The sequence below is a fragment of the Amblyomma maculatum genome, chromosome 1 (assembly GCF_055883805.1).
Source record: "Amblyomma maculatum isolate TAMU_Amacu chromosome 1, ASM5588380v1, whole genome shotgun sequence".
Classification (NCBI taxonomy): Eukaryota; Metazoa; Arthropoda; class Arachnida; order Ixodida; family Ixodidae; genus Amblyomma; species Amblyomma maculatum.
In genome coordinates, this window is record NC_139344.1 from 427,546,132 (window position 1) to 427,618,220 (window position 72,089).

Genomic DNA, 72,089 nt, shown 5'->3' on the forward strand with positions numbered 1-72,089 from the left:
GGCTCGAAACCTAGAGTAGTATTGTTTTCGCAATAAAAATATATTGGCTAATGTATTAATGTATAGAAGTGAACGATAATGCGGTCCCTGCTTCCAAGCGGCATATGATGACGGACAATGAGGAGAGAGGCCAGCTGCCACCAGGTGCCGGCTTTTCAGTGCAGCATAGCATTTTGTTATGAATGTGCTGCTGTGTTGTACTTTTATTTGTACCGTTGCCATGCATCACATTGCCGCCTGTCCGCTAGCCCACCATGCATGACACCGCAGGAGTCGGCCATTGACACAGCCCAGCGATTGGACGCCGACTTCCTGACTCCCCTGGCCTCCACAATGGTTGGAGGGCGGCGGCCACCAGCAAAAGCCTTGGAGGCTAGTGCGGTCTTCTCAGGGATGCGTGCTCTCGAAAATCGCTGGCGGGATGCCCTGTCTGAGCACGGAACCCGTCCTGGGTACCGCTTCCTTATGCGCGCCGAGAACGGGCACTTCGTGCGCACATTTTTTCAGCTCTGGGAATCGGAGGGGGAAGCTTGGACGCATCAGTTCGTCTCATGGTGCACAACACAGGTTAGACATGAACGCTATGTTCGGACCAAAAGCGTCGCCACCTAAGCCCGAGCTTCCGAACTTTCTCAAAAACCAACGATGTAGAAGTAGACTGAAGAGAAGATCATTAAAATATTGAACGAAACAGAAAAAGGGTTGAGGGGAAGCCTCACTCTGTAAACCAACGTATCTACAAAAGACCGTTTCTTCGTATTACATGAAATATTCGCTTGGTCTTCGTCTGCAATATCTTCGCCCATACAAAGAAATGCCATAAGGTGGATGCTTCAGCTTGTTGCTTCCGACATACAACTGTCGTCGTAGCGCAATACACGACAAAGACAGAGGACTATGTCTCCTCTCGTTCTGTGTCCTTGTGCGTCTCACTATAACCATGGCATTAAGAAACGACCTTGTTAAAAACAGGCTGAAGCTCTCACTCAGCACTTTTCTGGGTTGTTCAATGTGGACGACGCGTAAAAAGTTAGCCAGTTTCCTTAGTTGCTTTTAGATGCAAAGGCTCTCATTCTCTTCTTTCATTATTAAATACCCCCTTTTGTCATTCTTCTCACAACTAAGTCCGCCTTATCGATGATCATAGTTGCATATTTCAAAGTTAGCTTTAATTCGTTAGCCCTGAACTTTGCTGTAACATCAAGTCGCTTTTTCATGTTTGAAAAACACAGAAATCTGCTTCCATATTACTGACGTGCTTTTCAGGTGCATTGAAAGACTTCGATTTGGTTAGTTTTGCAATGAATATGCGCTGAAAGTATTTCGCGTACTGAATCTACGCTTCCTGCCAACGCTCCACGGTGTTACGAGTGTAAAGAGTAATTCGTCCCAAATATTTGATCTTTATACGAGGGTGTCTTTCAGAACGATAAATGCGTTTTCTTTTTTTTTTGCCCCTCTATGTGGTAGTGGCATGCATGATGAAACAAGGAAGACCAGTTCCAGAGTACCCACTGCCTTCCTCTTAGCATTTGTCGCCCATCAAGTTAGGCTGATTTCGTTATCATATCATGATAATCATAAAGGTGGCGCTCTTACTTTGCTCGTAGGGAACCTTCACCGCTGAGAAGTGTCCTAATTTGTCCTAAAGTGAAAGGATTGTTCCACGAGGTATTTAAGCATCCCTCAAATCTCTGGTTGTGGTTGCGAGATTTTATGCAATCAATTTAAAACTTTATGTAATGGAAAAGTGGTGTGCTGCATGTAGCACGCTATTCATATTAGTATAAAATGAATTATCTCAAATGTGCATCGTACCTTACTTCAGTGCACTTAGCGGATGAAGCCAGCCTAGAGCCATGTTTTTTGTACTTTAGCACTTTCGGTTTTCTGTCATGATGACCCACGCACCTGCAAAATCGTCCGTTTCATGGGTTCTCGTGTCCTGAGACATCGAGCCGACCAGTCAGTGCTCGATCATGCCACGTGACCGGTGTCTTCTTTTCTACTCAAGGCATTTCTGGTCATGTGGACTCTAATTTTATCACATCCGAAAAAAAAAAGATTATTGGACGAGATAACGTAGCTCATAAATAGTTCGGCCTTTTTAAACAACGCTGCTCTTTAGTATCTGGCGCTCATTCATGGCGCATCCCAGGGTATATCTAAGACCTTCTTACTTATATGACATTTGGAGGGGGTGCTGGGTACGCATTTCAAGTTGGGCGCGAGGAAATAGCGTGGCGCCATCTTTCGGCAACGTTCGCGTGAGTACTGACTGCGACGACACGCATTTACCTTCTGTATGATGCCGTCCCAGGCGATTTAACTTTTTGGTAATATTAGTCTTATTTATGTATGATATACAACTGTCTGACCTAATTGGCTAAGGTTAATTTGACGTATAAAGCCCACGTATTCGATTTGCCAGTTGTGACTATTGCAACGACGACGCGCATGCAGAGGTCAGCGCTGTTGCCGTTAATGTGGAACTGAAGCTGCCACATAACCAGCCAGAATTAGCTGTCAATAAATATCAAGAGAGGATAACCGATGGTCGCTTAAGGTAACAAACTGGATTCCAAAGGAAGGAAAGCGTAGCAGGGGGCGGCGAAAGTCAGGTGGGTGCATGAGGTTAAGACGTTCGCAGGGCTCAAATGGATGCAGCTAGCACAGAATCGGGTTAAGTGGAGAAATGGGAGAGGCCTTCGTCCTGCAGTGGGTATAGTCAGGCTGATAATGATGACGATGAAATCTAAAATTTTGATTTCTCTTGTACAGAGTGTAGAGTGTAGCGACTTCGGACAGTGACGGCGAAAGAACTGGCTTTAGACTGCTCCTTTGAACTTAGTAGAGTAGGGAAGTTGAAACTATAGTGGGGCCACGCGGAGCACTTTTTTAATGCAGCTGCGCCCATTTATGTTTCTCACTTCGATGTATTGCGATGACTCTGACCATTGTAACTCGAGTATCGGACCGAGGTATATTTTCCTGCGCAGGGTATTTTTGCTTGCGCTTGCTTAAGCATATCACTTCCTGTTTGATGTGTTCTTGCTTATGTTTGTTTTGTTTAAATGAGATTTAAAATACTACTTCAGTGTTGATGAAACTATTTAAGAGGGGTCTTCGTTCATTCCACTGCGCATGATGGCAGGATCTTTAACGTCTCTTTAATTAATTTTAAAATTGTCAAAAATCAGTGCCTTGATTGAGAAGGAATTCCAAAACAGTACCTTTCGGACGAACCGTCCTTGCTCTCGGAGCGCATTGCCCCAACCTTTGTTACAAGTAATAATGCAGCGGAAGTCTACACAATCGTCCATAGTCCCCCGCAAGGGCATAACGCCAAACCATATACCAGTAGGAGCACTCGAGCAGACGACGCTCTGACGTATTCTTCCGTTCTCTCAACTTTGGGTCCTGTAAGCGGTGTCTATAGGCTACAAATAGGGAAAATATTGTCAAAAGGAATAAGAGCGCATATAAAGCCAGCCGTTCGGGTCGCTTCTGTCGCTTTGCATTAATGCTACTTATCTCTACACTGAAAAGATCGGTTGAAATCCCCTAAGTGCAATTTTTTTTTAATTTACCACAATTCATAAAATTAAAATAAATGACTAGTTTTCCTGTGGTGCATTTCATTTCAGGCGACATTATGTGATGCTTTTGGCTTTTAATAGCAGAAACACCAGCCGTGAACACAGCATTGAGGTGACGGTATGACAGCGGTTACACTATGCAGTTACCTTCACCGTAATACTTTTCTGCCTTCAATGAGTTTATGTAACCTTTAGGTCGCGTTCAGAGACACTTTTCAGCACCAATCGCCGTTTAACTCGTTGAAAGCGTAGTCTGCTCGTATGCTCCTAAGCGATATGGTTTGGCAATACGCCGGAGTAGACACAAAATGGATAGCATCAATGCGCGTAGACGAACCTTTGCTCAATGAAATACTTTCTGCGCACTTGAGAACCTCCACTGGCTTCTTCCTCCATTCGCACCTTAATTAACTGAGGTTTTCGTTTTGTCCTTTTTTCAGGTAGTAATGGGAGCTTACGACGGGTTCCGTCCCATAGTTACAGCATTGGGGTGCGGAGCAGCAACGGATCATGCCAACAGCTTAAATTAAATCGAAAAATCCCAAGTATAGCACAGGTTCAAAATGCGTATTGGTGACACTCAAAAGAAAAACTACAGAACAAAGGCAACTATTAGCTTTTAAAATACACAAATTGAATCGCGCGCTTGTTTCAGCAGTCGTAAAAGTATACACGTGATCCCACTTGCAACTCTACTTTAACGCTATAACCATTTACTTCAATGCTGGACCTCATGCCCAATGCCGGACACCCCAATCCACCGCTTTCTATTCGTACGCCAACTTAGTACCTCAGAACATCACGGGTGTCCTTATTGAAAGGACTCAACTACAATTTCGGAGACCTTTCTTGCCCCAGTTATCAAGAGCACAGGCAATTCTGCATTGAAACCTAAGTCATTTTCTAAGCCGCACTAACTGGGGCCAACAAGGTTGACGAAGGTTTTTGGACCCGTTAGACAGTGCAGTCATTCAATGGTTGACATTGCATACACCAACATGCCGGAACAACTAGCCTGGATTTCAGAGTAGCAGTCTAATAACAGAAAGATCTCCAGCAACACTTGTACATTTCTCCATATCAAGAGTTAGCGCAGTATTAAGGCCACTTCATCTCAAAATACTGCATACTCATTAAGGTCGTAGCATCCGTAGTCAGTTCGGACAGTTGCTCAACTGTGAGGCTCGTATTCTTCCACAACCTAGGCAGAGTCTCCACTTGGGCATTGTAATGGATCTCATGAAAACACACCTCCCGTGCACATTTCTTTTTCTAGTGTGAGGGCGTGAAATGATGCTCTAGAACTCGCATGCGGAAAATTTGAAGTCTGGCAGTGATTTCATCGTTCCGCTTATTTTTCGAAACAAATGGTTGGTTGGTTTCTGGGGTTTAACGTCTCAAAGTGACTCAGGCTATGAGAGACGCCGTATGCACTAACGGCTAATGTTAAGTCTCAGTGTGGAAGCGTAGTCCTGGATCGTATATTCGGAGACATTAGCACGCCTAATTAATTGCCAGCACATTCTTTTCCATTTCTCCTTTGCTTTTGCTCTATTGGCGTCATTGCTCTTGAAACATATATGCCACAGGCTGATGTGGCATATGTTTGGGGTAGTACTGCGCCTGTATCATAAGATAATGCGAACACCGGTATTGTTAAGCGAATTTTGGGTCCTAATGCAAAAGTGCTAAGTTCGCCATCAGGCTTTCCTTCATTGCTTCAGATGCACCTTGTTGAGCCTGTGTCTAGCTCACTTCATTGTTCAGCAGTTTTGGCTTGCTCTTGCCAGAAACGTTTGGAAGATGCTTTCCTAGTTCACTGAACATGCCAAAATTCTATACCCTGAGATCGGATGTGTTACCTAGTGGTGGTATCTTTCTGAAGGCAACCTGCCTCGCTGGGTCGGCAAAGCGGTCGTCACGATCGATAATGTGCTCAAGTAATATAAGTCTTGTTTCGAGACTCAAATTTGCCCGGATTCAGTGTCAAGCCGCCTCCCGTAGACGTTGGTTCACTGCTGGAAGCTCCGCACCGGAATCTCTTCTTTATTTGCCCTGCACAAGATTACATGTCTGTCCTGGCAGTCCTAGCATAGGAAGAATTTCACCCTGAAAGACCACAGACACTGTCGCTATGGCAATGGAAATAGCAAGGATTTAACTAATAAAAATGGTGTATTGAATGTGGCCAGAACATACAATTAAGGTGCGAGTGTCTGTTGACAACAGCAACCATTCGCACCCAGTTTCCGGAACATTTCAATATTCCCTAGTTTTTTCCAAATTCGCCGCAACTGTAGGTATGATGCGTCTTTCAGGTATCATTTGCTACGTCGACTGGTTGTAGTCAATTCAGATGAGTAGGCTGTAGTTTTTCTTTGCGACCGACATCGGTGCTCACCAAGACTTTGCGTTGCCGACTTGTCTTGTGACACCCAATATCTGCATTTTGTCTAATACCTCTTCACTTTCCGTAAGCACGCAACTGGTTTTAGTCGCAGCACAGCAACAGCATAGGGTGTGACACTGGACTGCACTGTCGCGCCTCCTTGTGTACTGATCGGCGCGGACAGGCCTGAGTTTCTGCCTCCATGAATGCGGGCCGCCGGGAGCTAGGACTTCGGGTTTTTTTCACTCCCTTTGTTCGCCCTGCGCGTGATCGGCGTCTTCAAGCTGCTTGCGATGAAAAAAGAAAGTACAAGAGTAACACGATGTGCTGCGTGCCGCAGTGCACAAATCGGGCAGTGTGTGGACAAACAAGTCTACATTCTTTTCCCGCTGACGCCCGTCTGAAAAAGGTGATCAAGTTGCGCATCGGGAAGCATGTGACACCGCAGATGAAGGTGTGCAGTGTCCACTTTGTGAAGGACGTCTTCTTTTGGAGCCGTATTGGTAAGCGACGTTCTATTCATCTGACTATTATGATAGCACAAGTCGATTGTCTAGCGCAACTAGGAAATCGCCGATATTTCTGCAGTGTGTGCGCGCGAAGAATGAGCGATTGACAAATGCGGATCCCAGGATGTGGAAGGGAGCTGCAATGAAATGCGTGGCTAAGCGCGCTGTTTCTGTCAGGCTGCTCATTTGTGTAAATGCACCGTCGTGAGCTGCTCATTTGTGGGACGGTACCCACCGCGGCGGCTCGGAAGCTTTGGCGTTCAGCTTCTTAATCACAAGGTCGCGGGTGAAATGAAACAAAAACGCCTTTGCGCTGTGCGATGTGAGCGCACGTTAAATAACACGACATGGTCTACATTAATTCGGAGGCCTCCACTACGACAACCTCTCGGGCTGAGCCGCTTCAGTACCTCGAAATCCATAGTCTGCGTGATCGTTTATGCCCCTTGGTAGCTTCACGGGAACACACAAGCAGATGTGGGCACAAGTTTCTTGTTTATTTCTGCTCAAAGCTGATATTGGCTGAGTCACCCACTGCAGCGAAATAGCAGCGCCTGAGTGTAGTGCAGAATAGCTACGATTCAGTTCAGCGTAGTGCGCGATACCGCATTCTAGCACGGGCAAAATTGCCGCAGTTTCATGCACGGAGTACCCTAAGTGGAAGCAATGTAAGGCTGTACCTAAGCAGCTGGTTAAGGCATCTGTCTTCAGTAATTCCTGTAACCATTCTAGTGAAGTGCTGCAGCAGTTTGCAAAAATTCGTAGCTTGTGCGGAGTGATGCGACTTATACAAATTTTCTGCCATAATAGTGCCACACTTTCAAAGCATTGTCAGAGGAAGATAGTATAACTGCATTTAGTTCAGGGATAACTCATAATTTGCTTCACAGATCCAGATGTATGGGCACCAGTTCGCAAGAGGCTGAAGAAAACGGCAGTACCTTCCCAACGCCTACCACAGAGATCCCATGACCACAAGGATATTCAAAGAGCACAATCATCAGCAGCCCGTGCTGCACGAGCATCCACTAGGGATAACCACGGTAAGTTATTGTTTCAAACCTGAATGAGACATGGTTGCATTAATGCCGGGTTTCTTTATTACATACTAATTTCCCTCTTTCAAGTTTTGTTTTATTGTCTATGTTGTACAAATTAGGACAATTGAATCAACTGAAGCATAGCTTCATAAGGTACATAACTGGTCACATAGCTTAACGTAGTAGCACTTTTAGTTCTTTGTTATGGCAGAGAAATGCACATGTATGTACAATCGTTTTTTTTTTTTCAGTAATGCTGCCCAAACCCAGTGGCATCTCTGATCCATTGCCTCCACCATTGGTCCCTTCAGGTGGAGACACATCTACAGGGATGTCTGTGGGGAGCATTGACTTACCACATTTGTCTTTGCTGAAGCATTACATTTGCTCGAAAAATGCTCACATACTCTGACATCAGCTATTCATTTCCTACACTATTCTTTACACATCTCGTCATGCAGGTGAGTGATGTGTGCAGACACTGACGGTATTCCTTAAGCTTTCGTTAAGGTATATTGAAACATCCATTGTGGAATGCAGAACCACTGAGTACGATATTAGCATCTAATGAACCGCAGTGTGACACATGCACAACTCAATTTCCTTCTGATAACTTGTGCAGCTAATGAATGCCTTAATAGCTAAATGTTAACACTGCAGGAAAATTTTCTTTGCATGGCACATAGAAAACGTAGATGTAAATGGTATGTTACTACCATTTCTACATATTTTAGTGCTGATGTAGCTACATATCTTTTTTTACTGCTGTCTGTATAAATGAAATATTTGTGGAAATTTGTTTTGCGAAGATGTGCATTAGGTAATCATAACAGGACAGAGGGAGCCTGCAAGCACTGATTAGCACAGTATTTGAGAGGAGCATGCATAATTGAAAATCACTTTTTCTGGTAACTAGTTGTTCCTGTTGAATAAGCCTTGCAGTGATAGTGCATCAGAGTGCGATGAATAATAACAAGATCTGTTTGTACCTAAGATGGGAAAAGAGAGCAATCCCAGTTCGATTTTTTTGATTATTAGGTGGAGTTGGGAACTACAACACATGTGGGTATGGCTGGTGTCTGTGCTTGCTAATTATGTAACCATCAATGCTTATTCTCCAGATGGTACTGTAGCCAATTGCAGTACTAACAGTATGTTTCGTTGCATACTTGTCATCCTGGCCTAAGCTTCTGGTTCGAAGTTAAAAGAAAAATTTTTTAATATTTTTGTTCCAAGTCTTGCTTATAAGCCTATTTCTGTGCAGGTGGAAGACACCTGCCTTGCAGCTGAATTTGATTCTGCCCCCCATGATAGCGAGACTGCTACCAACCCTACAATGACAGACGCTGAAGTGGTAGAGGTCATGCTTCAACTGGCAGGACACAGTCACTCCTACACAGATAATGGTGTACAAGTTGATACAGTTTCTACACAACAAAAAAAGAGAAAAGTTGTTGATTTGCGGACAACTGATGTAGCTGTGCGAGCGTTCACGGTGTCAAGTCAAAAAGTGCGCTCCTAGCTATATCTGAAGAGGTGGCATTAGTCGACGAAATGAGCACAGAGATTCCTGTATATGCATGTGTTGTGCTTGTTTTAGTACGCCTAAAAACGTGCCTTTCCCTCACCTGCCTTGCTACACTAGTCAATACAAGTAAAACTACAGTGCAGCGGCATTTCTATGCCACCCTTCGCAGCCTGGCTGCCATACTGAAGGCAGCCATGCCATGGCCATCAAAACTTGAATTAATGCTGAATATGCCTGACTGCTTTTCGCAATCTCGGGAGGTGCGGGTTGTCCTAGATTGCACAGAAGTTCAGGTAGAGAAATCACACTGCCAGTCTTGCCGCATCCTCACCTATTCTTACTACAAGGGAACCCACACGGCTAAGGTACTTGCTGGGGTCTCGCCTGCTGGGCTTATAACATTCCTCAGTAATGGATTTGGAGGCCGAGCATCAGACAAAGCCTGTGTGCTAAAGTCTAATGTGTTGGACAAGCTGAAAAGCTTTGAAGATGATGTAATGGTTGATAAGGACTTTTGCATCGACGACATGTGCGCGAAACTGGGCCTTGGTGTGGTATAGCCGCCATTCCTGCGATCTCAAGAGCAGTTCTCTGCTGAGGATGCAAGTAAAACGCTTCACACTGCCAGAGCTCGAGTGCATGTGGAGAGGGCCATTTAACGCATGAAGGTGTTTATAGTGATTAAGGGGCCTCTGCCATGGGATCTTGTTGGGGCACTCGACCAAATAATGATTATCATAGCAGGCATTGTTAACCTGTCAGCTCCGATACTCTCTGAAAAACGGTTTAGCGGGGGTGTCCAGTTGCAGTAACTCTTTCAGTGTAATTGTGTCCTTTGAACTGTATGGTTATCGCCATGGTCATAATTTCTGCGCTGTGTGACTGGTGGTTTAGCAAGCAGAAAATATCCCCAGGCCCTAGTACGATTCAAACCGCCACCGGCAGCGAAAGAGCTTCTTTGGTTTCTCCTGCCGCGGCCAACTTGACAGTTGCCACAGCTTCTCATGTGGTGTGTTCTACTAGTGATCACTTATACTGTGTGTTGCAAACTGTCATCCTCATCTGTCATCTGTTGTTTCTGTGCTTGGCTACTAGTGAAACACAATATCATTTACTGTTAATTTCTGCTGAACATGCACTGTATGATATTGTGAATGTGGTTCTTTGTGTAGCGTGGATTTCATGTTGCCTGTATGTCGCACTGCTGTTGTACTTTTCTTACCATACAGTCTTTTAAGGTTCTACCAATGCATTTGGCACTTTGTAAACATATTTCTTGCTTGTGACATTAAAGAAAATGTGTTTGTGATACGCAGCAATTGGCTTTTGCAAACTTCCATCGCTCATGTACTTGTGTTCTCTGTAAATAAAACTTCTCGAATCTGCAGTAGAGATATTGTAGCTTTGTGCAAAGGAAATTCGAACATTTATCCCCGAGGCAGAAAATCTTGCTCTCAGTGAGTTATAGGGCATATGCTTCACAGTCATACAAGTGATTTTGAAACTGTTGTCTCAGTGCTGTCTTGGGATATTTTTTTTTTTGCAAGGCTAGCTCACAGGCTGACTATTTTTGGCACTGGTTATTTTTCCTTCACTGCCCCTTTTTCACCCTTTACAATTGCTGCATACAGCAGTATGTTCATATGGGATTTTTAACAATATAGAGCGAGCGGCGACCAAACTGCTGGTCAGCGCCTTATAACGGCGATACGCGTGCAACACGGCTAGAGTTTGTGCTGTACAAGTCACAAATTACATCTTTTCTGCAATATCTTGGACCAACCTTCAGTTACCATAGCTTGTGTTCCTAGTACAATAAGTAAAACAACCACAGGTTCTCTGTGCACTATAATGAAAACTATAATGAAAACAAGCAAATCAGTCTTCATTCATTACAAAGAGCACCTGTTAATGTAGCAACTAAACTCTATGCAACTTTTGCCAGCTTTGGCAATAAATGTTTAAAGTTGACGAACTGCAGTTTGCGCACAAGTTTATCAATGTGGTGGTCACATCGCGCCACATTTATGATCAGTGATTGTACCTTAGAATACACAATAAAGTGTGCCATATCCAGGTTCAAAAGGAACATCCCCCCCCCCCCCCACCCAGTTTGACTTGAAAAATAACTGAGTTTTGTTCACAGTCAAATTTTCGCCGTCGTTCGTCAGGTATTTTGGTTTTCCTTCATGAGTAATACCAGCTGCTTTCTGTGTTTTTTCCCAGAAGGGGACTTTTTACTTCAATCGGGATGGCAGGACAGTCATTCCTGAACACAACACCATCTGGGCTGTAGCCAAGCCAAGGGACGAGGGGATTCACAAGCAGCTCTAGCTTCGTCACATTAGACGTCACTTTGCAATACTCTTGTAGAGCCAGTTCTTCGCAAGCTTTGCCATACCGAGTAGCCTCGTTTCCTCGGAAACAATCGGAAAGCATTGCTGTCATTTTTTGCTCCCAGGAGCGGTCTTCCCTGGGTAAAAAAGTGAAATATGCACGGCACTTACTGCCAGTTATTCGAACTTGACGTTCTCTTCGCCACTTTGTGCTATCCTGGGACCGCGGTTTTGTGCAGATCCTCACTACTTCTTCTTTTGACACTTGCACATAATCCTTGTAGAAGTGTCGCTCTGCTTCTGACAAGTCAATATATGAGGATCTCTATATTGTAAGCTTAAATTCATCAGTAAATGCGGCTTCATGAAAAAGCATTTCTGCGTATGACATCACTCTGTCAGCAGCCATGTGGCACACCATCACATGCTCTTTGGAAGTTGCGGGGGCATCAATTGCAACTGCCGTTGGTTGGAACCTGCCATGTAAGTGCAGCGCAATTGTGCACTGTCTAGTACTGCTGCGATGAGCCGCTGTCTTATATTGTTACGTGGTGGCATGACAAGCGATGGAACAAGGCGACACAACAGAAACAGAACGACTTGATGACATGACGATGAAATATGTTTTAATGGCCAGCAGGCCTGGCACGAGCGCCCCGCCCCGCACCACTGCCCGCTTCGTCCTCTTCGTAGCACTACCCGGGGCCACCGAGCGATCGTCCCGATCGATTGTTAGAAATCCATTGCATGAAGTGACAATGAACACAGGCACATGATTACGACGTGAAACGCTGGACATCACAATGAATGCGAAGATGGGATTAAGGCTTGCCATGGAGTACCAGGTCCAATCTTCGCCGTTTGCCGAAGGCCAAGGCTCATGGACACGCCAAACGGCTTGGGCGGGGGTGCTATCTTCGCTCGAGTGGTGAGGTCGCTTCGTTGTATGGTCGGTCGGGTCGGCTTCGGGCTTTCCCTGGTCGTCACGTGTTGTGGTCAAGGCTGGGGACGGGGCTGCGGAGAGCGGCTGGTCGGGTCTGAGCACAAATGGCTGGGGTAAAGCTGGGCGGCGATCTCCACGGGCTCTCGGCCGATGGACCCGGCGTACGGTTGGCTTCGACGGGGCAAGGCGAGGATGGGGATGAACCGCACCTCCAACCAAATGTTACGTGGTGGCATGACAAGCGATGGAACACGGCGACACAACAGAACCAGAACAACTTGATGACATGACGATGAAATATGCTTTAATGGCCAGCGGGCCTGGCGCGAGCTGCCCGCTTCACCTTCGTAGCAATATCATGGAGTCTCTGCTCACTAAGTTGCAGTTGTGGCGGCTGCGCATGTACATGGCACAAATTTTTGAGCTCTTGTGCTTCGTATAGTGGATTTGATTTTAAAGGTCCACTGAAATAGGTCACCAAGAAGGGTAAACAACGCCATAACACTGATAGATATTGAACCACCCATCATTCTCACGCAAAAATTTTCTACCTAGTTTCTGTAACACCAGAGATATCGGCGATTAAAAATGACCCTTGATGGGGGTAACCTACAACCCAAAAAGGAAATAGCTAAAAAAGTGGTATGTGCACATGTGACGTGTCAGCGTTTCAGTGCTTCATAGTTAGGTGCTCCTACAGGAACACTACCAGACGACCGGACAACCCGAGCGGACCCCCTCCAGGTGGTCGGTATGGACTTTGAGGGACCATTACATGCAAAGAACAATAAGGGCATGTGCAAAGCCTACACAGTGTCGTTTACATGTGCGTTCGTGCGAAGTAAGGATGTCAGGCGGCTCCGTGTGCCGAAGGCCTGTGCAGCTTGTGTATCCTCTGGAGATAACCGAATTTTAGAATGCGCATCCGTGTATTCTGAGGGGGGGGGGGAGTGTTGTAATGTGGGACCGAAGTCGCGCAGTCGTGGACGCGAGGGCGAGTTAAAACCGAGTAAAAAATAAACTGAAATACCCGAAGCTAAGCGAACGCCGAATTCGCGGAACAATGGTCAGATTGACTATCGCCTCCTCAAGAGGAGGCGATGGTTCGACCATGGCCTACGCGCGGGTTTCTCTCCGGCCGTTCCAATAGGCGCGCGCCCCAGCCATATGTTGTAAGATTGTCAGTTCCTCCAGGCGCCACCAGGCGGCAGTACGCGCCTATGCGTCGACTTAATTCGCCTATGCGACTTACGTTCGGAAATGCGGTTTTGTGCCTAAAATCAGAGGTACAGTCGACATTAGAAATAAATCAGAGATCCGTTGGACGATTAGCACTAGGTGCCCACGGCAAAACTACAAATGAGGCGGTACAGGGAGATATGGGCTGGGCATCTCTCGAAGTACGGGAAGCTCAGAAAAAATATTATATGAGGAACGCCTGAGCAAATTGGACAGTAACAGATGGGCAGCTAAAGTATTTAAATACCTGTACTTAAAAAGCGTTGACTCACAATGGAGGAAAAGAACTAGGAAACTAACTAGTAAGTATGCTTGTCACAAGGACGGAGAAATAAAGAGCATTAAGCAACAGGTGAAAAACACAGAAGGTAAAAATTGGATAAATTCGATGGAAAAGAAACAGAGTGTGGAATTATACCGTAAGTGGAAAATGCAGATTAGGAAGGAAGATTTCTTTGATAAATCAAGAGGCAGTGCCCTACTTTTCGAAGCTAGATCAGGGTGCCTTAGAACACACAGCTACAAAAAGAAATTTAACAATGGAGATGACGCATGTGCTGTATGTGGAAACTCCAGTGAAACAATTGGCCATATTACACTCGAATGTAATGGTATCCATCCGGAAGTTGATGCAGGCGCAATCACTGTTCCTGAAGCTCTGGGGTTTAAAGATAACAGTGGCCGGGTGAATAAACCGGCGGTGGAAACTAGCAAAAAACGACTGGAAGTTTGGTGGCTTAAAAGAAGAGAATTGACATAATGTTAGTAATGTAGGAACAAACATTTAATAAATAAAATGATGGTTTAGTTAACCATTCTAAATCAATAATTAGGATATAGGGAGAAAAATGAGCATGATAGCTACTGCTACCACCCCGTTTTAAAGGGGACGCTCTTGTATTCCATCCATCCATCCATCCATCCATCCATCCATCCATCCATCCATCCATCCATCCATCCATCCATCCATCCATCCATCCATCCATCCATCCATCCATCCATCCATCCATCCATCCATCCATCCATCCATCCATCCATCCATCCATCCATCCATCCATCCATCCATCCATCCATCCATCCATCCATCCATCCATCCATCCATCCATCCATCGATGCATCGTCCAGCCCGCTCGCGGCGTATCTCCGCTGGCGGTTCTCTTGTTTTTTGCGCGTGTATATTGGACGAAAAATTTTCATTTTAGCTGGTTTTCCAGCTAAAACTGACCTCAAGGTGTGTCCGAAATGTTTCACAATTTAAGTGTTGTGTTTACTACCGAAGCGGAGTGTTGATGTTCTTGCTGCGCTCCTATAATGCGTTTCGTTCTACTTAGAATTTACGCATTGTGCTCGTGTAGATAGTTTTCTTTGCTTGTGAAACAGTTACTCGTCAAGACTACCTAGTGTGGGTGGTAGTCTTTGAGTGCCTAACGGTCACTCGTGAAGCCGGCAGTCAATCAACGTTACGAGCGTATGCTCGAGTGGTCAAAGGCATGCATGTTTCTCAGCTGCAAGGTCTTGTTGCAGTGTGGTGAACTGATGAGACATTCATTTGTCTCCCCATTTTTAATCCTAAGGCTTCTGCGCTTGCTTGCAAATATAACAAATTCCAGTGGAGCGTACATCGCTACATTCCATGTGTAGCGTACATGTCGCTAGCTTATGTTGCTTACTTCGAGAGGTGCTCTCTTCTAGCTTTGTGCACCAAGAAAGGATCACGCCACTGAAACAACGAATATAATCATAAAAACGTTGCTTAGACAACAGCTAAGCAACGCTAAGACAACAGCTGCGAATAGAAAACTACGCAAGTATAGTCATCATGTGGTGATTGAACTTTGTTAATAACGGAATGTTTGTGCGTACTTCTTGATTGTGCTTGCCCATATTGTTTTTCTCTTTGTCCACCTCATGAGTTTTGTAAATAAAGAAAATGTACGTCTTTTTTAAATTGCTCACAGTGTTTGCCTCGAAATTTTGTTCAGAAAGTGGCTAGTATCATTACAACCGGCGGAGGTTTAGTGCCAAAAATGTTCTGATAAGTTTCGCATATCATTGAAAGCTAGTGAAAAATTCCTAACTAGTGTGGCAGGCGTGTATGATAGTGCTATTCTATAGTCAAATCATAATTCGTTTGAATTAACCCATTTTCTCGGCTTGGACCTCTGCGTGTATAGGCATAGGAGTAAACACTAAAAATAAAAGCACTGCACCCAGTCTGTAGCATATGCAACAAGTGAAAACAAGAAATAAGCTGAAACTCGCGAGGTAATATCGCACATTTATGCTATGGCGGGCCGCGTAGTTTACAAACGAGGTAATAGCTTCTCCTCACTTTCGATCGTATAAGCTGATCCGTTTTTATCGGGATCACTTCCGAAAACCTCGCATATACTCATATGACGGCAGAGGTGCCTGAACGTGCCCCGATTACCCTTCGCCTTTATCGAACTTTTTTTTATTACGCAAGCTTGCCATAAGGCATATTACAAAAACACATGTAAATTGTTTTTCCTAAGGACTCTATCGAACTTGCGTGCTTACGATCTTGCAAGGCTGCTTTAAAACCGTGCGAGAAAAAAAAAATAGTTATCGTGGCATGCATCTAAGTAAGCAATAATCATGTGGCTGTGGCGGAACCATTTAGAGAATTGCATTCGTGCGATGGATGTTTATGTAAGTCGCCGCACTCGTAAATACTGTATTTAGCGAGTTAATGAACCTGCAAATGTACGGCGTGTATATACGCACTGACTAAAAAAAAAAAAGACGCGGAGCCGCAGCAGAGAGCGCCAGAGCACGCATGCATGCTTCGGGCAGGCATGCAGCTTCAGGTAGTCTCTGCCTAACTTTGCGTATATATTATATATTATTAGTACTTTAACGATAGCGAAACTGTTGGCTGCCGTCTTACCCGTGGAATTTTAAAGCGTGCAGCTCGACTGTGGTACGAGCGCAAGCTGAGAAAACTCGTGTTTTATAGTTTGCGCCAAGCTGCGGCGGAACATTTGATGGATGGATGGATGGACGGACGGACGGACGGACGGACGGACGGACGGACGGACGGACGGACGGATGGATGGATGGATGGATGGATGGATGGATGGATGGATGGATGGATGGATGGATGGACGGACGGACGGACGGACGGACGGACGGACGGACGGACGGACGGACGGACGGATGGATGGATGGATGGATGGATGGATGGATGGATGGATGGATGGATGGATGGATGGATGGATGGATGGATGGATGGACGGACGGACGGACGGACGGACGGACGGACGGACGGACGGACGGACGGGTGGATGAATGGACGGGTGGATGGATGGACGGGTGGATGGATGGATGGATGGATGGATGGATTGAATATAGGAGCGCCCCTTTGAAACGGGGTGGTAGCAGTAGCTATCATGCTCATTTTTCTCCATATATCTTAATTATTGATTTAGAATGGTTAACTAAACCATCATTCTATTTATTAAATTTTTGTTCCTACATTACTAACATTATGTCACTTCTCTGCTTTTAAGCCACCAATCTTCCAGTCGTTTTTTGCTAGTTTCCACCGCCGGTTTATTCACCCGGCCACTGTTATCTCTAAACCCCAGAGCTTCAGGAACAGTGATTGCGCCTGCATCAACTTCCGAATGGATACCATTACATTCGAGTATAATATGGTCAAATGTTTCACTGGAGTTTCCACATACAGCACATTTGTCATCTTCATTGTTAAATTTCTTTTGGTAGCTGCGTGTTCTAAGGCACCCTGATCTAGATTCGAAAAGTAGGGCACTGCCTCTTGAGTTATCAAAGAAATCTTCCTTCCTGATCTGCATTTTCCACTTACGGTATAATTCCACACTCTGTTTCTTTTCCATCGAATTTATCCAATTTTTACCTTCTGTGTTTTTCACCTGTTGCTTATTATTTCTCCGTCCTTGTGACAAGCATACTTACTAGTTAGTTTCCTAGTTCTTTTCCTCCATTGTGAGTCAACGCTTTTTAAGTACAGGTATTTAAATGCTTTAGCTGCCTATCTGTTACTGTCCAGTTTCCTCAGGCGTTCCTCATATAATATTTTACTCTGAGCTTCCCGTACTTCGAAAGATGCCCAGCCCATATCTCCCTCTACCGCCTCATTTGTAGTTTTGCCGTGGGCACCTAATGCTAATCGTCTAACGGATCTCTGATTTATTTCTAATGTCGACTGTACCTCTGATTTTAGGCACAAAACCGCGTTTCCGAAAGTAAGTCCGGGCACCATAATTCCTTTCCAAATACCCCTCAGAACCTCATACCTATTGCATCCCCACAATGCCTTATGCTCCATTATCCCGGCATTCCTTCGCCCTTTGACCTTAAGTGATTGCTCATGCTTTCCAATGTATGCCAATCCTTCGTTTACCCATACCCCCAGATATTTATATTCAGCTACTCTAGGTATTTCATGGCCTTGTATTTTAAGACCCTGATCGGTTGAGCCGTTGAAAATCATCAGACGCGACTTAACTGCGCTGAAACTGAATCCTAGAGCGTCCCCTTCGTCTCCGCAATAAGAGTTTGCAATTCTTCCAGACTCTCAGCTAGCAGCACAATATCGTCTGCATACATCAAACCGGGGAGGCGCTGCTCTACCACCTTTCCATCTAATCTATATGACAGGGTAAAACCTAGGTTACTGTCTTGTACCCTCCGTTCCAGGTTTATCATATAAAGCATGAACAGCACCGGTGATAGAGGACAGCCTTGTCTTAATCCTTTGCATACTTTGACATCCTCCGTACTTCTTATTCCTTCCCACGTAATTTCTACTTTGTTATCCCGGTATATTTCCTGTAGGAACTCTATTATCTCATAACCGATACCTTCTTCTTTTAATATGTTCCACAGGAGTTCCCTGCTTACGTTGTCGTACGCCCCGTTTATATCCAGGAAGGCCAAATACAAAGGTCTATTTTCCACTCTAGATATTTCGATGCATTGGGTAAGCACGAACAGGCTATCATCTAAGCGCCTACCATTTCTAAAGCTGTTCTGAAGTTTTGCTTGATGCATAGGTGGCGAGCGCCGCGGTGCGGCGAAAGACGCTGCCACGCCCCTTTTCCAACTTACGCTCTCTCCGGCCGATTGGAACGGCCGGAGAGAAAAGTGCGCCCGGAGGTGATCTCGGAGGCCATGGTTTGACATAGGGAACTGTCGGAAATCTCCGCAGCGGGTCGCTTTGAGCACCGCACGGCTAAAGGGACGTTATGCACGGCTAACTGAGGGGCTTTACGCACGGCCGGGGAGAGACCTCGCTTCCCTCTTTAGCGAGGGAAGGAGAAAAGGCACGCTGGGGCGGTGAAGCGCGGGTGATGCGACGGTGATTGCGTCAGTGTAGCGTTTGCTAATGTATTGCAGTGGAACGCTTCTTCGAGTGCGCCACTGGAAATAAACGCTGTGGTGTGAAAAACGAACGTGTATGGTGAAGTGGTGAAGTGGTAGCATCAAGATCAAACCACGACGTCACTGCTCGTCAATACAGCCTCTTCAGCAACAAAGGCCTGAAAGTAGTTCTTGCGATAGCTCTCGGGCCTGGAAGCGTTGGCGCAATAATTAGTGACTGCAAGACTGCGATCCGAAATTGCAACAAAAGTAATTTATCTGGAGCCGCACTTCTAATCATAAACAGCCGAAGGTTAAGCCCAGTAAACATTAGCTGGGTCTATCCTCACGAATGACTCGGGATAGGTCCAAACGGTATGCCGAAGCTCTAGAAAACCGGGAAAGAATCGGGCAGTTTCTCGGAGTCCATATTGAACAAACCTTACATATGGAAGAAAATTATCCATCATCGAAACGAGGCGCGGAAACTTTATTCTGGACATGACCCAAAAATGAACAGAAAACCTACGGGTGCCCAAACTCCTGGCTTTCATTCTTCGATCTAAATTTACTCAAACGCCACCACGGTGACGCAGTAGTTAATACGCCTGACTACGTTTCCTCAGTACCCGGTTTCGAACAGGACCGCCGGCGTTTTGCGTTTTGATAGAGGCGATACGGTGTGGTATCTATGTGCTATGCTATTTCAGCGCGTGTTAAAGAACCCCAAGTGGTCGAAATTTCCGGAGACGTTGACTGTGGCGACGGCATTTCCTTAGTCATTTTGGGACGTAAAACATTTCAAACCAAACCAAAATTACTAAAACGCTCAACGATCTCGACTGCTTACACCGGGGTTACATAGCAACATAACATTTTATATTTATCTATAAGGACATCTCACCACCTAAAGACTTCCTACCAGCACCCTCACAGCGGCCTGGCTTAGGCTCCTAAGGGACCAGGGAAAGAACACACAACTCAGGCCTTCGGGCTGGGTGTAGCCGCCGCACTAGAATAAGAAGGCGGCTGGTAGGATCGCGCCTGTAGGTGGGTTGTAGGTTGATTCTAACTCGCTGACAAAGCCATGCACTAGATATGGTTTTTGAACCGATATTGACTCTCTCTATACTTTAGTAATCTGTGACTTCAGTCACTGTATGAGGCTGCACGGTGAGCTTGATGCATCTGGTAAGTCTGTTAATCAGTTTTATTTTGACCTTCGCCTGGAGGACTTGTTAGCAGCTTGCTAGCACTCCCTTCAGACCAGTGTGCCGTGTATACGTGAACAGCTTTTGTGAATGTTTTGAGTGTTTTGGCGGAGAACACAAACCAACTTGGTTGCTAGCGACATTTCTTGGCATATCTGGTTTGCTTTTGAACAACTGTAGAAAGCGTGCGTTGGAGTGATTCATTTCAGGCCGGTAATGACTCTTGTTCGATTAATATATTCCACCCACGACACTTGCGTTGTGTGTAGTGATAAAATCGGTCTTAGCAAATCAATACTTGGTGCGACAAAGGGCCGATGAGAATGCAGACGACAATGGTGGTGGCACTGCCCAGGTATTTAAAGAAATCGCGAGATGAGTTTGTCATTTGCAAGGGCTTTTGATGTGTTTCCTATACGGGCCAAGGGTCAAGGTCAAACTGGAGACGGGAATTGTGTCTGCATGCACACACAATTCGAGAGAGAGAGAGAGAGAGTTAAGCACACAGCATCCACGCACATTTGATACAGAGTGAAGGAGAGTACTCAATGATGTGTGATCTATTATGAAAAACATCGATCTCTTGTAATGCCATTAAGGCTATGCGCAAAAAAAGACAACACAAAAAAACAGAGGCAACGACAGGACGAGCGCAATCCTGTCGTTGCCTCGTCCTGTCGTTGCCTCTGTTTTTTGTGTTGTCTTTTTTTGCGCATAGCCTTAATGGCATTACGCGATTCAAGCCAACTAGCCCGACAACAACTCTTGTTATCGATCTCTAATTCTCAACGAAGTTCTAAACTGGACGCAACAATTTGAAAACACGAGTGGAGGAGCATGAAATGACGTGATGTTTCAGGGCTCCTCCTAGACACTTCGCAGATTACTTATCCAAAGATTGTGATCTCAAGTTACTCTGTTGTTCACAGTGCTTTAATTACGTTCACAATAAAGACTAGGGGGGCTCAATAAATTAACGGCGTGCATCCAATGACGTGTCATTACTCGGGAACTGGTGTGCAGGTGGCCGCCTTATTCGCCAGCCGACGTCTTGTAGTGAGCTTCTACGACTGCGACAGGCACGGTCCCGTCATTCAGGGACTGCACTGCTTGGCTCGCGCCTACCTGCTTTCTAGAATTCCTCGGTTCGCCACCTACAGCACCGACCTATTCCGCGGTGAAACGAGAGCCCACGCAGACGCCCTCGTAGTGGCTGTGCGCGAAGCATTTCGCAAGACGATCATGGACGAAGCAGAAAATTCCACATTTATTGCCAACTGGAGCTCGACGGACGTCACCTTCAAGGTACACTGGCCTCGTCGAGGTCGGCGCTTTAGCCTTTGAGCGCATTATGATTAGCAGTAAAGCTTTCAGATATTAGACATTGATTGCAAGGTATCAATAACGCTGGTGGTCAGTGTTAGCGTCTCATTGTGCTCTGCGAGAAGTGTAATTGCTCACTACGGCTTCTCTCAAAACATTTTTTTACACTTAAACAGTACTGGTTTCGACGGCTCAGTTCTACGGAGAACTGATGTCGATTGCAGCATAGACCCAAAATAGAAAACGACATGAGCCCAGCTCAAGATGCCTAAAAGAGGGAGTGGGAGAGAACGATCTATCCCAAGCTCTTGCCAACCGAGCGGATATACACCCCTCTCTCACACCTATACCGGCCATCTTCGAAGGGAGACTGGAACAAATCCGGCTAGAAATACGTAAATTTCCACATCCATGCAATTGCCTAGGCACCTTTAAAAGAATAATCTGGATACAGTTACAAGGTTATTCCAACCTGAAGGTGCCTATCATGAACAGCGCCCTTGCAACACAATATATTGAGCTTGCAAGAAGCGATGCATGCTGGGTAATCCGCCATGATGTTGTCGCTGGCAGCAGACGGCGGACAGCACAGCCAGGTTGAATTACAGTGGTTCGAATTGAGCAAGGGCTTGTCGTTTTCGACAGTCCACCGAGCAAACACGCGGCTTTTCGTGCGCTTCCCTTTCGGCCCTGCAATTGCCGGCAGATTCCTGAGGAGCGTACGCGTCGATGCTGTGCCCGAAAAATCGAGAGTGCTGTAAAGAAATGCAAAGCAGTGCAATGCGGACGTGTTCGCGCTACGCGCTGCCCGTCGATATCGCCGACACTCATGATTTCTAGCTCTGGCGAGTAGTTTTTGATACTTGCCCTGATTGGTGTCAATCTCGCGTTCGTTGGCACGTGTGAGCCATTCACGTCGGCGTCGCTAGAGAGATCCTTTGCCTTCTCGCATTCGTGCTTACATTTTTTTGTAATCGTGAAGAACCCGCAGTCCGCCTGTGCTGTCGCGGCAGCATCGTCTGCGCGCCCTACGCGACCACGTAGACGAGGCTAGTGTGGTAGTGCGATACGTGCTGCGTCGTCTGCTGTCAACGACATCACCATGGCGGATTACCCAGCATGCATCGCTTCATGCAAGCTCCCTATACGCTGCATGCCCCTGCCGTCTATAGTGTTATACCCTTTTTCATGGGAATTAATATCATAGTGCTGAACAGCAGACGAATTATAATGACCAACTGCTGATTCGAGGAGTGGGACGCGGCCGTGAGCAGGAAGGAGCTGGGGAAACCTCCAGCAAGGTCGGCTACTGAAACGTATGACACCCTATCCTTCTCCGACAGCCCTTATGCATTCATTCCCTTTCCTTTCTGAACAAAAATACGTCTCATCGCACACACGCACCGACTGCTATATCTCACTGTCGTTTATGGCGTGAGGTCGGAATGAGCCAAATATGGTAGTAGCAAAACCATTCCAACGAACATCTTTTTTAAGGCTGACTGTACGTCACTACAGAAAACAATGGGCAGGTTTCACTTTGTACTACAAGTGGTAAGTTACACTGGGCTGATTGAATTAATAGCATATTCAACCACTTCGAATGCTATGCTACCGATTTAACTATTTCAAATGAAACAAAGAGGAAATAATGAAACAAACTTATTTTGCTACTCTCTTTTTTACTTACAGCCCAAGCCCATCAACGGTCCAAATGTTATATTACTGGTTCAAAATCCATAGAAGAGATTATATTGTTTTTTTTTATATAACAGTTTATATAAAATGCCGAAATACAGCTTATTTGCCAACAACTTGGTCAGTCAATACGGGGCTGTAGTATCTAACGCTGCAACCAGCCGCATCACTGTGCATGAGCCTGTGCAAAATTCAAGAAAGCTCCGTCAAAGCTTTTTTATGAAGTTAAGAAATAAGCAAAAACCAATGGATGAGGAATAGCTCACTAAGAACTGCAAAGGCAAACACCCTAAAAGAAAAACGAACAATATTTAGAGCTGAAACTGTAAATTCACCATAACTCAAGCCCGTTGTCACTCCAGGCAGTCCAGCAGGCCCTCATGGCAGCGTCCAGCAGGCCTTCATGGCGGCGTCCCGCAGGCCTTCATGGGAACGTCGAGACAGATCTCGATGTTCCCACATGGGAGACCTAGGACCGCTCGCGCCAAACCGTGCCAGACATCAAATAAAGTTATTCTATATCCTCCTCCACCAAATTGCAGATCTCTATTTGCCAGGAACATAATAGGACTAGGGGTCATATTGTGTAACCCCTTTATTTTTGATTACACTTTTCCTGACGTCAGCGTGATAGCAGCGTGAGACAGCAAGACTTCCTCACCTCGACTCGCCGCACTCACAAGACAATAACGAACTTTGTCAGCCAACCCCGAGGTGCGCTAGCTAAGGAGCCAATGTTATGGTCACTTTCCACGGACGCTCAATAGCCGAGCCCTCGGTGCCCATCAGCAGCGACCTATAGACCGGACCAAATTGTTTTGATATGAAAAACTGTATTTTATAGACTATAACATCACAATAGAAACCTACAACTCGTTTCTCGATAGTTACTAAGCTATTGACGTAGGAAAGACTACTGACGTGGCAGAAAGACCCGGGGAAACGGTGGACTTGAAGGGGGGTGCAGGTTTATGGTGCCCGGAAGAAAACAAGAGATTGCATTGTCCGGACTGCATGCACTTATCGTTCTATATGAAAATAGTTCGCATTGGCAAAGCGATTATTTTAACCCCGGCTTCACACCTTCTATACTGACAGGCAGTTGATCCTATGACGAGCGGAAGCGCTGAAGACGGCGGTGGAGTCCAGGCCGGATACCCACTCCTCGGAGACTCGCTGGTCGACAACTGGCGTCGTGCGGCCGAGGTGCAGCCACCAGCGCTGTCAACGCGAGAAGAGGCGGCTGTGTCGTCCGCGATAGAGTCGCTCGACCTGTACGCCTCCCTCGAGCACGACTTCCTGCTGCTGCCGTACGCCTTCTCGTTCCCGCTTTACGACGAGGACGCGGCCCGTGCGATCAACTATGCCGGCCTCGGAAGCCAGGTGAAGCACTGTACTCCGGAAAGAACAAATGGAAGCATTTATATGTGAAAAACTCTTCACGCGTTAAAACAACGGATTAGTCTGAATACCTACATTGCAACCTTGAGGCCCGATTAACTGGGAGCAAGATGCACGAAACCTGACAGCCTTTGGAATGAATAAAAGAATTCGAGATGTGCTTATCTTTCGTTGCAAGAAAGGTGTAATTATTAGTTCATTTACTTTCAGACAAAGATATACTCAGTTACATGTAAACAAAATTGTAAAAACCTACGCAAAAACCTAGGAGTAGACGTGACGTATTTGAATCCGCCTTCTCACGCTGAACATTTTTCGCATTGCGAGGTTAGCACAGAGTTTGTCAAAGAAACATCTTGAATTTGTTTTATGTTTAGGGAACGCATCCCCAGTGTCTCAACTGTCCATGGTAACAAAAGCTTACATTGAACGCTCTAGGATTGGAGGTATATATGTCATCGATAGCAATCCTTATCTTAAAATAGCCCCCCATTTTGGCTAGCATAAGCAGAAGGCTAATACACTGTCGTCACCCCGATCAATTGCCATAACTGTGTCATTACTAACGCCAGATTTACCTGTCATTCTGCCGACAAGGGCCCAATATCGGAGAAACGTTGTTGCCACTAATAAAGCAATACTGCCGTCTCACCGGGACACTGCATAATCCAATGTTTCAGTAGATTTAAACTATTTCAGTATAATGGCCAGTATTGGCATATGACCTGATTTATTGGCCTACAGCCACAATATTCCGCTGCCTAATATTTTCAACCAATGTTTACTCACTGGCAGTTATACCATGGTCATTGAGCTATGCTCACTGCCTATCCAATACCTTGCACAAACGCGTATTCACTGGCTCTTCACAAGTAATACTGACCGGCTACCCAAAATATTTATGCGTGGCGACAAGTGAGAAGACGGCACACCATGCCGACAGGATGAAAGATGATTTTAATGGCTGACCTAGCGCTAAGGCTCCTCTCACGCCACAGCCTATCTTCTTCGCAACACTTCCAGGGGCCACCGAGCGATCATCCCGATCGGTTCATTGAAGTCGATAATGAAGTGATGGTGAAAGTCTTCGAGGAATTATAGGAGAGATTTGCTTGCCCCCAAGATGACTGATGCCTGAGTGATCCGCCTCCCCTGGAGCTTTTCAAATATCCGCCACCAGAGCATCCATAGGGCCGATGGCTAGAGGTCGCGTCGGACGTCTTGGGTGGGGGTTGCGTGTTAGTGTCCTTCGGGTCCTTCTGTTCTATGGTCCGGTATCGGTATTCGTCGGCTTGCCTGTGTGACATGTCTTTAGATCTTGGCAGGGGACGGGGCGCGGTAGTTGCGACTTGTCGGGTATGGGCAGGAAAGGCTAGAGCGCAGCTGTGCGGCTGTATGCACGTGCTCCTGGCCGATGGTCCCAAAGTACGAAAGGCGTCGACGCTCCAAGGTGAGGATGGGGATTACGCACCCCGAACTTCCACCAAATGATTGCGCAGTTGGTGACAAGCGCGAAGACGGCACAACATGGCGACAAGATGAAAGATGACTTTAACGGCTGTCCTAGCGCGAGAGCTCCTCTCGCGCCACTATCGATCTTCTTCGTAACCATATGAAACCCAAGCTTGTCTACCAGGCTTTGCATCGGTGCGATATGGCAGTCATATTACTGCTAAATGTGCATACCATCAGTGCTTCTGGTGGCTTTGTTGGTTATATTTTATAACGAATAGGAAGGCCAGCACGCTCCAAATACATGGTTGCGTGTGCCTTTATGCTAATATTTCACGTGAAGCAGAATATTTATTTGGAACATGCTGAACGTGCACATACAAGAAAATAATAAAACACATTCATAGGTGTGTACGTGGTGCAAGATAATGGAACAAATTCAGACGCAACTCTCTCAGACGCAGGTTAGTTCTTTGGAGAAAGACACTTGTTTCGCCTTAAATGCGCCTATTTTCAGAAGACCGTAGCCACATACACATTCGATTATTTCACAATTTAGTTCAAACCGAATAAACGTATATAAGATTGAATTACCTCATTCAGAAACTCGATAAATCGCACGTTTAGATCGACACTACTCACTGAAAAAATCGTCCTTCTAGAGTCGGGAGCCTGCAGTACTTGAGTTCAGTTCACAGCGCAAGTCGAAACCGTTTCGGTTTCATGGAAGTTCAGAGCATCTTTAACTTAAACTCTGGTATAATAGAAATAACTCTTACATTGTGCTTGCACAAACGTTAAGTATTTATCCGAGTGAAGTTTTTTGAAATAAGCAGATTCTCAGCATATTTTCTCAAAACATACTGCGCAGGACATGAAAAATCTTAATTGTAATAAAAATAGTAAATCCTTTATTTTCTAATACTTAATACCAACCGCGATTACAATATTTCGCAATTTCCACGAGATAATTTCACTGTCAACAGCGCTAACATAGAGTCTATAAAACAACCTACACGAAATGATATTACTTTTCAAGATTCACACAGCACCGCGGCCACTGCCCGATAACATAGAAATTTTGATGGGAAGAAAGACCGAAAGAATTTGGTTCATCTGTGCTCCATATTTCTGCATGCATACAAAGACCAACATCATCCTATATTTAGGGCATCTCTTTATAAGATCCACTTACAAAATACAAATGTTCAGCTTTCAAGATACTATAATCTAAACAGTAATACCATCGAACAAATCCGAAGAAAAATGCACCCCTGAAAGCCCAGATAGCTTGAAATGAAATTGGACTAAATTGTACATTAACGATTATAACCTGTTCTATTCTTTTTTGTCACCCCTTCCCCTTTTTATTTCTTGCTTCTATGTATTTAAGCATTTCCTAAGGTCTCCAAAATTCATTTTGTCGGGCTCTATATCTTTTCTATAGTGCATTCAATAATCTTGGCTGTCGGTTTTTTAACACTTGTAAGCGTTGTGTTGTCCAAGAAATATTTTTCCATGTTTCAAAATTTCATGTTTTTTAGTTACCAGAGTTACATTTCTCTTTTGCTAGCCGACGCAACAAAGCCGTATTACTATTTTTATATTCTCTATATCATTTTCACAGGCAAAAATTCTAAATATTTGTCACTGGCATTACTTCGCACCTGCGAAAGTAGGGCTCATATAAAGAGTACCTACCTACATTCGCAATAACTCGCAATATATTTTGCAAAGCGTGGATTTTTTTAGGAATGTTTGCGTCGTAGAGGCCAAACGTAAATGACAATAATGAAGTCTTGAACAAACGAAAGTATTCTAAAGTACCATCATTACACTATGTGGCAGTATGTTTGCTTTTTCAGTATATTAGTACTTTGTTTCTAACGGATGTCGGTGCGGATTCCGCGACAATGTTTCCTGGAAGACAACACCTAGCGTGTCAGAGTCCACTAGGACGCATTGATCCAATGTTCGTTAATTTTTTCTAGCATGAAATAAAACTACCGTTATCTTCCGTGCATATATATTTAAGGAATTTTCATCTTTTCAAGTTTACGCAGGATTTCATTCGCATTGTGCATTACATGGTCGGTTTCATTATTTTTTTTTTTTTGCTGACCAAAATATACTTGTGTCGTCTGTGTAAATGAAAACTTTTAATTCTGGAGATGCACTTACTGTATAATATAGGTAGCAATTAGATGCTGTCTTGAAGAACGCCACAAGAAACTGCTATTGGATTCCAGCGATAGCCTTCTGTGTTTAAAATTTCTAGACTACTGCTTAAATATGAATCGACTTGAGAAGCAGCAACATCTCAAATACGGTTCGTAATGAGCAGCGTATGATTAATAAGGTCAAATGCCATTGAAAAACTATAAAAATGCCCATTATTACATTTCTGTCTTCGATAGGATCTCATATATGCTCTTTTTGTGCGAGAAGTGCCGAATCAGTGTGCTTTATCTTTCAGTCTCCTTTTCTGGATGCCCTTGTAAAGGTCACCAGAATATCTGACTTACATGTTTCCCAAAGAAAAATTATGATTTTCAGACCACATTTGGTAATGTCCTGGAAATGCAAAATAGGCTTGCCTCAACTCTGTTGCACCGTTCGAGCATAGAATCTTCCCACGCGGTTGAAGAGGTCAAGACATTGTCCGCATCTTCATATGGCGCCCATGGAAGGTGGGCGGCTTACGCGGCTGCACGAAAAAGAGAGTATGTGTTTCTCGACAGGCTTAGTCTTCAAGGGCATGGTCACCTTAACAAAGTTTAGCGCCTCCACCTGATGTGACGGGGTAGTGACCAAGCCTGGCACAATCGAGGAGGCCTAGATTTCACTGTAATTATTTCTTTATTCGGCTGACACGTGCCGGCTAAATAACTGAGAACATTAACAGCAGCGATAACAACAACAGCGCCCGACGAACGTCCAACTACGCATGCTCGTTTCATTCGGCAGTTCTCAATTCAAAGTCGGCAAACAAGGACCTAGACAAACACACAAAATATGTATTGATAACATGGAAAATTGTGCAAACACACGCGAACGGCTGGAATCATTCTTGATACATCTCAGCGCATCTTGCGCGTATAAGAACATTCAAATTCCCGTCTCGGTGGCTTTGAGCGTGAACAAGATCGTTTCATACATTAAAGTAAACGATAAGGTCGCGTGCTGCTGAAGACAACAAGTAATAAAGCATTCTGTACTTCGCGGACTTGTTACATACTGAAAAACGTGTAGCAATGTTTGCACCTAAAGGAGCTTTAGGAGATATATTCGTATTATACATGGCCGTTGTAGACACGCAGATGGCTCCGCTAATTGCTATTTTCGTAAATATGTTTCCTACACTGGTTCCTCTTCAACGTAATCGAGCGCTCTTTGGTTACAATTTTCTTTTAGCTCATGTCAAAATAAATTGTACAAATTCGCGGTATATCTCTGTCCGACTTGATTGCCGCCCTGCACATGTCATTTGCCTCATTCCATTGCGATACATTTACAAGGAGCTTGTGTTAGTAAAGAAAGCCTTGTTTTATATAAGCATAGTAAACACTAACGTGGCGACAATGGTATTTTACATTCTATTCCACGTGTGTGAATACTTTGCCTTTTTCCTGTATATTAACAGCAGCATTATTTTTTACTTAACTTTCCTTCTCTCTTCTGTCATGTGCACCAGGTGAGATTTATGATGTCCAACAACAAGGCTTTGGCACATGGTCGAAGTATAATGCAGGAGACGAATGAACAAAGCCCAAATCTTAATTTTGACACCAAGTCGTGGCTCGAGACTTTCGTGTTTTAATAAGGTTGTCCCTCCCGGCCCCTGGAATTCAACACTGACCATCTTCCTGCGTTACCTCTTCGTCAAGGTGCCCCATTAACATGGCGTTTCGTTTAATGGCGTGCCTTTCCAAAGTTTCGAACTTATTAACGGAGTCTCGCCATCACACCTTTTTAACACCAGCGAGAAAGCCCACCGAGAAGCATTCGTATAAGCTTGTCGGAGCATGTACAGCATTCTTTGTTTTATACAGACCTTTGCTCAGGTCCTAGAGCTTCTCTGCATACCACATTGGCGCCCGCTTTAGCGCCACTGCTGCTGTACTTCCCGCCGCACTAACTGCAAGAACATTTTTACTTGAGAAGTGATGTTTGCATAGTCTTCTGATATCCGCGTGAAGTTTTTGCCTTTACTTTCATATTATTTTCATTTCTCGTTGGTGTCCTGGCGACTTCAGGTGAGGCACAGAGTAAGTCAGTAGGTCGGTCCCTGTGCATTTCAGGTCTTCGTTCTATATTCAACAATAGGTGAACTGAGCCGCAGTGTGATATGCTTGCATGGGCCCAAACAGCGTTGATAGATGCTTCGCCACTGGTATGTATACATACATAGGACTATAAAACTTAGGTTCACACCCACCTCCATTTCTTCTCTGCTTGAGTAGTTTGGTCGTGTTGTGGATGGACGGACAGCCGACCGGAGGGCGAAACATAGTCTGCGAGCCTAATGAGATACAAATCTAAGTTTCAAATGCCTTTCAGCTCTATTTCGCTCGTGCCCTCATAGAGAATCTATAAATATTCTCCATTGGCTATACACAGCCATCTGTTGCCTTGCAGGTGGCGCTGGCGCTGGGCGAGCTTTGGTTAAAGGAACATCGAGACACATTCCACCACTGGCTGAAATGCGTCGTCCCAGCTTCCACCAAGGTCCATCAAGCTGAAATACAAGCATTAAAGGTTCACGGCGTCCCACTGCATACTAGATAATTCCACTAATGATGCAATACTTGCAAGAACACATCGCTAAAGCATAGCCTAAAAAAAACTATTAGAGATAGAGGCCTAGAGGAAACAGGCTTTCTGTTTCGTTCGAAAGAAAACCTGCTCGTCCGGGCGGGCATTTAAAAGGCATTTAAGCGGCTGGTAATTACTGCTAGGCTCCAGACGTAAAAGATTATTGTTATCTACATCTTCAATATTGAAAAATAGCTATACAATTATTCGGTATGCAATATTTGCATGAAGGGGGTATCGGAGCCAACAAACGGATTGGACATGGACTGCTCGTTTTCCCCATCGGGTTACGAGGCCATAAAGTATAAGCTTCGAGGCTTCGAGGGTACAGCGCAGCTGAGCCCTTATTGCAATATATCAATATATTTAATATGGCAGCAAGCGTGCAAAGTGTTAATGGAATACCAACGCAAAGTACTGAATTATCAATATCTATCAGAGCTCAGATATCCACACGCGTCGTTGATAAAAAAAAACGCCATGTTGATTCAGTCAACCACAATAAGAACCCAACTAAGATAATAAACTGTGTCCAGCTGTATACAGGGTATTTCTTATTGGCCGTGGAAGTGCGGTTTTAATGAAACTCCGAAACCTTCAGTACATGTAGGCAACTGGTGCAGAAAACATTCACCAACTCGCCCAGTTTTCGGTTCTACTATACCGAAACCCTGACGTATTGTCTACAAAATTGCAGGTATAAACGTTTGAGAATTTGGCTCATATGTGAGAGGTGCGATATATAATCTGCCGTGAGGTCGAACGTTTCAGTATAAAGAAAGTTTTTCCTAGCCATCCGCACACCTTTTCACCCCATCAAGCCTCGCGAACTCATTTTGAACGCTTAGCTATCTAAGTGAAAGATGTGTAAGCGCCATATTTTAATCTCCATGATTGCGCTTGCGTCGTTCATTGGAAGCTATCCTCCTCCCATAGCATCCACGGAACAATAATTTCTATCGCTTACAATCCGTTGCCGATATTCCTCGCACATGCGACCGTGTGTGAGAGGTGTCGTTACAAAACCAGCGCACCTACTCCGCGGCGAGTTCCTTGCGAGTGGCACTTGCATCACTTCTTGGGTGCACCGCGAACCTGCGTCACAATCCATGCATATTGGTTGTGGTTCGCCTCCTACAAACAGCTCCCTTTGTATGATGGGCAGCAGTGAGGAGCGTGCTCAAATTGGCATGCACAGAACGAGCAGATTGTGCAATCCGAAGGTAGCTGAGAAACAAAGCGTACGAGTAGTTTCTCAAATGTTGTCATACTGAGTACTGGCTGGTCCTACTCTTGCTAAATGGCACCAGATTCTAAGCGCATGTCACTGAAATTTGTGGTAAATTGGACGCATTGCTACCTCCGTACTACTGCCACTCAAAACAGGAAGACCGGGCTAGCAACTTATCACACGACGGAGCGCTTAATCTCAGTAATTGCGATGCAGGAAATCCTTTTATGTCGGCATCGTTATCTTTCGTCCATTCCCGTCAAGTAAAATGCATATTTCTTGCGTACATGTGCCTTTAGGTGCTTTCCGCTGACGTGGCCTTCGAGGCATACAGAGCGATGGCCGAGGCTTCAGACGAGCGGCTGGTGGGCTTCGAGAGCCTCACGCTGCCGCAACTGTTCTTCGTGGCCGCCTGCTACGCCATGTGCACTGGAGAGCCGGCCTCCGCCCGCTTCATAGCCGGCCTCAGCACTAACACGAGTGGAGCCGAGCCCGGCTGTGACGCCGTTCTGCATCGTACCAAGCACTTCACGAAAACCTTCGGGTGCACGGAAAAGCCAACAGGGAACGTAGTCGCTGAGTGCGCTGGGCTGTCCCAGGGCTAGACCCCAGTTCGCGCTCTTCTGACTACCAGTGCCCATTCAAAGTTTCATGAATTCATCAATATCATTTGCACTGTGCAGTCGCCTTGACAATTATGTGCAGTCGCCTTGACAAGAATGCTGACCCTATGGTCGTTCATCTTGATATGTTGCACTGCAGCACTGACTACTTGACATTGGCGTACTTTTTATAATTGCTCGTGTCGAAACTGGGATAGTTATTTCCGTTTATTATTGAGTGCTAATCGTATCGCGTACATTTCGTAAGTTTCTGCTACATAGTCCACCTATTTTCGCCCGTATATGATCCATTTCATGTTGTGTCCTGCAGTATATTTGCGTGTTCTAATGTCATGGTTCACGTGTAATGTGCAATCACGTTCTTGCTTTCCTTATATATTCACGTGTAACGTGCTATTTCTATACGCCACATATAGGGGGTTATACACAGTGTTTCTCATGTACACTTCTAAAGTCGAGTTTTTCACCGTTTAATTGCACTATTGATGACATGTGACGAAAATGTAAATATTAGGAGAGTGGGCACGTGTGTTTTATTGACTCCGGAGGCTATTGGCAACTTCATAAGCGCCAATAAGCCATAATACATCATCCCAGTAGTAGTGTCTGTTGCCCGTCCAGACTTCTAACCATCCTTATAAACGCGGATTCGCTGGAGATTGGAATAGCGCGGCACTCGAAACAGTCATCGTCTGGGCGCTGCTGGCTTGACGTAGCGGAAAATGTCCTTGTTATGCTCTAGTATAGCACTATTTAAAAATTTAGTGCCCTGCTTACAAATTGAATGAGACCGATCACTGCATTGATGTCCATTCTCAACAGGGAAGTCAAACAGAAACATTACCACTTGCTTGGCTGTGTGGATCCTGAGTTGACCCCATGGAACACTTTCCCTACCGAAATGTACTGAGACTGGTGAAAATAAGGCTTAGTAAGTGCACCTTGAAACTGTGTGACTAAGCGAACTGCAGTGCTGTGAAGTGCCGAAGAACACGCCGTGTTTCCGAATTCCATTGACAGTATAGGGCCCCAACAAAGAGCCTGTACCATTGCTGCTCGTCTGCTGTCGCGACTGCTTTTATTTTCTTATGGCGATTCAGTTTCAATACAGAAACGTCAGCCCCAGCCCACCCGTAAACTTCGTGTTCAAGGCCATCTTGTGTTTTTTTTTTTATTTCTGCTATATCTGTCGACCGATCTTTAGTGATTAATCTTGTTTTGTTATTTTTGCTATATCTGGTTGATCGATCTTTAGCGATTAGCTATATCGGCTGTTACTTGTTCTGGCAATAAATTTGCAATGTTTCCTTCTTATTACAAGACGTTATTAGAAAAACATCTGGTTTGTCTTGAAATTTGTTGTTACTTCTGTCATTAATAGCAGGAAACGTACTTCAGTGCAACGAATGAGTATTGTATGACTATTTGAACAAGAAAAAGTAGTCTACTACATTTGTATTCAATTCTTCTTGATCCTGCGCTTCTGAATATAGCATGATTTTAGCATGGATGAAAGCATTTGTAAAATGAGCACTTGTACAGAATTTTCATCTTCGACTACTACTGCAGGCACTAGGTGGGAGCCACATACTACTTTTATCTGTTCGCTAGTTTATTTTGTTGAATAATGTAAAACTTTCTTAATTTTGGCTCGTGTTAAAATTTAGAGCACATCATGCTATCGGCATAGCATAAAATAAATATAAGATTGCGCTTAGGTCTGCTTAGCAAAAATGCCGAATGCCACTTTACAGACAGTTTTCACAAACTGCATTGTCATTTTCATTCCTACTATCATCCCGATCATCACTAGCTCTAGTATCACCATCATCAACTAGATACACCTTCATTGTCGTCAGTTAATTCTACCACCATTATTCTTATAACTTACTGCAGCGTCATTATCATCGCTACTATCATAATCAGACGATTTAAGTTGGGCGTGCGCAATGACGATACTTATGCGGCGACAATGCTGGTTACCAAACCGAAGGCGCCGGTCCACAAGTATTTCTACCTGCCTTGAGGGCAGACGAAAGCAACAAGTAACCGGCGTACGCCTGTCGCTGCGCACGTTGCTCAGTGCGTTTAAAACATGGCAGAGCACTGGTCGCTCGTTCCGGCGAACACATCTCGCCGCTATATTCTCCAGCGCGATAGTTCGCTTTACGCTTCGGTGGCGTTGACTTTTTTACACACACTGTTACCCACCTGACAAGGTATAAGGTATATAAATCACTTGCTTTCTGGATAACTGCCTGAATTTCAACCTGCCGGGTCTATCAGCAAGCTTTTTGTGTGTTATCGTCATAGCAATGACGCTGCATTTTTAAGATTCTTAGCAGAGTCTTCTGGCAGGCTAGTTGGAAAAATACGTTAAGCGTCAAAACTGTGTGAATAAGACAGGATAGCCGACACACACGCACGCACGCACGCACACATAGTGCAGTGTGTGTGTTGGTGATATTGTTTTCTGTAGTTCGTGCATTCTTTCCTTCCTTGAAATAAAGACTGACAATGCGACTATTATTCCGGACAGCAGTTGCAGGTACGGCTTTGTTTTGCCATTTATTCATTCAATAACCTTTATTTATAAGGATGACCTGATGCCCAAAGGGGGAGTGCGGAGTTAGGAGAGCCAGACTCCGACGTGAAGTCTCAGTAGCCTCAGACGTGAAGTATTTGTTTTTTAACAGCCGCCGGCAGGCGGCCTTATCATTGTGATTCTGGCACGCGTATCAATTCTCTATGCCGTGTTGGTTCATGCTCGTTGTCAAGATACGACGCGTTATCATTTTCCTTTTCGCGAACGGTGCGCCGAGATCTCTCTCGAAGATTCCGATCACTTGCGTATGTTTCTACAATGCTCCAGGTTGTGCTAGTAGCAGCTTAAGTCGTTATCAAGATTGTTCTGAGCAGCCTTTAAATTGAGCGTTGACGAATGTGACGGGCATTCTTTGTTCGACGATCGACGAGCCCGTTTGTTGCTATCGCCGCCGCCGAGTTGCTTATAGTTGTTTTGCAGGCGCTAGTCAGCCCAATAAAGAGTTAATTTCAATACCATCAAGCTTGTTTCTTCTTTTGGTGTCTACGGCCTTGTCACCACTACATGACAAGGCGTTCTTTTCTTTCGTTTTGTGTGATATATATATATATATATATATATATTCTTTGGTCCCGCGTTTCGCGGTAATATATATATATATATATATATATATATATTGTTACCGCGAAACGCGGGACCAAAGTGATGTGCTCACTGACAAAGACGACGACCGAGGAACGCGGGCACGACTAAGCGTTGAGAAAGAGGACGACGCTGACAGAGTGAATACTGCACGGCTACTGAAGTCTTAGCGTTGAGTTCGGCCCATCGCAGTGCCGTTACACTAAGTACATCCCCGTAACATCTTGGTGGAGGTGCGGGGTATAGATGGAGTATGTTCTGAGCAGACAGGTACGTCCAAACGAAGAAGGCCGCTGGAGCAGTCGATAAGGGCAGAGTGGGCCGTTAAAAAGTCAAGGCCGAGGATCACATTGTGAGGGCACTGGTTGAGGACGGTGAACAAAACAGGGATGTGATGACCGGCAAGGGTGACTCGGGCAGTGCACAGCACAGTGACGGCAGCAGTACTGCCATCGGCAACACGAACGGTGGGCGAAGTGGCGGGGGTCTGTACTTTCTTGAGGCGGCGGCAAAACGATGAGCTCATGATCGAGACTTGGGCACCAGTGTCAATGAGGGCAGATACGGGAACACCATCCACGAACAGGGAGAGGAGGTTACAGGGCGAAGAAATGGGCAGTAGAGGATTTCCAGGTCGGAGTACCAATGCAGCATCACCTCCGGGAGCTGCATTTGCTAGTTTCCCGTGAAGCGGCCGGCAGAGGACGGCGAGGAACTGCGGGTAGGAAGAGGTGAAGGGAACGGCGGGCTGGCGGGGAAGGAGAGCGACTGGACACAGGAGGAGGCGGAGTGGTATCAGTGCGGGGAGGCTCATAACGAGGCGTGAAACGGCGGTGACCGTAATCGGAGTATCGGTCAACGTTAGGAAAACGTCGGGGTGGTGATGTCCAGCGGCTGCGGCAGTGTCGAGAGATGTGGCCAATACTCGGGCACGTGAAACAGATCGGCCTGTCGTCAGGGGGGCGCCACTCATCAGGATTGCGGTATCGATAGCGTGGCGTGTAGGTGTTGCGGGGCGTAGTGGTGGCGACCATGGGAGGGACGGGGCTCGAATTGTGGTGTTCCACGGTGTGGCTATAGGGGACGCCCAAGTTGGCAACCTCTTGACGAATTGGCTTGAATTAGGGATATCGTCGCTAGGTTGCTGTCCGAGGAGGACGGGTTGGATGCAGCAGGAGCTAGCGCTTCCAGTTCACGACGCACGATGCGGGTCACATTTTCAGTGTTGGAAGGTTGCCCTAGCGTCGGCAGATTCTCGCATGTGGAGCTAGGGGCAGTGTTGCGGAGCCGATTGAAGCGATGTGCAATGCGTTTGTGTTTGGTCTGCTCGAAATGTCGACAAACCTGCAGAACGGAGTCAACCGTGGAACAGTCCCGACAGAGTAGAAGATTGAAGGCATCGTCGGCTATGCCTTTGAGGATGTGCCCCACCTTATCAGGTTCTGTCATGTCTTTATCCACTTTTGTGCAGAGCCTTGTGTGATATAATATATATATATATATATATATATATATATATATATATATATATATATATATATATATATATATATATATATATATATATATATATATATATATATATATATATATATACATCACACAACGAAAGAAAAGAACAGAACGCGCATGGCATGCAGGCCAATTTGATTTCAAAGGCCGAGTGAAAAAAACGGGTACGTGAAACAACGTTACAATTCAAAGCCTATGTTACAATTGTAGATTAGGGACGTCGAGGACGGCGTCGAGGTCGGCGTCGATGTTGGCGAGGAAGCGGTGCGATCAAGAACAACACGATCGGCGCGATGGCAATTCCAAAGGTGCTTCTTCGTCAGAGTCCAGCGAAGGGGTCCATCTTATTCGCAATGCCCCCAGAGAAAAAGGAGCCGTCCTGGCGACTTAAGGGGACGAAGATTCAATGGGGTCGTCGAACGGCTTAAGGCGCTGCACATGTATACTTTCACGGCCACGGCGCCGAAAATTAGAAGATGGCATAAGAGGCTCAACAATGTAGTTGACTGGCGAAGTGCGCTCGACGACGCGGTAGGCCCATGGTACTTAGAGACCAGTTTTGTTGAGAGGCCGGGGCTGCCGGATGGAACCCATAGTCACACGAGTGAGCCGGGCTTGAAGTGTGGTGCGTTCTTCCGATTGGTGTCATGTGATGTTTTTGGCGCCATTGAGAGTCGGTCGTGAACGACCGGGCAATCTTGCAGCATTCTTCGGCGTGCTGTGCAGCTTCGGTAACAGTGGTACATTCAGATTTATCAGGATTGTAGGGGAGCACAGTATCAAGAGGAGCCTATAGATGTCGACCATAAAGCAGAAATGAACGGAGAGAAACCCGTGCTTGACTGCGTTTCAGTGTTGTGTGGGTATGTGATATAAGAAAGGACACTCTCCCAGTTGGTGTGGTTGGATCCGACGTACTTCGCGAGCATGTCACCGAGGGTGCAATTTAGGCGACTGTAGTCAACGCAGAAGCGAAGAGACCCGTCCTTCTTCTTCACCAGGACTACAGGGACAGTCAGAAGGCTCGATCACGCCATTCTGAAGCATGGTGTGAACTTGGGCTTCAATAACTCTGCGCTGGGTGGCAGAAACAAAATAAGGGCGCTGACGCAGGGGAGAATGGGTTCCGGTGTCAATGTGGTGGCCGACAGCTATGTGCGGCACAAAGGCTGATGAGAGCCGAATAAAGAACGGAACTGGTGAAGCAGTGCGAGAAGTTCAGAGCATTGAGGTCCAGGAAGATAGGCATCGATCGAGGGAAGAAAAACGTCGGGAGACGACTGGTCCAGCACAATAGCAGCTGGCGTGAGTGCAGCCAAGTCACCAGGCTGTGAAACGGTTGTTGCGTCACCGGTGAGAATGGAATCAATGAGCTGTACAGTGCCGAGGCGCTCACCATGGCCCAGGGACACGGGAAATGGAACGGATTAGAAATCCAGAGCGCGGTAAGGCCATTTGATATAGGAAGTACAGCATAAGGCGGGGGACGACTTCTGCGGTTGAGAAAGATTGACGATGGTATAAAAAGGACATTGGTACTGCGGGAAAACGCACAAGCGGTAGGCACATGAACGAAAGAGCACGCTGGGAGGTCAATATCTTCAGCAACGATGACTTTGGGAGAAGGAATGTCTGTCCACGTTTCGTCAAGCGCAAAAAAAAATCCACTTCGGCACGAGCACTGTTGATCACCGCATTATTACGCGACAGAAAATCCAAGCCCAAAATAAGATCATGAGAGCAGGAAGGCAAAACGACAAGCTCTATTGCATACACAACTTCTTGAATGACGACTCGTGCTGCGCACACCACTATAGGCTCTACAGGCTGAGCACTTGCCGTGCATAGCGAGAATCCTGAAATAGGTGCCGTTACTTCGCGCAATGAACGGCAAAGACTTGCAGCCATGGCAGAAACAGCAGTGCCGGTGTCGACCAGAGCCGGCGGTGTCGACAAAGCCCTCAGCAGAAACTTCAAGCAGACTTGCGGGAGATACGTGAGGCCTTTGACAGTTCGCTCGTTGCGCAGTTCCCGCCTCAGGAACTGCGGCATTCAGTTTTAATGTTGCGCAAGATTAGGACGCCGTCACAGAGGAGATAGCGAGCGGCGACGTGGCGAGGTTGAGCGGCGAGGAGAAAAGGTGACATGGTCATTCGCGACAGGACTTGCAGATGGATTGGCGGCTGTTTCGAGGCGGCTGCCAGGAAGCTAACATTTGGCGCGATACAAAATCGTCGGGAGTGAGATTTCGGCAGTACTAGGCAATATGGCCAGCAAACCAACAGGAATAGCAGATGGGACAGTTGTCACTGGTTCGCCAGGGGTTGCGGCGCTGCGGACGAGGTGGGACAAAAGGCTGCGGCGCTTGAAGCAATTGCTGTACAGGCTCTGGAAGGGTGGCGTACCCCACAAGGTAGCTAGGCGGCCGTGGACGAGCAGCGAAGGCAGCGTACGTCAGAGGCGCGACAGGAGCGGGCGTCATTTGTGAAGCGACAGGAACGTCGGCGTATGCGAGAGTCTCAGCGGCTGGTGCGGGTTTAGGCGCTGGCAGAGCGACAGAGGGAAGAGCGTCCGCCACGCGGTCGGCTATGGCCTGTCGAAGGGGCGCCAGATTTTGGACAGCTTGCAGTTCTTGTGAAGTAATGATATCTGGCGAGCGACGTCCTCCCGGATGAAGTATTTGAGATGCTGCAGCAGCGTGGAGACCCTAGATGTAGGGGAGAGGCCAGAAAGTGGTTCCACGGGCCCGGGAGGTGGTCGAGTGATGAGCCGCTGCTTGCGCCACTCATCGTAACTCTGGCAAAGGTTGACAACTTGGGCAACAGTAGTCAAATCCCGGGACGTTAGCATTTGAAAGGCATCATGCTCGATGCCATTCAGGATATGCTTTATCTTGGCTTTCTCGGACATCTGTGCGTCGACGCGACTGCACAGATGGACCACATCTTCAATGTAACTTGTAAATGTTTCGTCAGGCCGCTGTAATCGATTATGAAGGCGTTGTTCGACACGGATCTTGCGTACAGCAGGACGACCAAGCACGGTTGTAAGATTAGCTTTGAAGGCGTCCCATGTCGTGATATCGGCTTCGTGGTTACGATACCACAAGTTGGCGACGCCGGTCAAATAAAATATGACGTTTGTTAACTTCGTGGCCTCGGTCCACTTATTGTAGGAACCCACTCGCTCGTACGACTCAAGCCAGTCATCACAGTCTTTGCCGTCGGTCCCGCTGAAGAGCGCAGGGCCTCGCTGGCGTAAAGAGCCAGAGCAGACAACCGGCGGGGTGATCAGGGCGGCTGGTGGATGTTCGTCTTCAGCCATAAGAGTTACCGGGAGCGTGCGGGTGCGAAGCTCCGGCGTGAGGGAAGGATATCAGGATGCGCCTCCACCAAATATAGAAAAGGGACGTCGGGGACGGCGTCGAGGTCCGCGTCTTGGTCGGCAAGGAAGCAGGGCCGTCAAGAACAACACGATCTGCGTGCAATGGCAATTCTACAATTGATTCTTCTTCGTGAGAGTCCAGCGAAGGGGTCCATCTTCTTCACACAATGGATATGCATATTCAAATAAACGAATTCTGCACCAAATTAGCAAGGACGATGCCGCATTCACGCAGTTATCAGCTGGTTTTGTTATTCTAAAAGCCTCTAATATCACGGCTTGTCATGTCTGCATGCCTCCACAGAATATGCGTTTTTTCGAACAGTGGTACTCACTTGTTTCTTTTAACATTCTTAATCAAGTGTGGCCCAGAATAACAATAATGTGACCTAACATGTTCATGGAGGCGCATGATTAGGCAAAGCCCGTCTATCCCGTATATCATAGGCCACAGGTAAAGAAATGGTGTAAACCACCCCGCAGGCACGAACCAGTAATAGATCAAAGTGTGCCATACCACACTCATTGATTCTCCTCTGCGGTGTGTCTACCTCCCAATGCCAGAACAACCCCTGAGGTTGTTTGTGTCCAAAACACCATTTTCACGTCATAATGACGAGGTACCTTTTTAACGCTTTGAAAGACACCACAAATGCGCGAAACAATGGCAATCTTTTCCTTTTGTTGTTAGTTTTTGTTTTTTTTTTGACGCGGCCGCGTCAACACAGTCTGCAACCCCTGCATTTTCCCGACTTGCTACCTGTGCGCGAAAGTGCAGCTAGCGCTATGGGGATGGGAATTGGCTAGGGCTGCTCACATTGCATTCATGCAATCCCATCCTTAATCAACTTTGAACGACAAGGATAAAAATTTAACAGTGTATTATAAAACATTGGATAAATCATGCTTCACACGTGTTTACCATCAAAAAGTAAACACAGATGAAAAAACGCAGTCGCCTGTTTTGAGTAATTTAACATGTGAAATTCAAACCACCATCCCTTTTTTGGAAAGCTTTCAAAATATCGAACATTACAAAGCAGGGGTCACAAGTATCCACAAAAACTAGAAGATCGTCAATTTAGCCAGAAATTGCCTTTATCTTCGCCATTTTCCGCAAACTTTTCGCAAGAAATTTATCATAGCATACAGAATAACACCGCTCAAGATGGGAGCATCTTTCTACCCAATACTGATGAAAGATGATTTAATTCAAATTCTTTATCCAACAAATTAATGAAAGTCGACGTCAGAAAAAATTACCGCAGTTAAGGAAATTGTAGAATAAAATCCCGCAGTGGTGTTGAAGGCATTTTATTCATTATGTAGCCTAACAGATTCCTTAACATATTTCAAAAGCTGCATGTGTAGTAGCTAAATGAATAGGTCTTCACGGTCAATGTTAAACGCTGACGCAGAACAGATTGTTGTGCTTCAAACACTGGATTGCTATACCTGTATTGTGATTAAGAAAGGGATGTGATATTCTTCAAGAGTCAAAATGTCCCCATTGTTTGTCACACAGGAATGTGAAAGCAGTGGCTGAATCAACAGGGACATTTTGACTTCCCAGTCAACAGGAGGCACTCCTTCTCGGTTCCTGACATATTTCAACAAAACAGGACACTGATATGGAACAGAATTTAGTTAAGTGAATCTAAACTGCCGCACATACGAGATGGTAAGAATTTTTGGTTAGAAAAGACCTTGGAGATCCTTTTCAGGTTCCTTGAGTGTCTCGAGGAGAGTAGTGAAGTCATCTGCGCACCTAGATTTCGTTGTCAACGCAAATACTTTACTCACTAAAGGTTAACATTTAAAACTTGCAACAAAGTTTTAGAGTATAATTTCTAATGTGTTTTAATGTGTCCGAGTTTTAAAGAGGCGTTTAAATATACTTAAAGCTGTAATCACAACGAGGTAATCGCTTACGTCAAGACTGACCTCAAAGTAAAGCAAAGCCTACGTTGCATGGCAGTGTCTTCGGCACCGAATCACCTCCAAACTCTCAAAAACAGAAGTGCACTCCCTGAAAACTGGTCAGTGCACAAAACCATTACACATATCAGACGCATATGGTGTTCTCGCAGATGTCTTGGTATCGAGGCAGCGAAACAGACCATTGAGTATTTCACTAAATCTCTGTGTACGTACACAATAAAGTGGCAACTAATGTAAAGTTACAAGTGCAAATAATGCAGCTACGCACAGTGATTTCTAAACACTTGCGCAGCTAGATTTTTGTATTTTGAAGAAAATGTCAATTTGCAATGCCTGTCGCTCAGTCTCGGCATAGGGCAGACATCAAGTTGCTTTTCAAGTGCGTAGTGTTTGGCAGAACATCAATTTTAACTGCATGGCCCTAAATCCTAATGTCCTATCTAAGAAAAATTTTTCTGAGGCCCTTCAGAAGATGTGGAGCATCAAAATTGAACGGTGCGCTACTTCCAAAACCTAAAAAAGGTGTATCTTTAAGTATTAAACTTGAAAGCAAACTCACGTTCTGTGTACCCCGGTCAGACACATTATTAACAGGCTTAAAGCCAGCATCGATAAGAGACTTAAAAGGGCTTGGGTTTTAGGCCAGTTAGGGAGGAATGGTAAGAAACAACACTGCAAAAACCAGGAAAAAGAGAGTGTTGCCTCATCGTCTCTGTCCTGTTTCAGCTGTGTTGTTTCTTATTATCCAAAAAGAACCTATTCATGTAGCTATGTGAAAAGCAGCCTCTGTACAGCATCAAGAGGTGTAATCTTATGTGCTAAAACTAGTCGAGAGGTTGCATCCATGAAGACTCAAAGCCACCGACTATGCACACCAGAGCCTTATTTTAAAGGTTCCCAAGCCACCTGTCACAGTATTCCTCAAGGGCCCCAAACCAGTCGAAAGATGTAATGCGGGACAAAACTTTCTGGATGTCTAGCTCATCAAATATTATGGCGCATACTCGCTCTGGAACTGAGGAGGAAGGTGTCTCCATCTTTACTCGTTCAAATATTTCAGGAAAAGCCATACTATCAATTGCGCACTCTTCAGCAACGGCTGCAGTAACCAGAATGACGACAAAATGAAGTTTTGTCGACAGCTATAGCCCTTCGGGCTATAAAATCAAAATCCCAGAGGAAATGGTTAATTGTGGCTGCTCTTTTGGCTACGACAGCGCTTGACATTTTTGTGTTTGGACTGAGCTTTCACTACTGCAGCAACTGACGCATGGGTATTTGTAATTTTAAGCACCTATGGGGTGCGTGGGTGCTTGTAATTTTGTACTTCAGTCAGCGTCTCCTGCTGACGTTTGTTTCTGGTCGTGTTCTCTAAGCAGGCGGTACTTGTTTTCGAGCCTTGGGATGTTACTAGTGGCCAAATGCTGGTACATGAATGTGCAAGGCGCATTAGAAACAGTTGAAAGGAGCGCACGTCACAGTGCGTAACGTCTGAAGTGCAATCTGAATATACATACATAAGTCGTCAACTATTTTAGGCGAAAGCCTTATTTGACTCAACGACTCACCATCGTGTCCAATCAAGAGAATTCCTTCCTAACGCACTTCGCAACGCCCTCCTCATTCTTGGTGATTTAAATGCACATCACGTCAGCTGGGGTTATCCCAGGAACTGTGGCAAAGGTCTCGCGCTGTAGACATTCGTGCAGAACGAACAGTTATCCGTCCATATTGATTTTTCTGACCCAAACCGCATCGGCTCCAGCGTCCAACGCAACACTAATCCGGACCTATCCATCTGCGAAAACGTCTTGGACGCAGCGTGGACGAACACCTGGGTCTTTCTCGGCAGCGACCACTACATCCTGCCCACCTCTTTCTCTCTTCCTACCCTATTCTCCCGCCAGCGTCTGAGCCAGGTAGTCGACTGGGATCGGTTCCGCCACTCACGGCAACATGCCCTAACCTCCATCTCAGACCTTTCTAATGGACTGCCGCCTTGCTCAAAGATGTTTCATCCGCCACCTCTACCGTCCCTACCCCTCCTCACTCCTCCACGGCTGACAGACGCCTCCTTCACCTATGGGAGACGCATCATTCCCTGCACCGCCGCTGGCTTTCACAAAAAACACAACCGCTCACTACGCCTCTGCCTTGCCCGCCTGGGTATGGAAATTGAAGAGCACTGCTCATATCTCACCAGGCAGCAGTGGGGCCAGACCTGCGACCGCATGGCCGGTAACCTCGGGCTGAGGGACACGTGGACGCTCCTACGTGTCCTTCTTGACCCGTCGCATACCAAGGCCACGTAACGCAGGGATGTGGCGCGCCTCCTACAATACTCACCACTATCCGATTCCGATTTCCTTCTTCCACTCTGAGATCGCTATATCTGCACTTCCCCTCCGTCCCCCCTCCCTTCCTACATCGGCACCCTTAATTCTGCGCTTGACGCAGATATTCCTTTGGGGGAGGTTTATGCGGCGGTACGTAAGCTCAGCACCACTTCCGCACCAGGAGCAGACCAAATTTCTAACAAGGCCCTCCGTATCCTGGACACATCATTCCTAGAGGTCATTACGGACCTCTTTAGCAAACATTGGCATGAAAGCACTCAGCCTTCTGAGTCGACCCCCGCTAAGGTAACCTTCATCCCCAAGCCCGGCAAACTAATAGACATTAAAAATTTCCGTCATATTTCCCTCACCTCTTGCCTCGGTAAGCTCTTTGAGCACGTCGTTCTAGACCGGTTTCAGAGCTTCTTCGAGGACAACCATCTTTTCCCCGATTCGGTGTTCGGCTTTCGCCCATCCCTCTCTACACAGGATGTCATGCTCCAGCTCTCCGAAGAGGTCCTTCCCCCTCTTCAGGCCAAGCGCTCTCACGCGATCATGGCACTGGACTTGATGAGTGAGTGAGTGAAAACTTTATTGGATATTTCAAGGGTTTCGCGGTTGTGAAGTCTCCGTCGTCTTCTCTGGCGCCGGCGACTTGAGGCTTCTCGTCAGCAAGGGTGGGCCCCTAATCCAAGGCTCCACTGAGTCGTGCTGCATCAGTCGCGTGCTGCACTAAGGCCCTTTGGGTCGCGAGCTCGCCGCTGGTGAGCCGACTCTTCCATTGCTCCGCACTCGGGTATTCGTGTTGGTGGAATGCTTTGTTGCGTTCGCAATCCCACGTGATATGATAAAGTGTAGGTGTGGCATCGCACCAATGGCAGGTGGCTCTGTATTGTGTCGGGAACATTTTATTAAGTATGTGTAGGTTAGGAAAGGAGTTTGTCTGTAATCTGCGCCAGCCGGTCGCTTCCTCCTTTGTTAGGGCTTTGTGTGGTGGTGGATATCTAATTCTATCTCCCCTATGCAAGTGCAAGATCTCTGCGTATCCCTCCTCGCAAGCCTGTAGGCGGAGCTCCGGAGCATTTGACTGCCCTGCTCGGAATGCGTTACCTCGAGCTAGGCTGTCTGCCCTTTCGTTCCCCCCTATGCCCGTGTGGCCCGGGATCCAGATTAGGTTATGCCTGGGTTTCTCCTCGGCGGAGGTTGCCCCGCTGAGTATTTTAAGGGCTTTTCTGCTGATCCTGCCCCTCGTGTAGTTCCTGCACGTCTCCTTCGAGTCCGTCAGTATGTTGAGAGATCGGCCCGTTCCGTAGCCTTCTGCTGCCGCCAGTGCAACGGCAATTTCTTCGGCCTCCGCTGTGCCGGCGACCTTTGCCGTGGTACACGTGATCATGTTTCCTTCCTTGTTTACCACTACCGTCGCGGCTACGCGTTCTCTCTCACGCAGATATACGGCAGCATCCGTGTATACGGTGTTGTCTAACTGGGCTAGCGAAAGCATTTGACAATGTCTTCCACACCGCCATCCTAGATGCCCTTTCTACCCTTAACGTGGGTTCCCGGATCCATGGTTACATCAAGGCTTTTCTTGCCCAACGAACGGCTGAAATCTCATTTGGCACCCTCTCCTCTCCCGCTTTCCCTCTTGGAAATCGAGGTACCCCCAGGGTTCTGTTCTATCTTCCCTTCTCTTCAACATCACCCTTTTTCCCTATGCACGTGCTCTTGCTACCATTCCTAACCTCTCCCATGCTTTCTACGCTGATGATATCACCCTCTGGGTGACTACCGGTAATCTTGGAGAGATAGAAGCCGCTTTCCAGGCGGGCGCTAAAACGGTCGCCGATTATGCTCGCACGGTGGGCTATAGCTCGTTCCCCGTCCAAGTCGGAGCTCCTGCTCCTCCTGGCTCGAGGCATAGTTCCAACCTCATCTCCTGACCTTAACGTCACTATCGACGGACATCACATCCCTTGTCTCTTGCATCCGTATTCGCGGTCTCTTTCTCCAATCCAATGGCAAACACACTACTGTCCTTTCCCGCCTTACTACCACCGTCCAGCAGACGGTACGGCTGATCCTGCGGGTCGCTAACCGACACTACGGCATGCGCGAGCACGACCTCCGTCGTCTTGTTGAGGCCTTTGTGCTAAGCCGCCTCGTCAGCTCCCTCCCCTACCTCTTTCTGTCTCGTGCCGAGGAAGACAAGGTCAACTGTCTCATCCGCCAAACCTATAAGTCGGCTCTCGGGCTTCCCACTTCTCGTCTACTGGCGATGGGCGTCCACAATACTCTTTCAAAACTTGTGGAGGCCCATCGCGTGGCACAACTCGATCGTTTGTCTCGCACCACCCCTGGCAGTGCCCTTCTCACTTCCCTTCGCTTGATCCCTGTCTCCCCTGTCTGTGTCACCCAACCCTTGCCCAGCTCTCTCTTCTCCATGCTCACTGCCAAGCCCCTTCCCAAGAACATGCACCCTGAGCATCATGCCGCTCGCAAATCTGCCCGTGCCTCTACCCTCTGGTACCAGTACGGTACATGGCCTGACGCCGTGTATGTTGATGCGGCACCCGATCTCTCGCATCTCGCCTATGCCCTGGCCACTGTTTCTAATACACGAACCCCCCTCTCCGTCGCTACTATCCCTGCTCTCACTTCCACTGCCGCAGAGGAAGCAGCCATCGCCCTCGCCATTGCCAGCACACCAGCCCTTTTCATATTTAGCGACTCTGACCACAGTCCGCAACATTGCAAAGGGTAGAATCCCTTCCTCTGCGCTCAATATCCTTAAGCACGCCTCCCTCCCTTCCCGACCTATCCAACTCTTCTGGGTTCCGGCTCACGTGGGGCACCCTGGACATGAGGCGGCAAATTCTATCGCTCGCGAGATGACCGATTGAGCTGGCCCCCTCCACCCCGGGATGGACACGCGTGACTCCCTCCTCACCTTCCATGACATCACCCTGCACTACCGCAACTCCCGATTATCCCTCCCTCCCCCGCACAAGTCCCTATCTAAAATCGAACCGAATACGTGGCGCCAATTACAGGCCCACACTTTCCTCTCACCTGAACGTCTTGCCCTTATTCGTCCCGGTGCCTTCTCGCCCCAATGCACGCTTTGCAGCAGACTATGCTCACATTCTTTACTCTTGTCCGGCGCATATTCCCCCGTCTTCTGGCAAATAAACAGCCCGCAGCTGTGGGTGGCTGCTTTGACCAGCTCGGAGCCGCATATTCAACAGCGGCTTACGACCTGGGCAGCGGAAGTCGCCGCCAGGCGTGACCTGGAGGCCACGACCAGCAGCTGGAAGGCCACCCACGGAACGGCGGCAACATAATTTTATTTAGTTTTTTGTCCTTCACTGAATAAAGTTTGTATCACCACCACCATCACGAGACGTGTCCCACTTATCGAGATATTCCACGGGATACTGCGAAATTGTGACGCCATGACCTGGTGACGTCATCAACCAGGACCGGACGTGATGTCGTGAATGGTCGTGACGTCGTCATCACTTCACACCTGGTCCCGTATATTAACCCGAACTGGCGTCATCATGTCATCTCATCCGGTCATGACCGATGACATCACCAGGCGATTCACGCATGTACAAAGCTGACCCCGCCAGGCATTCGATCCTGGCGTCCGGGGTACGCCCCTCATGTGGCGCTTCCTCGAACGCAGCTCCACACGGCACACAGAATCAGACGCAGTAAGGCAGAAGCCAGAGGCGTTTGAAACAGACTTTCGCCTTCAGAGTACATTGCAAATTTTTGTACGATATTCAGGTCCATCTCCAGACTAAAGAAGCGGGTACGACGGTTCCCATCTATTGAAATTTAATATGCCGTTTTTCAACAGTGCGTAAGATGACATTTACTGCTACCGATATATATTGAGTAGTATGCATCTACCAAGCCGATAATCCCGCAAAAAAACGTGTGTGTGTTTTCGACACGTTTGGTGCCTGTTAGCATGACGCCAGTTCACGGCAACATCGTCCTTTCGACAGGACGAGGTGTATATACTATCTCGTGCAATTGTCAGTGAATTATCGGCCCTTGAAGTTAGGCGTGCGGAAGCACTGACTGGCAAAATTTTGCTTGAGAGTTTAGTGTGAAGAGAGTGGCTAAGAGTTTGGAACAGCATTATACCTTTTGGCTTGATTTGGTATCTTCGGAAAGGAAAAGTGCAGTATCTACCTTCTCGATGGACACTACGGTGTTAATTAAAAGCATACATCAGGAAGTATCATCAGTGCGAATACCTGTTGCAAAAGTTGACCGGAAGATGGACGCAAAATCGAAGTAAAAGTCTGTGAGGCCACCTCTTATTCAGAGGCAGGCGCCTTCCAAATTTGTAGATTTGTGGCACGAATTGAATGTAATTAAAATAAATCAGCAAAAAATGAGCGAAAATTTCAAACATAAACGAGATCGAGTGTCAGGATGTAGAAAACTATCCGGGTGAGTCGTGCTTACAGAAATAGGCTCCCCTTCTCCAGATAAGTGGGAAGCAGAATACGTTCAGCAGCGCACTACAACCAAAGTGTTTGCTCGGTCACGTGCTTGGGCAGTGTAGTGCATACTGAGCGCAAATTTGCATGCTCTGGACAGTACTGTGTAGCCATGCAGTCAATTATGCAAGCTGGGGCTGTTAAAGGGCCACTGTCCAGGGAAGGCTCTTTTAAGAAAAGGAGCCCAGTGTTTCGATCAGGTACCGGAGATAGTCTGTGCAAAATTCTACAGCGACACGCGCACCGCAAAGCATCGAAAATACAATTCAAAGCTCCCTTATGCTCTCCTTTGAGAAGCAAGCTTCACCGTTCCCTGCGCTGGCCTGACGGGCCCCGATAATGACGTACGTACCGCGAACGACGTCCATTGGTCCGTCTCGCTGACTGACGGGAGAAGGATGGGTGTCTACCGCTCGCAGCGCGCTTTTCCCTCGCCACGGCCAGACTGAATCCAGCGGCGCGCGCTCCCTCGACCGTTTTTTTTTCGCGCTCGTGGAGAGCCACGCCCCACCTCCCGCCAAACGCGGAGGAGGAAGGGGAATTTGTATTGCGGAGGCTAGACGACCTCGGGCAGGAGAGTGAAAAACCTTTGCGAGGGAACGGAAGGAGAGAGGCAGGATAGAATCGGGTGATTGCGGTGGCTGTAACTGCGTTATTAGTTACTCTTTTCAAAAACATTTTGCGGCCTTGCGTTCCAGGGGCGAAGTCTCACAGTCACCGGGGAAGAAAATATTTTCGACCGGAGGGTAGACAGTGGGCCTTTAAGCTGTTAAGCTCTAGTTAGGCCGTTGGAGCATGTAACCACAAAAATTAGTTGTGAGGGCAGAACGGCAGTGATGCCCTGACGGCACGCAGCATTATTAGAAATCTCATTTTCTTTTTTTTTCGTGGATATGGTTTTCTAGAACTGTACAATCTGACATGAATTTGTATTGAGCCAGCATTAAATATCACAATGAGCATTAGATTTATGCTTTGTGTTTACGGTTATCGGCAGCTAGCTGCACCGTCCAGGGAAAGGAGGAAAGCCCACGCAGAAGGTCTCTACCTTTGAACGAAATAAAAATGACCACAACTACACCAAGACTGGGTTTCGATCCCTCCACTGTGCGAGCAAGTCCGCTTCTCTGAGCACTTCAGGAGAGCACTGCTGTCTCCACAACTTAATTACGAATGTCTAACAGCCGCTGTTCTTCCACGCTGTGCAAAATGCACATCGCCGTCATCACCTCGTCACCATGCTTAATGGATCCAAACACAACGTAGTCATATTGCCCTTCTGAGGGGTCTTTAGCAGTACCAAACGTTTATAGCGCTCTGCCACTAGGTTCCCCAGTCATATCTTACACTGATGATTGCCTGAAGCGTGACCTTAAAACCGTGGCCTGAAAACGAGATTGAAATAAACTGAGACGTAGTAGCGCACATATTTTTGTATGTTCAACTGTTTCCATGCATTATATTGACTGTGGTGCCATAGCTGCTATTGCCATGGAGAATAGTAATTATAGCACTGACTAACATGGACAGATGTATCGATATGGAAAACTGAGGGTCATCAATCAAGCGCTCTATTGCGTCCCTATTTTGCCAAGAGGAATATATATTCCGCTCACATTTCGCGGTAAATTATCCGTGACCCTTCGTTTTGTTTTAAATATACAGGGTGTTTTATGAATTATAATTTTTTATAAAAGATAACTTGCTTGACATTTCCCTGGTGCCAGGTAAAAGTAGACAGCTTAAAACAGCTCGTTGATCAGCTACAGTGTACAGTAAGGAACCTCAGGTGGCCGAATTTTCCGGAGCCCTTCACTGTGGCTTCTCTCATAGCCTGAGTAGCTTCGGGACTTTAAAGTATACAAACCCAACTAAACCTTTTTTGTTTTCATGGCGTGTTTCAAATCGAGAACTGCAACGCTTTCTCCAAATACCATACCCGAGAAAAACATATATTACGAGTTGCGCCGCACGTAAAAATGTCAGAGTAGTAGGCGGCATCACAGTGTTACACAGTGACCACCGGCGTGTCAAAATTATTCTCTCTCCTCACCATATTGAGTAGTTCTGCTCCCACCACGCGGCCACGATGATTATCATTTTCAATTCGTCCTCGGGTCACCGCTTCGAGAACACACAAAGGTGGATCACATGGTAGCGAAACTCGTCTATACGTCACACGGGACAACCGAGCGAGACACAAGAGTTGCGATGCCGCCCTGTGAACTGCTATGGGCGAATAAGAAATGAACAAAAATATGACGTCATACTTACGTTATTCTGGCGCTGATTTCTTAATTTTTTTGTATTCAAGGCCAGCGACGAGAACAGTGTTCGACTAAGTCGCCAAAGAGTTAACCAATAAGCATTTAACCAAGGTCACCAAAATTTAAATAAGGGCAACTCCTAAGGTTCTTCAAGATTTGAATATTCAGATAAAAATTTTGCTGTAGGTTTTCCCCTCTGCCCTGACGTATGTGACAAAATTTGGCCGCCGTGCGCTAATGCATTCGCGCGGAACACGATTTTAAAATGCCCTTTTCGCAGCTTCACTTCAGACGATTTCAGGTGCCGAATTGCAGACGGCTTACACTCACAATCACACTCACTCTCACAATCTTCCTATTGGCCAGCGGCAAAACGGCGGGAGTGGCCTCTTTTTACGTCATCGACGTCGGCAGTTTATTTCATGAACACTCTTGAAGTGATGACGTTGGCTACGGGCCAATTGTGAGCAATGGTTATGACCGACGCGAGCCGCTCACAACTCGTTTGTGAGCGCTCACAAAGGAAAAATGGCGGCCATCTATGCGGCGGCGGCAGCGGCGAAGACCCGACGCGATCATCGGCGAAAGACGGTGTACGAAGATTGTTTGACGTGCCGGGCGAGATGTTTCGACGCATGTTGCTGCTCGAGAAGGATATAGTACAGTGACTGTGCAACGCGATAACTGAGATGTGTGCGAGCCGCCGAGATGTGTGTGCGCTATCTGTGCGGTGGCAGATAATGTGTGTAAGATGTGTACACTGCGCTTTTTCCGATCTGCTAGTGGCTTTCAAGCCGCTACTGGCAACGAGGCGAACGTCGTCCTCGCTCAGCCGACAGTTCGAAAGCGTATGCGGCGTGTAGCAAGAGCGGCGACTAAAAAGACTTCCTTCGTCACGGCAGCCTATCCGGCGTCGTCGGGTTCGTCGACGGCACATCGGGCATCCACGAGTAGCCTTGTGATGTCCCTGTTTTCAGATATGAGATGCCAACATGATCTGTGTCATGAACCTCTCTTCTTGGGATCTTGGCATAATGCTTCCTTCTGGCGGCATTCTCGGCTGCACACAGGCATGACACAGGTCGATGCAGGCCTGCGGCAAGACGTCAAATTCACGACAATGAGCCGTGCTGCTCTTTGCAAGATAAATAACAGTAGACTCCACATGCCTGAAGTGTATTGCAGTTCTTGGGCTTTTATATAAGCTGAAAGATAAGACACGTAGTACGTTGTTGAAATGCCTACGTAAGAAACGAATGCCGGTATTGAGTAGAAATAGGCATCATTCATACCGATATGAAGTACAAGGCAGTAGTGTTGCTCAAACGTTCGATCATATATTGTCTCACGCCCATGAATGTCATAGTCAGCAAAACCTGGCAATGAGCTACTTGGCCCTCCATTGTGTCAGTAAGGCTGTTAAAGTTTGAGACTGTTGAGGTCGACAAAGGCGGAAAATGGGCTTACAGCATGCCATTTTCGGTTATGCAGGTGAGAGGGACACCTGTTGGAGACATGGCTGCCAGTGCTATGGAATTCCAGTCCAGACTCTCTAGAAGGGTTATAGAGCAAGGCATACACCTCCACAAGTTTAATGATGCATAACTGCATCTGCGTGCTGAAGAAATGCTTCCGATACTTGCAAAGATACTAGACGCTCCTCTACCAGCCAGAGCCTGTAGCATGTGCCATGTTGCATAACTTCTTTGGCTGTCTTCCTGCCCGCAGACGAGGAGGGTGCTGCTGGCTTTGACAAGAATGGGACACATCTGTGTACCGGCTACTTCGAAGCGAGATCACTGGTGACATGCGCACCTCTAGGGAAAAGCCATACAAAATCATGTTGTGAGCCTGTTCACAGAACCTGGCACCAGAGGCTGGCACAGCAGTACATGGTGCAGCAACAGCTGCGGCGTCAATGCCAGCACAGCAATCGGCATGATATACCACCCGTAGCTAACCAAATATCACAGGCAGCCAAGTGTAGCTTCTCGTTTCATGTCTGGGCCAAGAAACCTGTTGTGATAAAGACTTCTCGAATCATGCGTTAAAATGCCTCATCTGTCAAGTCAAATTTGTTTTCATACAGCCACCTTCACTGTTGCTTGCAACCGCGCATGTTGGTGTGTGTGCATGTGTTTGAGTACTTAATTAAAGTGTTTCACAACAAGGCAGCAATTGCAATGCCTATCGAAGTAGGATAATCTCACTGAAGTATTTTTAGAACCACGTATATCCATTGTGCACCTTTACTTTCCAGCAGCATTTCGACGCTTGAATATACAGCAGCGAAACGAACTGCCTTCCATAGCATGAGCAGTTATTTACACGTGCTGCACAATTGTACTACACAGAAGGGACATACAAGAATAATTTTTTTAAGGACTGTAAGCTGGAATAGTCTCAAAATAACGGCTTGAGGGGCTAGTTGGTGCTGCATCCCCTTGTGCCACTATCCCCTTGGCAAAGAAGAGGAAGATGAGATGTACCTGAGTGTAGAAGAAGAGGAGTGGTGAAGAGGAAGTGTTTTAAGATTGTTATTACAGTTGGTAGTGTGCGCGTGTGTTGTGTCTCTTCTTTTGTGTTTGTGTTTGTTGCGCCACATTTCTGAATACTAAGCTGGAATAATACTCATCGCAAGTCTGGCACACTTCGGAAGAAAGAAAAAAAAGTATTGTGCATCAAACAGTGCGACACAAAGCAAGACACAAGAGAATAGTTGTTTAATGATTACAGGCTTGCACAGTAGTCATAGGTTTGACACATTTCAGCAGCAAAAACAAAGTATGGCACTTAACAGTGCAGAAACATGATACAAGCAGTGTTTTGCACAATTTTTGCATAGACAGTCTCCATTGGTGAGCCTTTCAGGACTAAAGTCCTGCATATACTATAAGGATGCACAGAACGCATTTAATCATCATCATCCTCAGCCTGACTACACCCGCTACAAGGCGAAGGCCTCTCCCATATTCCTCCAATTAACCCGGTCCTGTGCGAGCTGCATACACTTGACCCCTGCGAACTTCCTAACCTCATTCATCCACCTAATTTTGTGCGGCCCCCTGCTAAGCTCTCCTTCCCTTATAAGCCAGTTTGTTGCCCTAAGTGACCATCGGTTATCCTTTCTTCACGCTACATCTCCTGCCCATGCCCATTTCTTCTTCTTGATTTCCATTAGAATGTCACTCACTTCACTTATTTTTCTAACCCACTCTGCACGTTTGCTATCTCCTTACGTTATCCCTACCATTTTTTTTTCATAGCCCTCTGCGTTGTCCTCAGCATAAGTAGGTTCCAGTAGCTTCCAGTAGCTTGTTAGCTTCCAAGTTTCACCCCAGTAGGTGAGTACAGGTAAGATGCAACTGCTGTATACTTTCCTCTTGAGCGATGCCTGTAAGCTGCTAGTCATAATTTGCGAGTGCTTGCCAAATGCGCTCCATCCCAATCTTATTCTTCTTGTTATTTCCTTTTCATGGTCCGAATCTGCGGTTACTACCTGTCCTAAGGAGACATATTCGCCTACTACTTCCAGTACTTCGCTACCTAATGTAACTGCTATTCCTTCCCGATGCTGTTCAACATTACCTTAGTCTTCTGCATATTGATTTTCAAGCCTACCTTTCTACTTTTCCTATCTAGGTCATCAATCATTATTTGCAGTTAATCCCCCGAGTTGCTTAGCAAGGCAATGCCATCAGAAAATCGCAGATTACTGAGGTATTCGCCATCTACTCTTATCCCTAACTTCTCCCATTCCAAGTATCTGAATACTTCTAAGCAAGCTGTGAATAGTACTGATGGAGACCGTGTCTCGTTGTGTAACACCTCTCTTTATAGGAATTTTGTAACTTTATTTATGCAGAACTATGGTTGCTGTTCATCCTCTATATATATTGAACGAGAGTAGAAAACGGGCAAGTTGGTATAGATTTATCTCGTTGTGGCACCACAGGGACGAGGAAAGATACAGAGAAAGACTATCAACTCACAAAAATTATTGGGACATGTAATATATGTGAACAAAAAACAAAAAGTACACAAAGAAAGAAAAAGGGCAGCACATGCGCACTCCGGTCCATGGCTGCAAAGCTGACGTCAAAAGCGACCTGGTGTCAACCGTATTACCGTATCAAATGTTTAAGATAGTCAAATTCAGCATCAAGCAGCAATACCGACGGCGCGCCTACATATTTGTCGGATGACTCTTTTATTTGAAATGCCTCGGGCTGTCTTGCCTTTATGTTTCCAGATAACGCGTGATTAATGGAACAGCGGTGTGCAATTATAACCCTTGACATGCTTGGAGAAGTGTGTCCCCGACCCGCCTTCGAGTGACCGGGCATGCTCACGAAGCTGCACATTAATACGGCAGGAACAGCGTCAATTGATAGTAAGCACTTGGTCTGTCTTTCTCCGTATATATCCTCGTCCCTGTGGTGCCACAACAAGATGGCTCTATACATATCTTCCAGCACTTTCACGTACGGTTCGTCTACACCCTGATTACGCAATGTCTGTATGACCGCCAAGGATCCTACCGGGTCAAATGCTTTTTCGTAATCAATGAATGCTATGTATAAGGCCTGGTTATATTCCGAGCGTTCTTCTATCACATGGTTGATGATGTGGATATTATAGATAGTAGAGTATCCTTTCTGGAAACCTGCTCGATATTTTGCTTGGTTGCAGCCTAAAGTTACCCTAATTCTATTAGCGACTACTTTGGTAAATACCTTATACGTAGCAGACAGTAAGCTAATTGGTCTGTATTTTTCAAGTCTTTAGCGCCCCCTTTCTAATGAATTAGGATAATGTTTGCATTCTTCCATGGTTCCTGTATCGTCGATGACACCAGACATTGCGAATACAGGGTGGCCAGTTTTTCCAGCACGATATACCCCCGTCCTCCAACAAATCTATAGTTATCTGATCCCCTCCAGCTGTTTTCCCTCTTTTCATAGTTTCTAATGCTTTCTTAACTTCATCCCTCGTCACTGGAGGAACGTCTGACTGCATTTCCCTACCGCCAATAATAAATACTGTCCTGATTCCGTTGGCTACTGTAGAGAGCAGCATATAACTCCTCGGCTACTGTGACTATCTTGTCCATATTCGTGATTACATTGCCCGCCTTGTCCCTTAGCGCATACATCTGATTTTTGCCTAAGCCCAATTTCTTCTTCATCGCTTTAAGGCTTGCCCCGTTCTTTACTACATGCTCAATTTCCTCCATGTTATACTTCCTTATATCAGCCACTTTGCGCTTATTGATTAGCCTTGATATCTCTACCAATTATATCTGGCCTGTTGGGTTGGAAACTTTCATACTTTGGCATTTCTTAATCAAATCCTTCGTCTCCTTAGACAGCTTACCGGCATCCTCTCTAACTATTATACCGTCTACTTCTACAGCGCACTCAATAATTATATTGTTACAATGCGGCGAGGCAACGAAGAAAGACAACAAAGCTTGACCAATGGCGATAGTATATGACGTTTAATTTTTTTTTCTTTTTTTCGAAGAGTTTGCCACAAGGCATAAGTTGAGAAAGGGGGAATGGGATCTCGTCTGTAGCATAACCCGAGACCACCGAGCGATCGTCCCGATCGTAGACGAGGAAGTTTACCGATGTTGATGATTCCATGACATGATGATGGGCGTGTCTCGATGCTTGAAGAAGAAAAGGAAGAAGTAAGGACAGAACGGCTTGCCGGCACGATGGTTTCTGTTGAACCTTGGCCCAGGGCAGTCTCGGGCCACACGTTCCCACGACTCGACGGCGGAGGCCAAGGCACGCACCGCATGGCATAGGCAGGGGAGGATGCCGTGAGGTGCAGTGGTGTCTTGGGTCGGTGGGATCTTTGGTCGGAAAATCTGGTCAGGGTGACATATCGTCTTTCGGGTCTCTTGTATCTTATGGTCACGTGTAGCCATCTCGGGTCTGTCTCTCCTTCGTCGTGTCTTGTGGTCGGGGCGGGGGGACGGGGCGGAGGAACAGCAAGGTCTTGCTGGGTCCAGAAGGCTGGGGAAAAGCCATGCGATGCCTCCTAACCCTCAGCCGACGGCGCAAGAAGTCGCAATGCACCGAAGCTCCGGACCAGGATGAGGGAGTAATGATGAAGGACCACGCACCTTCACCAAATGTTACGATGCGGCAAGCGGATGAAGAAAGACGACAGAACATGACCAATGGAGATGGTAGATCACGTTCAATGAATATGTTAGCGGGCCTAGCACAAGCGCTCCTCTACCCGCTTCTGCTTCGTTGCTCGTACATAAGAATACCTCTGAAATTATTGTCCATTGCTTCTAGGGTATTTCGTAAACCTCGGTTAGAGCTAAATATATATTTTGTAGCAAGATCCTGAATTCTTCTGCCCTCCCCATCACCACAAATTTGTTGATGAACTTCTTTCTAACTAATCTGTTTTGTTTCCTTTCAGATTTAAACTAATTCGAGACCTTGCCATCTTGTAGTCACTGCGTCGCACCTTCCCGATTACCTCTATATCCTGCACAGCGGCGGTATTAGAACACATTATGAAGTCAATTTTATTTTTAGTCTCCCCGTTAGGGGTTTTCCATGTCCACTTCCCGTTCTTCCGTTTGCTGAAGAAGGCGTTCATGATTCTTATAAGTTATTGTGTTCTCAAAACTCAACTAGTAACTCCCCCCTGCTATTCCTAGAACCAATGCCATAATGACCCACTGCCTGCCTCCTGCCTGCTTTTCCCCTACCTTGGCATTGAAGTCGCCCATTACTATAGTATACTGCGTCGTTTCTTTCCGCATTGTCAATTCTACATCTTCATAGAAGCTTTCGACTGCCTGGTTATAACTACATGTAGGTGCGTAGGCCTGTACAACCTTCAGTTTATACCGCTTATTAGGCTTAATTACGAGGCCTGCCACCCTCTATTAATGGTGTAGGATTCATCTATATTACTAGCTATATACTTAACAAGGAAACCTACCCCGAGTTCCCGCTTCTCCGGTAAACCTCGATGACACAGTAGTACATGCCCGTCCTTCAGTACAGTATATGCCTCATTCGGCCTCCTAACCTCACTAAGCCCTATGACATCCCATTTCAAACCCTCTAGTTCCTCTAACAGCACTGCTAAACTAGCTTCACTATCTAGTGTTCTAGCGCTAAAAGTTGCCAGGATTCCAACGGCGGCCTGTCCAGCGGAGCCAGAGATTCGTAGCACCCCCCCCCCCCCCCCCCCCCCCCCCCCGCTGCGTCGCAAGTCTGACCGCCGTTGGTGAATGAGGGCCGGGGTTTTGTAGGACTAATCATAAGATGTTGTGGCATTACGCATTTGCGTAATGCTAAACACTGTAGCAAATCAAGGATAAAGCTGACAAATTGAATGCATAATATTGCGAGTTTTAGTGATCGCAGTGATTGTAGCATAAGTCGGAAATTCCATAGTTATACAAACTGGTGCAAAAACATCACACATGCATCAAGCAAATGGTGTGTGGGCAGAAGGTATCGCTGAAATGCAAAGCAACCCAGTAATGGAGAACGCTGAAAAAACAATACAGCGCTCACTACAATGGACGCTACATCGAAAGGCCTGTCACGGTGGCACCGCAGTGCATGAAGGCTTCGGGTTCAGTCCCGGCAGGGGTGGAAGCATTCCCATGGTTATGTTCTTTCCTAACTATCCAGCTATATACAAACAGATGATCATGTAACCGCAGAGCTTCTTTATGGCCTACTCTACAGGCTTCACAGTCGTCTTATTTCCGAAAGAGAAACACATAGAACCACATAGCCTGCACATTGCGCTTTCAGCGGTTTTCTCGTCGTTACTAGTAGGCCCTGACCGAAAACACCTCCGCAAGTTGTCTTTTTTCATTTCCGTGTCAAGCGTTTCATGACATTTCATTGCTGCAGGCCCTGAACTTCGACTGCATTCTATTAGATTTTCAGCATGCTTCCGGTACCCTCACGGTACTTCAGTTTCACTCGACGCTAAAACAAAATCCAGCAACTTCTCAGAGAATCAGCTGTTTGCTTGCAGGCCGCCATGTGCACGCCATGACGCCGCCGGCGCACCCTCGCGGCAACCAAAGTTACCTAATAGCAAGTATAGTTACAAAACTTAGAACGCTTCTACTTGATCGTAACGTTTTCCAATATTAAAAATAGTACCTTGCCAAAATAAATCTTTTCTTTATTTATTGCGTAGTAATTGCGTCGTGTTACAAAACGTTAGGAGACGGTCCCTTGTCGGTTTTGTTCCACACTGTGGCGATAGTTTTTGCCGAGGATTCGGAACTACCGTGGCTGAGCCACGCTAAAAGTCACTGGTAATTAGACAATTTCGTTCTTCGTCCCGATTGACGTCTCAAGGCTGCGTCGCGGCTTCGTAATTTTGGCGTCACGCTCACAAACTTGTGAGCGGAGTCCTTTATTCGGCCTCAGCTTGCAACACTTGCATTAGTGACGTCAGAAACATTACGATTCTATCATCTGACAGTGGAAGTGCCATGGGTTCCAACGTAAGCGAGCGATGCTGCAACAATACCTAGCGCTAATAAGTGAAAAACCGCTAGCCATAGCCTAACATGAGACAAGTAAAGCAGCCACGCTCTAGGGCTATCAGGCTTTTCATAGTGATAGGGGGAGAAATAATGAGCCGCCACGCTCGTTAAAAGGAACATCGCCACCATCGAACACGAGGTCAATTCGAAAGACATAGAAGTAGTTCTGCTAGAAATTTTAACGGGACGAAAGGAAGAACCAACCTTATTCCTCCTAAACCTGTACACTACCCCGAAGTAAAAGAAGGGAAGGTTCAGGACCCTCTTTTGCAAAGCGATCAAAGTGGCAGGAACCAACCCCTTGATAATAATGGCATAATTTAACTCTATAAACCAAGAATGGGGCTACGCGATACATGACACTAAAGGCAGGCAACTCCGGGAAGACGCGCACTAACTAGGACTCACCCTGCACACGGACCCCGGGTGTCCGACTAGCGTGGGAAATAGCGTATGTGCAGATACCTCCCCAGACCTAACCTTCACAAAAATTAAAATCCTAATCAGGACTCAGATTATCGAAAACCAGACATGTTTTTGAGGGGACGGACTAGGAGTACCTGAACAAAATAGCAAACACGTACGTACATGAGGCGCACCAATAGGATCGCCCTCCCTCAGTACAGTGGAGCTGCTAAGGAGGAATTTGACGCGCCTATCAGAGTTCAGAGCGGAACGTTTAGGAATTAAAGTCAAGTCAGCCCCAGGACCCGACTGGGTCACCAACAAAAGCCTGAGAAACCTAGCCCTTTCATGCATGAATTAAACTCAGTGTATAAAAAAATTATTTATCGCCTAAACAGGTCACTATATGCCACAAAGATCACAAAAATAATTTATTTCAAGTAATCAACAACATCCTTTTTATATTTTTGATGTGTACCCATATGAGGACAACATGCCGTAAGGTGGTCTAGGTAATTGGCTTAAGTACGCAACAAAGTGGTGACAGTCTCAAAAATATAGAGCTTTCATACCAGAACACCGAAAGAGGCAACAAATCCCATTGAAAGGACGACGATGGGTCTTGCATACTCTGCTTATGCGCTGTGGAAAGACTCAAAGCACTCTGGACATAGAGGGACGTTGCAGCGACCGCAGAGGTACCTTGTCTTGCTACGGCACGCAGGACTTCGACACCGGCTGGCGTACTTCTGGATGCTCTTGTTTGGCAAATGCTGCCCGCCGTCCAACCTTTTTTCAGTGACACATGGTGAAGCACCCTCTTCTTTAGTGATGGTGGAGGAGGATCGTTGGATGGACGGCTTCGAGCTCTGCGCTACTTCACCGCGGAATATGAGCGCCTTGGTAACGCGACTTCGGAACTCAAGTTGGTCCGTATATTGGTCCGTGCCTTTTTCCCACCTTCATAAAACCCAGGCGTTCACAACTGTTGCATTTAGTAGGTGGAAGGACATTCTCACGTCGCCCCTTTTGTTCCGCACGTCATTTCTGTGCCTTGCAATATAGGAATCCATGAGGTCGACACCTCCAATGTGTTTGTTATATACTTCCACGGAGTGTGGCCTGGTGACATCGATTACTTTTCTCTCTTTAAAGTTGAATCTTTTCGTAGTGCCTTCAGGGCCCCGTCCTGCATAGCTCGAAACAACATGAACAAGCGAGTTATTCAGCCACCTTGTCACCGTGATGTTGTCCGCTGATGTGCAAATGGTGTGCTTCCCCTTCCGAGCGCTTTGAGCTTCTTCAAGGACTTTAGCTTTTTATCTGCTTCTTGCAGACGGCTTGCTCGGCATGTCCCGACAAACATTATGCCATCCTCTCTCAGTTTCCTGACGAGGGCCATTGATGTGAGGAAGTTATTGGAACAAAGTTTATGATTTTTTCCTTGAAGTCCCTCGGACAGTCCGATGACAACATCACCCGCCATGCCATATTAGCCTGAAACTTTGGCTCGTCCACCGCTTGCCCCTTGGTAGACTTCAAAACGATAAATATAGCCCGACACTCCTGCTCTCACAAACACCTTGAAGCCCAAATGCTTCGGCTTGCTTGGCAGGTACTGCTTTATGGAAGAGCGCCCTTTGAATGGTATCACCATCTTGTCCACGGATTGGTATTCTTCAGGATCAACTGCAGAGCAAAATGCTTCGTTAAGTTCATTTTTGACTGGTCTCATTCCAACAACGCGGTCGTTCTGCAATGTCACTGTGTCGCTGTTGCCTCTGAAACTAAGGAATCTTCGAAGCTTCTCAAAGCGATTTACAGGCATTACATCGGCGACAATGTCCATTCTAAGTCCGGATTCCGTTGACCAGTAATTTTTGATTCTTGGATACTTGATGTATGTCATAACAATGTACATGCCGAGAAAGACTTTCAGCTCTGGCAAGGTCCACCGTAAGTTTCCTTTGCCTTTTTGAACTGCATACAAATTTGTTTCAAAAGAAATCTGTTCCGGCTGTAAATACAGCCAGGAAGTAGTCAATCGGTAGCGTGCCGTGCACGTTGACCCTGTGCGCCCCAGTAAAACCAGAAGGCTTCCCTGCATAGTAGTTTTCTTTATCGGCTACCCATACTGTGGTGTCCTTTCTTGCAGTAGATGCCCTCGCCGGTGCCCTTACTCCAGAGTTTGTTGAAGCGCCGTTGGCATGCACAGGCTCGTTATCATCCCCCTCCTCTTCTGAGTTGCTTGAAGTGCCCAAATCGGTGAGTAGCTGCTCTCAGTCATCCGCCTTGGAATTGTCATCGGAGTCAGATGAGAGGTCCAAAAGAGCATCGATTTCCTCCCTGGACAGTCGTCTCTTTGAAGACATTTTAGAAAACTATTGTTTTTTCCACTGCGTAAGGAAGTGCGACATGTATACACAACGAAACTCCCGCCAGAGCAGACTGCTTCGCAAACGCAAAGCGCGGGAAAATGCAGGTACTTTGAGCTCAGGCCTGACACTCTACAGGTAAGGTTTTTGGGTGGCGCTGTAAGTGAGGCTACACCTTCAATGCATGATGTCCCCACTTGAGGACACATGTTCTCTTCTCTGTATACAAGTCAAAATCGAGAAACAAATGGGAACAAATCTCGCTGACAATTTTCAAGAGTTATACTTGGCGCAGATAATTTTTATAGTCGAGAAGAGCTATCACCTGTCAATGAATTAATTGTTGTTTCTTAAGAAGATTCAGAGACCTCAAACAAGCCCACTCCCCCTCAGAGCCTGGCGTTTGAAGAAACATGGACAGCTAGTGCCTTCTATAAAACATGTTAGGAAACTGCACATGTCCTCAGATGAGGACTCCATGCGGCAATCACACGCTCCGAACGACTGAAGGAATTTTATAGCCGCATAAATATGTGTCCTCATATGAGGCCCGTATGCATGAGATGGCTAGATAAAGACTCCATAAGTGCCCTAACGGAGTACATGCAGGAACTCTGGACCAAAGGAGAACTGCCCAAGCAATAGAAAGCGGCAAAAGTAATCCTAATACCAAAACCGGGCAAGCCCCCAAAACTGGAAAACCTAAGGCCCATTCCCTTAACCTCGTGCTTAGGGAAATTAATGGAGCACTTGGTACAAACGAGACTAACGCATTTCATGGAGCAAAACAACCTGTGGCCGCATAAGAGGGTTAGTTTCCGACCAAGCTTGGGCACGCAGGACGTGATGATCCGACTAAAACACGACATAATAGACTCAAGATCTAGGGACGCCGAAGTGCTCTTGGGACTAGACTTGACGAAAGTCTTCGGCAACGTCAGGTATGAGACGATTCTCAACGGTCTTCAGGATATCGGAGTGCGATCCAGAACATATAACCCCATAAGCGACTTCTTAACAGGTAGAACATCCTGCATTAAATTCCAAGACACCCAGTTTCCCACACTGCAGCTAGGAAGCAGGGGCACACTATAGGGATCGATGCTCTTTCCATTCCTCTTCAACGTGGTGATGAGGAGTCTCCCAAAAGCACTGAACAACATCGAGGGGCTCAAATTTAGCATGTACGTGGACGGCATCAATCTATGGTTAAACCAGGGGAGTGATGCGAGCATAGAGAGACGGCTGCAGGCAGTGGCAGACACAGTAGTGGACTACGCGGCCTTTAGGGGCTTTCGTGCTCACCGCACAGATCCGAACTCTAGTCTACAATCCAAAATCGTTGAGGTGCAAGCAAATCGAAGAATTCGATATCAAAGAGGACGGAACGTCCGTACCAAAGGTTGACCAAATACGAATACTAGGACTACACATTCAAGAGAACAGATACAACGATGGGGTACTAAAGAGACTGGGAGGCTACACCACACAAGTTCTAGGCATATTCAGGTGAATAACATTGAAGGGCCGAGGCCTAAAAGAAAGGAGCTTGATCAGATTTATGCAGTCATTTGTCGTAAGCCGCATAAGCTACCCTACACAATATTTACACCTAAGAGCAGTGGAAAAAAGAAATTTAGAAGCACCCATTAGACAGTTCATAAAGAGGGCCCTGGGACTACCAATGAGTATATCCACATAGATGCGGCTCGCTATGGGGGTACACAACACGTGGGAAGAAATAGCAAAGGCAGTCAGAGTGTCGCAACTCGAAAGGCTAAGCCAGACAACTACAGGAAGAGCCATTTTATATATGGTAGGCCTGCAGACAGACAGATGTATGCAGCAGAAGTCGAGCATCCCACAGATATACCGAGATAAGCTAACCATCTCCCCTCGTCCTCGAAGCATGCACCCCATTTACAACGCGGAACGGAAAGGAGGCAAAAGAGATCAGAAGCACTGAAAAAGCTCTTCGAGTCACTGGACAGCATGGCAGTTGCTTACGTTGATGCAGCGAGTGGGACGTCGGGTGCGGGAGCAGCCTCGCTAGTCGACGGCTGAGGCGCCCCAGTATCGGCAGCAACTATCAGAACCCGCAACTCCGAAAAGCTGAAGAAGTTGCAATAGCGCTCGCTTGCGTGGGAACGGAAGCAAACTTCATAATTAAGGACAACAAAACAGCCATCCACAATTGCGCAAAGGCAGAATCGCACCAGAAGCGGTGAGAATCCTAACCGGAAAACAGCTGAATAGAAACGTCTTCTAAATATGGACTCCAGCGCACGCGCCTGTACCTGGTAACGAGGTGGCACACGAATTAGCACGATCTCTCTACTTCCGGGATGATTGGAAAACATTTATTGTCAGCAATGAGCGATTTGTGGGCGCTACACTAAGATGGCCTCAAGACCGTTGCTCTAGGCGACCTTTTGAGCCCACTCGGTAGCCCGAACTTGCTTTAACGGGTCTGCGCTGGCCAGTATAGCCTCCCACCGCTGAAAAGAAGGGACCGGTAGTAGGTCCGCGGGTGGCGGCGCTGTTTTGCAGCTCCATAATATGTGATCTTATCCTGCTATTTCGCCGCAGTGTTTACAGTTTGGATTGTATTATGCTGGGTACATGTGCGCTAATTTAGATGGGCTGAAGAAGGCACGCGTCAGGAGCCGACGCCAGATTACTTCTTGCCTTTTGTCTATTCTCTTGTCTGGTGGAGGATATATCCGCCTTTCTAGCTTAAAGTTTCGGGTAACCGTGTAGCCGCCCGATTTCTAGGACATGGATGAACGTCTATTGAATTACACAAAAATAGCCGAAAATTATAGACGAAGCAGAAAGCTGATGCCACCACTGGATAAGCGCCGAACAACAAAGAGGCGATCGCATGGCGGCGTCTACAGGCAGAGATTCACATCAGCCCGGTCTGGGCCTACCACGTGCAGAAAGATGAGACAGGACAATTGTAAGCAGTGTCGGGAGAGAGGGACCCTCAACCATGTAATTAGGGAATGCGCTAGCTCCCCAGGGGCTAAGACAAAATAGTTAGTAGAGAAGCCTGGGAAACCCTTCTGCAGAGCGAGGACCCAACTCTTGAGAAGCAAGCCATCCGTCTGGCGGAAGAGGCCGGAAGGAACCAAGACCACTTTGCTTGCCTCTAATCGCGGAGGCCCCGGCCCTCATCCGCTAGGCTTGCGTGCCAGGGGCAGGGAGTAGGCGGCTTCCATTCTGGTGGAAATAAAAGTTGTTCACACACACACACTCGCGTTACTGTCCACTCCCCATGCGATCATGAACTTTGGAGGACTGTATTAGGTCACCTCAGACATTTTATGTACTGCGTCATGGTTTCCATACTTTATTTCCGCCATGCAAAGCGAATGCGAATGTTTTTCCAATACTGTGTGTGACGTCACCGTTTCGTCATTGGAACGTCATTTCTGGCCATGAAAGTGGTTTCGGTTTCGTTTTTCTGTTTTTCTTTTTTAAAAAGGCTCTACTTGGAATTTCGAAAGTGTTTTTTCGGTTGGAGTCAGGGCACCGATGAATGTAATGCAATAAAAAACTGATGAAAAAAGCAGCCGGAGTTGCCGTTTAGGGCAAAGTAACTTGGCGCAAAATTCGACTGCAAATTATTAAGTTCACCCTTTGTGTTAAAAACGGTCAATTCTTATTCAATTCTTATTAGTTGTCTAACCACTATTCGGTTTTTGCCGTCGCTGTCCTTGCTTTTCAGTGAGCTCATTTAAAAGCATGCTGCTATACGTCTCAGCTTACATGTACCTTTATTTTTCAGGCTGCTGGGTACCGAAATTGCACTCCCAGACCTGGTGAGGGCCCAATACGTGGCAGTGCATTCGCCACCAAGTGCACAAAGGCACAATAGAGTGTGGCCGAAGCAACTGCGCTTTAGTGCAAGCTCCCAGACGACAGCCAGCAGCAACATGGCAAATAGAGTGAATGATACAGAAGGCATTTAAAGTAATAGCGAATACGCAGCTGCAATAATAGCACAAAGCATTTCGTTACGGGAGTGGCATGGAGGCCATGCCACTGATATAAAAAGCGTACATTCTTACATGTTTTCCTATGAATCAAATATAGATACGAGCAAGCATAATCAATCTAAGTGGCAACAAAATAATCAGCACGCGATTAAATCCTTTAAATTCTTGTACCCCGATTTAAAACTTGCAACTTTAAATGAGGCGTCACAAACCGGAAAAAAAAGGTTCAATAGCAATCATCCAGCCAACAACATTCCGCAAACAGTTCCAAACAAGCGCCACAACCTATTCTTTCTTTATCGGCGATTTTGGCAAATGCTCGCGGTTTTATTTCAATGCCCGATGTCTTTTTAACATGCGCTTATCATCATCCAGTAATTTACCAATTATCGCAGAAACCTGGCAGAACTCTGACATCTCTGACAGTGAGGACCTATAGTTTACTTACCAAATTCTCGTTTCTTACAGCAAAACAAAAACAGAACGGGACGAGGAACACTCATTGGAACCAAACAAGAACTATCAGGCACATTCATTAAACTTTCAATACACATTAGGGATCTTATTCCACTCTAAGCCGCAGTCAGTTACCATCGGTGTTTGCTGCAACCCTCCCAGTAACAAATCGGATTTTCCGCCTAAATTGAAAAATACATTGGATGAAATAAACACCAGGCGCCCTAATGCCGCTATTATACTGTTTGGTTACTTTAGGTTTTCTACAGTCTGTTGAGAAAATATAATAGCTGTACATAACAGGATGCTTGCAAATTTCTTGCCATGTGTCTTAACTTCAGTCTGAGGCAAATAATAACAGACCGAACGTGTGACACCAACGACTGCGTTAATACCCTCACTCTCATATTAGCAGACCATCCTCTATACGTTCATTCTATGACATATGTTCCGGGTGTCAGTGATCAGAAAATAATACATTCATGCTTCATTACATACATGCTAAAAACTCGCAGACAATGTTACCTATACCGATATCACGGCCTTCTCTTTGCCGTTTTTTGTGCGCCAGCGGGCTTGATTCGCGCTTATGAGGCAAGCTACTTTGTCTTTATATATATTTCATATGCCTTCTCTCATATCATCACCTATCATGATCCTCTTTCTTCTCCCCTTCCCCTTTCCCAGTGCAAAGTAGCAGGCCAGATTTGAAGTATTCCGCCCACCCTCTCTGCTTTTCCTTTCAATAAATTCATCTATCTATCTATCAACGCATGCAGCATGAATTTAGTTGCAGCTGTTCTTGCGAAATCGAACTGGTCATTAGATTTCTAGATTTTGCTAAAGCCTCAGATATACTGCCTTACACATGCTCCCTCGCAAATAAACTTGCAGACCGGCATTTTAATATAACATAAAAGTTCCTAACTAATCATACCATGTGTGTGACCGTTTATAGCATGTTCTCTGACGGTGACATTAGGTGTTCCTGAGGATCAGTACTTAGCATCCTACTCTGTTGGGTATGCATTAGTCACTTGCCAAACGATGTAACCTCTGACATAAGCATGTTTTCTGACGACTGTGTAAGGTATCTTGCTGTCACTACCCCCCCCCCCTCCCTCATCAAACTGCATTTCAAAATTATCTTGATTTTATTCCTTATACTATGGGGGGGGGGGGGAGGACCACAGGCTAACCGAACTTAACCCACATAACAGGAAACTTTTATCAGCCGTAACCCTTTTCTTTTCTCTACGTATTTTCCGGTGTACCGGTAAAGCCAGTCCTGTATTGGGCCGTAAAAATATCTAGTAATCTCTCTTGGAGTTTGCATGTAAACTCCACAATATTATCGGCCAATAAAACATCACGATTCTTAAAACGTTCTCTACGTTGCGTACCTGTTGATATTAAACTGTCAGCTGATGAGACACTCGTGATGCCTATACTAGGATACGCAGGTTGCCATTTGGAATCCTCATTAAAACTGAACTATTATTTCTTTCGGGTCCGTTCAAAGTCGCTCTATCACCATTTTTATGAACGTTATTTATTGCTTCCGGGCATCAGAGGGTTATGCAAAGAAGGATGATTAAATGATGAATAAAACTGGGCGATGATGCGGTCCATGAGTCCAGGCAATATGTTTATGCAGCAGGATTCCTAGCTGAAAGACCCACTACCAAGGCTCTTCCATGCATTGTATTCTTCTGACGTCTACATATCTGCTCTATGAACAGGGTCCGGTTTGTCATCACTATCTCTATCCGGCTATCGTCGCTATCATCGCTTTCCGGCCTTTCTGCATTCCATAAAATATTTAACAACGCCGTTCACACGGACCCTTGCATTTCCCCTAGCACGCGTGTCACGCTGTTCCAGTCATCGCCTGCATGTCGCCCATCTACTGTCACGCACCGTCACTTTTTCGAATTCCTTTTTTCAATGCAGCTACGGACTGGAACAGTCTTCCAAGTGAAATCGCGTTTATCACTTGTTCATCCAAGTTCATTGAAAATGTAAAACGTATGTACGCTAACGCTGTTATATAATGCTTCCCAACAAAATGTTGACACCTTTTCTTGGGGTATTTAAGAAAATGAAATAAATAAAATGAATGAAATTTTATCCCAATGCAAATATACGCCACCTGGAGTCTTACGTATGTAAGCCGAGTTTACCCCGTTCACGGCCCCGCAATTACTTCACGCGCCAGCTGCTTTAATTCTATGCCAACCAATTTAATAAAAATGCTGCAACTGCAAAGGAGAATCATTTCAAAGTCTGAATTCTTGGATTAGTCGAAGCCCAATTGGTATTCCAGACCATGCGCCACCCAAGCGACATTTCGAAAAACAGCTGCAAATGAGGCATTATACTTCAGAGTGTTATCAATAACCTTTCCTAGCCCACTGTAGTAGAAGAAATGAAGTGCATAAAAATCGTTATTTTGAAGAAGCGAAATAAAGACGAGCTGTCAGTCGTGTATCATTTCATCTGTGCCACGCGTATGTGCGTGGCACAGGCTTAGTCTTAATACTTTAGGAGATTTTATTATAGCTGTCATGGTCAGAGACAATTGTAAAGCATTTTCATGTTCAATGCTGATGAATGCTAACAGTACACATGCCAACGCGGGAATAATTTCGGGGAAACATCTCTGTTTACCACTTGCTGCTCACACACGAAAGTCACAAGTGCCCCACGATCAATACCAAACTTCAAAACTATCCCTGCTATGAAGGTAAGCTTCTGTAGCAAACGAAGCAGAAGAAAACTTTCAGCTCGATGCGAGGACACGTGCCATCCTATCAGAAGAAGAAGAAGAAACGCCCCAGGTTAGCCAGCGTTCTCATTTGGGCTAGCGTTCTGAACTTGGTGCCGTCGTTATCTACAGAACGATTCTCCTGAGAAGCAAGCTGTTGGCACCTAACTTCTCCAAGCCATTCGTATCGAAGGGCTATGGAGCCTGCAGAGCGCACTCCCTCTGTAAAGCACAAGCCGAAGAGGACGTCGCGCCGCTCACACAAGCGACATAGCGCTTCATCATCGTCCACGTCTTCGCGTGCGTCCAAGACTGACGAAAGAAGCTCTCAGGCAAAGCCGACGCCAGCAGGAATTCTCGCCGCCGATGCCCCTTCCTCTTCGATGGGCGCAGACTCGGCTTCCGCGCAGCCTTCCCCGGCGCCTGACATTACGTCAGCGCAGAAGTCAAGTAAGCTTGTCTTCGGCTCATCGTTAGAGGAATATGAGACACTGACCTAAAGATTATGCCTTTCACGCAGACATTCCTGACGCTGATGCGGCCATCGCATCGACTGCAGAAGTCACCCCTCTGCTTTCATCGACGGCAGACATGACGCCAGCGGCGAAAGCGCGTAAGACACGCGTTTGACCTAATATTTAGGAGCACTCACTTACACTAGAACTGTAAGGAATGAAGCAAAAAATGTAATCTTATTATGATGCATGTTTACGTAAAATTAAGTGTGCTTAGAGGAGCAGCAGACATTGCACTTAAAGAAACCTGTCCATTGCAGGCATTGCCGATACTGTAGCGTCCGCACCGGCGTCCTCAGGAGTTTCCATGCAGCTTTCCGTGGCCCCTCACACGATGACACCGTCTAATCCGGGTAAGCTATACATTTCCTTTGTCGAGCGCTCTCAGTTGAACGGGACAGAGGTACGGGACAGCTTTCTGTGGGGCCATAGCTTTTGTTGCATGGGGCATGGAGGAAAGCAGTGATCATATTTTATTACTTCTTTGTCACACTTTCACAGTTTGCTCTTTGGAAATTTTGCATATAGCACCATGGCGATGGCTTCATGTGAAGTTAGAGCACTCGGCAATGTGAAAACAAGCCTATTTGTGAAGGGAAGTCCTTCAACGTGCTATTTAGGGCCTTACCGAGAAGGCGCAGACGCTGTGGCGAATTGCCATTAGTAGCTGGGCGAACGTTTGTGCGAGTCAATATCGACTTTGTTTGAGGTAATGTGCAAAAGGTAGCATTTGAGTCAAGCTTTGGTGAAGCTTCCCGTGACCTCTTCCGTGTTGCAGGAAAGTCTGATTAGTCGGTGGCGACCTGCCCCTGTCACAAAAATCCTTGATAGGTCGACAAACATCGCGTAGCCTGGTGCCTAAACAGCATTACCAAGACCGGGATCCTCCCCAAAGAAGCAGCTGATCTGACAAGATTTGGTTGACTGGCGGTGTGTTTAGTGTCACGCTTACTTAACAGCCCAATCGGCAGATGCTCTGGCAGGGTATTGTGCAATGTCCTCATGTAACCTAAAAGGTGGCGGCCAGGAGGATGGTGAAATGAAATCGAACTTCTGTTGTTTGCATCACCTGCCAGATAGGCTACTTCAAAGTGTTGGAGTGACTGCCTTACTTCCGCGAAGATGATCGAAGTTGCAGGCACGAGGCTTTTTCACT

General features: G+C 46.4%; 1 protein-coding gene across 1 annotated transcript; it reads left to right on the forward strand.

Moving 5' to 3' along the window:
* Positions 1-20,132: 20,132 nt before the first annotated feature.
* On the forward strand, positions 20,133-32,686 carry LOC146209319 (uncharacterized). The gene is made up of 5 exons (XM_084579959.1): positions 20,133-20,141; positions 21,185-21,466; positions 24,281-24,565; positions 30,674-30,763; positions 32,381-32,686. Exons 1-5 carry the CDS (start codon positions 20,133-20,135, stop codon positions 32,684-32,686), a joined length of 972 nt encoding a protein of 323 aa, XP_084436085.1.
* The last annotated feature ends 39,403 nt before the right edge of the window (positions 32,687-72,089 follow it).

Bases quoted from the DNA above. Each gene is read 5' to 3' on its own strand.
- LOC146209319 (XM_084579959.1), top strand. The intron at 21,467-24,280 runs GTACACTGGCCT...CTATACTGACAG, and splicing joins CGACGGACGTCACCTTCAAG to GCAGTTGATCCTATGACGAG. The intron at 30,764-32,380 runs GTCCATCAAGCT...ATGTGCCTTTAG, and splicing joins TCGTCCCAGCTTCCACCAAG to GTGCTTTCCGCTGACGTGGC.